This window comes from Rhyacophila brunnea, unplaced genomic scaffold (assembly GCF_057557595.1).
Source record: "Rhyacophila brunnea isolate RB1 unplaced genomic scaffold, BYU_Rbru_1.0 scaffold_23, whole genome shotgun sequence".
NCBI lineage: Eukaryota > Metazoa > Arthropoda > Insecta > Trichoptera > Rhyacophilidae > Rhyacophila > Rhyacophila brunnea.
Window position 1 is genome coordinate 11,352,555 of NW_028232893.1, and position 72,089 is coordinate 11,424,643.

The following is a 72,089-nucleotide window of genomic DNA, read 5'->3' on the forward strand; positions in this document are numbered from 1 at the left end:
CTTAATCTAAATAAGTAATGTGCAGTGTAATTAAACTAATCTATTGTCAATGTGGTTCACTAATTTCCGATTATTCGATTACCCAAGTACTTTTATTAACTATGTTTTTGTTGTTGAATAAATAGGTAATTCGCGTTTACGATATAAATGATAAGAATGATAACGTCCCCAATACAAATAATCAATCATATTAAGTATGTATTCATATATTGTGTCACTTTGCACAAAAGGTTCAAGCACTTTTTGGATTAATATGACCCAAATCAAACATTGGCATCCCCAATATTATTCTCCCCGGTAACTGATCAATCCTGGAAGGATTAACTTGCTCCAACACGTCTACCGTTAAGAGCATACTTCAGTGAAACGGCAAATAATTTTCAACAGTAGGTGCGACGAAATTTCTCACTAGTCGCCAATCGGAGACTGATAGTCGAGGTGTCCGCACGTCGATTTGTTTTGTCATGGCGTCGGATGAAAATATTCTTAAATCGTGTAAAGATGACTAAAAAACTTTACGTATGTACTTAAAAAAGAAAACATGTCAATGAATATACTATTAATATTAGTAATATAACAATAAACATAACATTAAATGGACGCATGTTTGGATTTTTATGTCAAATTATATTTCGTTCGGCACGCGTCATTTGCACAATCCGCGCATCGCCTAGCCACGATCTTTTCAGACCATGCCTCAACTGAAGTAATGCCTAACATTTTATAATATTCGATTTCCACTGCGTGTACTTTCCTCGACATTTCGGGGTCGTTGCAAAAGCCATTATCAAGAAATATGTTATGATCAAGTGTAGTGTAGATGTATGAATGCAAACGTTGCTCTAAGTGTGAGGCCTCGGTGCCAGCGTTCGGCGCAGCGTTGAGCGTTTTGCGCAACTCAAACGTATAACCGTATAAATGTATAACCAAAAAAAGACATTGTCTACGAATATTTTCACACACGGTTCTACGTTTGAGTTGCGCAAAACGCTCAACGCTGCGCCGAACGCTGGCACTCAGGACGCACACTAAGAATGCCAAAATTAATCCCATTAGCTAAGAGCAAACGTTGCTTAGAGTAATGTGTCAATCGTTACTACCAGAGATACCGGATCGAATATTGGTTTTTGCTAACAGTGCCTATCATCGCTATTAATATTTTCAGGGTTTCTATGGATTCCAATGGCCTCCTTATCAATCGTGATAAATGTCTCTTATTCCGACCCAGTATCTTGGTTTCGAAGTCAAATTATTTGTGTCCTGTATCCATCGAGTGCTCGGCAATTGCTGACATCGTGTAGTGTTTAGTCGGTAAGCCCTCTCGTGTTCACTCACACGCTTCTTTGCCGTTCGAGAAATTTGGCCTATATACTTTTTCGAGCATCCGTGACAGCTTATCTGGTACACACCTGCCGAGTCCGAAGGCTGCGAGTCCTAACATAATGCGGACCTTTGTTGATTTTGAGAATATTTTTTCAATCTCGCGTTTCCTCAGCGTCCTGGAAATGGTATCGGTAGTGTTTTTAATAAAAGGCAGATAGGCCCGGCCTTTCAATTTTGTCCCTTCCTCCTGACTAACTGGATTCAGGTTGATTTTGATTTTGCTGGCTTTTTTGATCATCTTGCTAGAATATCCGTTTCCTTGAAGAGCCTTTCATAGTTGAGCGAATGTCGATTGAGATTGAATGTAATAAAATTGAAACTGTAGTGTCTGCAATGCTCCACAAACAACGCGTCATTTTTTGATCTCAATGCTATACGACCATCTGTTTCCGGTACGACAATCCATGGTGAACTGTGATGCGCTAAATGTAATACGTATAATTCACATATAGTATATGATATATAATAGTCGTGTGATAATATTCGCTGCAATGAAACGGATTTACCTCATTGATCCAGCAGTCGTGGTGAGGATTACACTTACTATACCACCATAAATCGTCCGGTGTTCGAATTTAGAACTAAGCTCACCATCCATCACGCTATAAAAAGTATTAAGGCAATACTTCATCTGGGGCACGGTCTAAAACGATCGTGACTACTCGACGCGAAGATTGTGCAAACGACGCGTGCAGACCAAAACATAATTTGTCATAAAAAATCAACATGCGTCCATTTAATATTATGTTTATTGTTCTATTAGTAATAATAATAATAATTTATTCATTCACATGTTTTCTTTTTCAAGTAAATGGGTAACGTTTTTTAGTCATCTTTACACGATTTAAGAATTAATTCCCCCGACGCCATCACAAAACAAATTGACGTGTTCACAGCTCGACTTTCGTTCTCCGATTGCCAGCGAGACCGAAATTCGTCGCTCCTATAGTAGAAAATTATTTCTCGTTTCACTGAAGTATGCTCTTAAGTCTTTCACTGCTAAAGATGCGCCAGGCGCGTAGCCATTAGGCATAAAGCCCACCAAAAAAGCGTTCGGTGCGCTCACTACTGAGTAGGCCCCCTCCCACCCGCGCATCACCTATGTAATAAGGGGCTCAAGGAGCACAAAATAATTATTATTATCAGCGTCTCTCATAACAAAGCAATAAAAATATTATTAAATTTCTCGGGGCATGTAATTAATATCAAACACGCAATAACTAAACAAAGAGTTCACTGTTCTTAAATAATGGCTTCTCGTCCGTCTTATCGACGACGCTTCGAGGAGCGTGATTTTGCTTGCCGTGTTCAATGAATGGACTACGTTGTATTTTCGTTAATTCGGCCGCTGAGAAGCCACACAACGGTGACTCATGGGGCGGGCGGGCACAATGCGTCGTCAAATCCAGTGTGCGCTGGCGTATTTGATTACGTTGTATTTTCGATGATTCACATAGAATATGCGGGAGCGCCCCGCAAGTCCGCTTTAGTGGACTTTATGCCTTAACTTTCTTCTTTAAGCACTACCGTGCATGGTTTCAGCATCAGTCCCGTGTGGCTCCGTCTCGGGACGGAATGAGCACTTAAAATCACTTCTTTCTGACACGTTTAAAGCGTAATAGAAAGCGGCCGTGCATATCCACGGCTGTGCATATATGACGGGTGGTGGTGGGCACTTTAACGTATGTTCTATTAGTAACAATAATAATATATTCATTGACATGTTTTCTTTTTCAAGTAAATGGGTAACGTTTTTAGTCATCTTTACACGATTTAAGAATTAATACCCCCGTCGCCATCACGAAACAGATTGACGTGTTCCCAGCTCGACGTTCGCTCTCCGAATGCCAGCGAGTCCAAAATTTCGTCGCGCCTATAGTTGAAAATTATTTGCCGTTTCACTGATGTATCGTCTTAACCGAACTAAACACAGCTTTGAAATACTTCATAGTATGAAAAATATGTCACCCAATTTTATTCCTTCCAAAGAGTTTCAAATTCCACCTATTTTTTTAGCAAGTTTTTTTGCGAATTCTCGCGGAACCCCTGGCCGTGTATCTCTTGTGTATAAGGATTACCTCCATAACTAATATTGACAATGATGCGATATTGGAGACATCTATTCAATGACATTTCATCTATTATATCCGCGATATTGTATTCGGAGATGGACCTAATATATGAAAAAAAATAATACGAGGGGCGTGTAATATATTCCATTTTTTTATTTTTATTAATTGTGCTTGACGAAATGATATACGTAGGTATCAGTCAAATTAAATCACAAAAGATAAACTGCCAATGCTGTCGAAAAGAAAAAAATAATAGTAACATAATAGTAACATAGTAACATCAAACCTACACCAGACCGATATACATAGGCCCGTAAATATATAAAAGTTGTATGAAAATTGTTTACAAATATTTGTATCGTCGTCCTCACCATCGTCAGCCGGGGTCGGTCCACTGCTGGACGAAGGCCTCTCCTACCTGCTTCCACTCTTTTCGGTCCCCAGTTCTTCGCTACCACGTACATCCACCGAACTTTATGAGTTCCTTTAGAGGAATGAGGAACTTTATGAGGATTCCTACCGCTGTATGATGGCATTTCTCCAGCGGTTGTCTGCTCGCCGCATGACGTCTCTAGGCCATTGCCATTTCATCTACTTACCGACCTGTATCACATCGCGTACTCTTGTCTGCTTCCTTATCCATTGGTTTCTTTTGTGGTCTTTCCACGTTATGCCTGACATGCACCTTTCCATTCCATCGTATTTTTTTGATTTCTCTTACATGTTTTCCGGTTTCATGTGAATACATGAGCACTGGTAGCACATATTGGTTGTACACTTACGCTTAACACACAATGCGAGGTTACTTTTGAAGATACTATTCAGTGGCATTCAATGCCAGTTTGGTTCTATAAAAAACATTTAATTTTCTTTTATACAATGCCACTTTTTTCTAGTATCTAAGTACAAATTCACTGACAATTAGTGTGGTCATTTTTTTCCTGTTTAATAGGGACACGTGGTCTCGTGGAATGCAGTAGTAGGTATATTGATTAAATCGCGCAAATTTAAAACGATGTGAACTGTCAAAACTAGATTTATTTTTACTAGATATAACAGAATAATATGTTTCTTGTTATGGACGCCCGTTGAGTTACGCACATATTATGATTGTGCACGTACATTGTTTGTATAGTAGAGAAAGTTTACAAACCATTGTATAATTTGTTTGCAGGCATATATATATACGACTAATAGGGATTGCAATACCGAATGAATATATCAATACCGGTATTTCCTACATTTATAATATTGACCTTTATTAATATGTATAGATCATAATATTTTAGAACTGCTAATTTTTACAAATACCTAAGTACTAGTCCTGGTACAGGAAAACCTCCCTAGAATTCAACCTTCATTGGATGTACTATCAACGTTGGGTCAATAGTTATAGAATAATTTGGAGATATTTGCCACGAATGTTTTCTTTTTCGAAATATGTTAATTCATCGCGACAATAATTCTGTAAGTATATTTGAGGGATTTTCTTTTAATGTTATGTACTTTTGCTGGTTTCAGTCAATATATTTGCGTTTTGGCAGCATAAAACTTATACAATATTATATTTAATATACAATCTAGTGGTAAATAATGTAAAAATAACATAAAATTTTCGAAAACATAAACGTGTATGCTTTAAAAATACTGGTATTTCGGATTTTTGAAACCGGTATTTAGGTATCGATAAATAATGTAATACCGGTTTTGAAATACCGATATTGCAATCCATAGTCGACTAGTACTAGTATAATGGTTTGGACTAAGCGTAATTTCGTACATATTCTGATGCTGGATTCCGAAGTAACACGTATCTGCTGTCTGTACATATTCGTCATCTGATATATGTTTCCATATAAGTACTTAATAACATTATATATTTGTGTTGATTTATCTGTCTGTCTATTAGTACAGCACAGACGCACACTCGCTATCTCTGTCTTTCTCTGACGTACCAAAATTTTCACGCCTAAGAGTTTGCGTCTTTGTTGCGCGATGCAGTTAATCGTTTCTTCACGTACATTCACACGCTTAAATAAATAAAAGACAGTTTATCAAATTAGAGTTAACTGTTCTAAAATAAAACACGACTGCCGAAATTACACGCAAATAGCGGGATAACGTGCGTTTTGGACACTTAAAAGGTTCCTCTGTAATTTTAACATAAAAGCTTCGGTTATTGCAGGTTTCCTCTCTTCAACACATAACATATTTTTAACCCTTCCCTCGACAGTATGACAAGATAAATATAAGGGTGCGCTCTATTGACCCCTCTCTTCCAACCATTTTTAACCCCTTTTGTGTCTACCGCTTGTCCAAAATTAGCATAGTACCTATCTACCCATGACGTACGCGTATAAATAGATCGAGTACCAAAGTAAAATATAGAAAGTACCTAGTATTGGTTACTACCACACTCCAAGTCTAAGGGACATGCCACACTGCGAGATTTTGACATTGTGACATCGAGGTACCATTTTCGCTCCTAAGTGGGGAACAACAAACATTAATTTTAATTACGTCCATAATTATTTTTAAAATATTTTTTTTCAAGCTATAGACTGTATGGATTTTTATATTAACCCTAAAATGCATGATGGCGACACTTTACTGAAGATACATATTACTTTTTTAATCAATCACGTTTAATGCTTAATAATATTATTATAATATAACAGTGGCACCTGTTAAAAATAACTCAAAATTATTTGTCAGTATTAATTACCCGCTGCAGAAAACTGAAAATTTTAAAATAAAATTTCATTCACACAAAAAAATATAAAGAATAATACAGTTGGTTGCTGAAACCTGAAAGGCAGCACCATGACCATAATGTCGAATCGGAGGCAAGCCAAAAGTTCGCTTGCTAGACGGAGCTACCAATTATTAATACTTTGAAGTGAATGCTCCTAACCACACCCGGTCTTAATCGAGCGTGTCACGAGGTCATACGTTTGCTTGTGAAGCATCACCAATTTTCGACGCCAGAGAATGTCTCAGGATCAGATACCCAGCTCTGAGGTCGCCATGCACTCAAGTGTGCGTTGATTGAGTTAACTAATTATTATGAATTAGTCAAAAATCTTTTCTATACATATTGAAAATTTAATAAATTAAATTTGAATAATAAACATTACTATCAAATAATTTGAACGAATACTCATTTTATAAAGATACTCTGAAGATGATTTTAAAATATACAAGGAAGAACCGAGGTCACAAAAAAAAACAAAAGATGTGAAATATGGTGAAAGTTTAACTGACGAAAAGATACTCACCAACAACGGTTCAAATTCTCTCTGTACTAAGAGTAAAGGTGTTGGCAAAAAAAGTAAAGGTAAAGAAAATCAAGCGGATAAAACAGACAAAAAAAACGAAGAGAAAAGACACATTGAAAGAAATGACAAAGATAACGTTGATATTTTTATAAAAGGAAAAAATATGACAACTAGAGAAGACTCAAAAGAAAAAGACAAATATGAACAACTGCTACTAAAACTGAAAAATAAAGATATAGTATACAAAACTCAAGAAAAGGACCCTCAAGAAGAAGAAGAAGAAGGAAAATTAAAAAATTAAATGATTCAGTGCTTGTCAGATATTCAATCAGAAAAAAATGGAGGTACTATATTGGGTTCATAGAAAACATGAGAAAACATACTTCTCTATCAACTTCTTAGAAACTATGAGACCACAGCAGCAGCTTACCTTTATTACGACCAAAAGAAAAGATAGTGACAACGTTCCAGAGTCATTAATAGTGAAGAAGATAGATATACAAAAAAAAGTGCTGATGAATGTGTGAGACTTTCGGACCGTGTCTTAAGCAATTCTGTTATATTTTTTTAACAGTGTAGCCCGCATTTTAGTTTTAGGTTTGCTAGCAGGAATAAATTATAAGTTTATGCCATAAAAGTAGATGAAAATGATTAAAAAGACAAGCCCCGACCTTGATTTAACATTTTTAATGTTGGCTAATTTAATTGTATGGGTATGAAGAAAGTTTATTTTGCTATGCAAAAAGCAGTAAGTAAACAAAAGATATCTTTATAAAAAATATTGTTCTATCAAGGTAGGCAAATAAGAATGTAGATTTTTAAAATTATCACTTTCTTTGATTTTCTCCGTCTTTATTTTATTGATTTAAGGTGGTAGGTACTTGTGTCATATTAGGATATTTTTTCTCATTATTTGTCACCAGTGGGAACAAAACTGGTAGTGACAACCGGGAACAAACCTGCTTTGCTCCATCCCGTTCCACAATCCCTATAATCCTATGTACTCAACTGAAATGTTAAGAACCACTATCTTTTTTTGGGGTAATTCCGAACTAATAGTATCAAAATTTAGGGATTATGGAAACTATTAACAAAATTGATGATATTTTGTGTTAGGAGTAAGTACCGTCGAAAAAGAAAGGTAAACATTCGGTCAAAGTGCAATGAAATCAACTTTTGAATAATTTCGGAATTACCCCAAGATAGTTCGTAATTTCCCCAATGCCAAAAAAAAATGACTCAATATTTCAAATTCTCAATTTAAAGAACCCAACTATATATTCAAGAATCTAATATATATTTATCATACATCTTTTCTTTAAGTACACAGAGGTAAAACAATAATGGCAGTAAATATAAAACACTTTGAATAATTAACCGAAATATATAACCTCTAGTCATCTCATAGAAATTCCTGTCGGAATTACCCCAATGCACCTTATACGTTTATCCTGGATACAGCGGCAAACACATTTTGAAAATAGCCGATATGCTGGATTATTTGTTAGTTTGGGTTAGTTTAGGTTAGGTTAAGTTAGGTTAGGTTAGGTTATCCTAACAAATAATCCAGTATATCGGCTATTTTCAAAATGTGTTTGCCGCTGTATTCAGGATAACCGACTAGTACCAGATTTTTTAAAATTTTTTTATCTTTGACTTTAAATTTAAAATATTTTAAAATGTAAATTATCAAAAAAAAATCGAAAGCTTCGCATTTTTCGCAAGGTACCTCTGGTAGGTGGACTTACTCTGTTCTTTCAAAAATATCTTTTTGATGAAAAATGAAAAATGAATACAGTTAAAATATTTTCATAAACTCATGTATGTATATTTTACACTATTGAATTGTACAGATTAAGTGTTCATAAAACAGTAAAATACTACTATATGATGTTATTACACCGTGTCTTCATTATATAATAATATCTATTATCTATAAGGAAACTCAATGCCAAACAACAAAAAAACATGTGATATTTTAGTCTTTGTGGAAAAACAATTAACAATTAATTACCTACCTAGGTAGAGTTTAGCTAATTCATAGTATTGTATATTATTTAGAACTTTTTAGTGTTTTAATAAAACAATATTGAAATAAAGTAATAGCAGAAAAATAAATCTAATACAATATTATATCAAATCATATACATACGTCCAGTTATTTATTGATTTTTTAACGAATCAATTTCATGATAATATTTATACGCATCAACCAGAGATGGCAGTGTATGATGTGAAAATATTTTATAATTATTAAAATCATTTGTCATACTCATGTCACTCATGGATGTTCATATTATGTTATTACTGAACATTATAATTATAATAATCCTAATCGATTTATCATTATTATTAAAATAATTTGTTGTATTCCAATGCAGTTTACAAACTGTCATAAGTAGTTTTATTAAAAATGTTAAATATTAATATTGTCATAAATTATTATAGCCGATTTTTGAAATAGTAAATTTACATTTTAATTAAAAATAACATTTTTAAGTGTTTTTCGATTCTTACGTATCGTTTGATTAAGAGCATACTTCAGTGAAACGGCAAATAATTTTTAACTATAGGTGCGACGAAATTTCGGACTCGCTGCCAATCGGAGAGCGAAAGTAGAGCAGTGAACACGTCAATTTGTTGCGACGGGGGAATTAATTCTTAAATCGTGTAAAGATGGCTAAAAAACGTTACCCATTTACTTGAAAAAGAAAACATGTCAATGAATATATTATTTTTATTACTAATAGAACAATAAACATAACATTACATGGACGCATATTGACTTTTTTATGACAAATTATGTTTTGTTTTGCACGCGTCGTTTGCACAATCTTCGCGTCGCGTAGTCACGATCGTTTTAGACCGTGCCCCAGATGAAGTATAGCCTTAAGTGTTTTATTTTTAAGAATTATCAGATACTCATAAAATGTCATGTTTGCATTATTCTATCACTTAATACCAATGACATTAATATAATATGGACGAAGCATCTGGAAAACAAAATGACACTCACTTTTTTGTCGGGTCTGCCGAATGGCATAATCTGTTCTAACGCCATTACAATAAAGGTGATATTGCTATAAATTTCCGATGCTTTTTGTCGGGTCTGCCGAATGGTTCGGTTCGAACGGGATCGCTCAAATTTACATTGACACTAGAAATACTGTTCTAACGCCATCACAATAAAGGTCATATTGCTATAAATTCCCTATGCGTGATATCGCATAATGGAAATTGCGTGACGTCTACCTATACATGTGCGAATGTCACTGTGCGCGAATTTATTTGCTAGCTACTGTATTGAGTGCGTTGTTCATTAATAATGTCATTTCTAAATACCGCTTGTAGCAATACGCTACTCATTAACACAAATAAATGGTAAGGTAAAACAACCCTGAAATTAAAACATATCGCCTGTTGTCAATAATTTCCCGTAAACCCTACCTACAATATTCATGCAAAATATACCCCCTTGACAGTTATAATAATAGAGTACGCTACTACTAAAGGCCCTTTCAAACGATCAGTTCAGTAAAGTTGTCCGATTAGTTTCAGTTGAACTGTCAGGTTAATAAACGCACACACTGAAGAGGCCAGCTGAAACTGAAACGGAGTCGTAGCTTGATGGGTTTGCGATCAATTATCTGAGTTAGTTAACGTTTCTTTTATGATGCTAATTGTTTCAGTCCGTTCCGGTGATGTCACCTTACGAGATTGAAAGTACATATTACATAAAGTAAAAGAAAAATTTATAATTTAGCCGCATGAATAAGTCTAATAAAGTAATAAGATTTAGTTATATTTACTGTCTATTTGTTTAATCTATAAATAATTAAAAAGGCATCCAAATTTGATTGCAATTATACGTCAAAATACTATTTTCATTTCACCCTTTCGGTACTTTAATATCCCTTTTTCACAATTGAGTAAGTATGTTACTTTGTGCCACATTTACTTTTAGATTACTATCTCTTTTGTTCATAATAGAATGTGACACTCTGTTTGCAATGTGTATTTGTAATTTATGACAGGTAAATGAAATCTGACGTATATCTATATGTATGATTAAATTAATTTAATCGAATTACAAAATATGAAAGCATCGATTTTACAATGTTTTTCTTAGGTCGTATTCTTATTTGTCCGGTGGTTGTTTGTCCGGTACAAATCTTGCAATCGATTTTTAACTAACTTCCCGACTAGCTAGACATTTTAAACCTTTAGAATATATCAGAACACGATGCCAATGCATTTTTTAAATACTTTTAGTCATCTTTAAGTAGAATTGAATTCATTTTTAGTTAATTCTGTTTTGTATGAAAAGTTATTTCGATACCATTATTGGTTGCTATGGGCTCCTAGCAACAAAATTATTAAATAATATATACGTGCGTTACTATGGAAATCAATATGAAATGACATTTCATTATTCAGTATTTCTATCAAGTACATTTTTTTCAGGTTTATATGATTCAACAGAAAATTTAAAAACGTTGTATATAAAAAGTTCTTTTTATCTTGTGATTATTTTAACTAAGAAAGTAACCCTCATTAATGAAAGTACGTACCTACATATTTAACTTAATTTGAGCTTTTAAACGCGCTGCGTTATCGACGATCGTATTTTTATCACTCTTATAATTTCAATTGAAATACATTTTTTTTCAAATATAAGTATTGCATTATAACAATCGATATGCTTGGAGAATTATTGTTATTATATTATTAATTTTAGTGGTTAAAAAAAATGTTAAATAAACACCATTATTTCCAAACTGAACTGACAACACCTGAAACTGAACTGACGTCTAAAAGGACCTTAATACTAATGGTAATTGATCATGTCATTAAAGTATTAAATATTAAATAATCCAAAGATTGGAAACTTAGGTATACAATAACATATAAATTTTAATATTAAAATTAATATAATTATTTATTTGAGATACATATGCATAACTTATATCTACGCTATAAATATAGTCAGATGTTATAGTGGAAATGTTAAAACATTAAGATCGCGATGCAGAACCAATCCGCTCTTGGCAATAAACATCATGCAGAGTTACTAGTTAAGCTCGACTTAGTTAGAAGTGACTTTGACCTATCTTAATTAGTTTAGTTGTGGGCAGGGAACTCAGAAATAATGGGAACTGGAATACTTAACGGGTAAGCAGAAACAGGCAACCGATCTCGAGTAAGGAAGAACACGGAATAAATTTAAACACGTGCCAAGAATACGTTATACCTATTATGTCGAATACTGACGGTTTATGCTCATTTAATATTGGTTTATTATACTTATACACTGCATAATACGTGTTTAATTTTCATAGGACACTCGCACATTCAAAACCCTGTATCAACATGTGACGTATTGAACATAGCCTATCGGTATTCTATTTATTATTATCTGTTCTGTGGTTGTGGGTCACTGCCTTACTACTTGCGATGTGACAAGTTATTATGTATGACTACTGTGGGCGACGCAATCTAAGTTGCCGATATTGGCCTCGTAAAGATATGTGTCTCACTTGGGGACTTACGCTTCTAAGAATGGTTCTGCATCGTGCTCTAAAGTCAAAGTAACACTAGGATAGCCAGATTTGGGGAATGTGAATGCAAAATATTTGCACTGCGAAGCATATTTTTTAACATTCTGATAACTGTCTTCTCTGTTGATAACGAAAAATGCGTTTGTCAATATTATTATATTTAAAAAAAACATAGTAGACACGTCTTACCACAGGATTGTTATATTTTTGCAATATTTGTTGAATCTGAATATATATGCAAATATTTTTAATTAAACGCTATTATTAATCAAAACAATTATACCTATATTATCTTCTTCAGTAAAAATTGTTATATATTATAAAACATAAATGTTAATTGATTTTAAGGTTCTCGCAACAGTCAAAGTTGTAAGTTGTAACAATAGTTTTTGTGGATGTGTAGCTTACAAAACGTACGTAGCCTCACATTTTGAAATAATATTTTAAATTACATATATTATTATGAATATAGACTTAGATTGTTACCAATAATTACGTAAATACGGTTCATTTAAGTGTTCCGAACACCTTTGTTGGGTGAATGGGACAAGATAAAAAATACAGGCAATGTCTTGTAAATAAGTTTGGCCCCCCTAAGGTCCTCCTTCCACGGAGCAACTGATATCCGACGGAACTGAAACTAAAATTCCAACTAATCTAGCTAATGTATTTCAAAGGCGGCTCGCTGACGGCGAGACTGGAATCTCTCAGTTTCAAGAAAAGACGCGACATGCTAGTCACGCGGTCTCTCAAGTATCTAGTCACCGTAAAACAGTGGTACCAATTTAAGTAGATTCGGTGAAAAATCTAATTTTCTTACCAAAATTGGTAGCACTGTGTAACAAGAGTCATTCTATAAAAACCATAACAACAAAAACGTCAAAAGTACAAGATAAGCAAAATTGAAATAATCTAATTGTATTCGAGTAAACGCAGCAGCGTGCGTGTTGTCGTTTTTTTACAAGACAGCTGATGGTCCAGTTTGACAGTTTGAGGTTATGTGATTATTATTTCAAGTGGGTTTCAGTAGCGCCGTGTGCGAAGCATCACATTGGTCAGTTTATGAGTTCCATCTCCAACCAGTTCCGTCAGATTTCAGTTGCGCCGTGGGCGGATGGCCTAAATAAAATCATCGTCAGCGAATACATCGAAGGTCGATCCGTAAACAAAGAGATCGCCTTACGATGGTCCGACTAATTGAAGATTTTACCGGGACTCTTAATATCATCAGCTAAACGGATGACTAAATACAATGATGAGGAAAGCAAAGAAAAAATCATCCCCAAGTCTTCTTCAGCATGTCCGCCAGTTTTTCTCCAATCATTATAGCTGGAGCGTTAGTATGTGCAGTTATAGGCCGTGGGATGATGCTAGTGTCTGCAACCCTTAATTTGTTTATACCATGTACTCTCAATTCGTGGTCCACGATGGCCTCGGGGTCTGTTGCAGGTCCCATCTTGCACGTGGCTATCTGATGATGTAGGGTGTTTGACAATGTCCTGACAGCACACGCCCAGTATTCATCAGTACCAAATTCGTGTGCCCAGCACGTCGGGAAGTGTTTAGTGTATAATTTAGACCCAAATCTTTGAAACGCTGTAGTTTCTGATAGTCTAATTGCGAATTTTACTGCTTCTACAAAAGTGTCCAAGTCTCTCCTGTCAGAGAAATAGTCATAATAAAACTTTGGCCAGTGGAATGCATTATTGTCCTTCAATTTCATATATCCTTTAGATTTCGGATGAACTATCATTGGTATTATACTCCACACTGGTTGTTCAGTGATTTCACTGTAAACTTCGTTATAAAACCAGTCTGAAATTTTCATTCCTCTGCTTATACTTCTGCTAGCATCTGATGAAATTCCCGCAGGTAAAAATATCAGTTCCATATCTGGATAATTACCTTCTTCTTCAGATATTTTCGTCTTAATATATCCCAAACCTTCGACTCCTCCCGCCAAAGTTAGAGGACCTTCTCCAAATTGCAGCCATCTTGCTATATTTTTCGGTGTTACGCATCCAGTTTCTGTCACAGAATCTGTTGTGTTGATGAGAAACGGTAGACCAACGAAACTAACGTGGTCGTACATGTTTTCGCCTACAGGTAAATCTTGAATTACTGGAATACCCAGCTCGTCTAAGTGGTGTTTAGGTCCGACACCTGATAGCATGAGTAGTTGTGGAGAAGCTAATGCTCCAGCTGATAGTATTATTTCTTTTGTTGCTTTGACTTTGTATCTGAGTCTGTTGCGGACGTACTCCACCGATTTGGCAGTCTTAGTTTGTTTGTCTATTATAATCTTTGTGGCTCTGCTAAACGGAAGGATGTGAAGATTCTTGCGGTGTTTGAACGGGTGCAAGAAAGCTTTGGCCGCGCTGTCTCTTTTTCCGTTAATCGTCTGGGCTTGTATCCTCGCGAATCCGAAGGTTTCTCCTGCATTGTAGTCGACCACTTTGCTTCCCAGCTCTTCGCCAGCCTCTAAAAAGGCGTCCATCAAAGGAGTTCTGAAAAGACAAACGCCACAGTTATTAACGTTATTGATGTTTTATTTCATAAATCTTGATAATTTTTCTGGTTTACCTGGCAATACACCCGATTTGAATTTAGATTTATTTAATTTCAATATATCATGGACATAATTATTACCACGTTTTTATTAGCTAGTATTCTTGTTTTCCCAGTACTAAATTTTTCTTGTGTATTCAGTACATATTTTTTTCTTGTTTGTCAATATTTGTATTTGACGATTGAAGATTTTTAACTAGCTTCCCGACTAGCTAGACATTTGAAACTTTTATAATATATCAGAACACGACGACAATGCATTCTTTTAATACTTTTAGCCATTTTTAAGCTGAACTGAATTCATTTTCAGTTAATTCTGTTTTGTATGAAAAGTTATTATTGTTGCTATGATGCTTGTATTATTTCTAAATTATTAATATATACGTGCGTTACTATAGAAATCAATATGAAATGTCAAAATGACATTTCAGTATTTTATATTATTTAGGTATTCAGTATTTCTATCAAGTACAATAAAAAGATTTTATTAATAGGTACATAGAATTGTCGAGTTAATATGATTCAACAGAAAATTTAAAAACGTGGTATATAAAAAGTTCTTTTTATCTTCTAATTATTATTTAACAAAATCGTTCATAGCATGACGTACCTATAGATTTAAAATAATGAACACTCTTACAATGAGTATTCAATACTCAGTAATGTTCTGAAGCCATTCTAACAAACGTAATTGTATGAATTTTAATGTGATAACATGATCTTGTGACTTCTGAAGAAGATCCAAGTTTTCTCGTCTGATAATGGTCTAGACCATGACCGACCCTCCCAACAACATCCCCTGTGCGCGCGCCTGTTACACCACGAATAATAAAATAAAATAATGTGAACAAAATTAGAGCATGCCCCTCTGTTATCGGTTATATTTAAATGTGCCGATGAAAAACAAGCTGGACGCTGTGATTGAGAAATCTCGAGAAATAATTAGAATACGTCGATCCAGAAGAATTATTTTTCAGAAATTTCTGAATTCTCATTTCTCGAGAAATCATCAATGAGAATTCTTGAAAAATTATTATTAGAGAGAAAACAAATTAGTTGGAACCATCTACTCTACATAGATATTAAGAATATCATACATAAATGTACATCATGAATAAAAATGATTGAAAAACTGGAGCATTCAAGTTCTGGGTTACTGGAGCAAAGTTCAATATTATTGCTTAAGCATTTCAGTTGTTAAATTCGCCGATTATAATTAATTTACAATTATTTGTCGATATATAGTCAAGCATTATTTCGTGTCCGGAAACTTGTACGTATGCAGTTCGCCGTATCACACTTCACCGTGAAATATTGTACCGGAAATAAATTAAAGACTGTCCAACCTCTTTGGGTCGTACAGTACTAACATAAAATTCATGTCTAAATAAAACACGGTTCTTGTCGGTTTACACTTACACAGGAAGCCAGCAGCAATCAAATTTTGAAAATAGCCGATATACTGGATTAATTGTTAGGTTAGGTTTTCATTTTTGAATTCATGAATTTTGCCAAAATCAGCTATGAAAATTGAATTAATGTTCATATTGAATCTAACAAAATTGGAGACCGTATAGTATACGGTCACCTCTTTCTGATAAGAAAGCTCACGGCGAACTGTGCCACGGTGAAATGTTTTTTTATTCCATGTTTTCAGAAATTCTTTACATCATGTCACATTATTAGAATGTCATTAGCATCGTGCATTAGATGCCCAAATTTAAAGTCTGGCCTTTATTCTACACAGCTGGACTAGTTTCGTCGTCAAGGAGATTGATATTGATTTTGTTATTAGTATATTAGTCACTAAATCGAATATTTTTGATACTCACTTATAAGGCATGTATTCAACGTTCATCAGTCCTTCTCTGCTGTGGTAAGGAGAATTTTCCAGACCTCCCAGGTTAGATGCTCTCTCCGACTTCAAGTAATACGGCAAAACTTCATCGAAAGACCTTAAAAATATTAAAAAAAAATATATATAAAATAATTCGTTATTATATTATTATCTCCATGACAACAACAAACAGGGGCAGATTTACTGGTATTCTGAGAGGGTGCAGGAAGGAAACCACACAAAAAACCAAATTAAACAGATTGTTACTCATGGCCCCCACATCCTGAAGCGGGCCCCCTACTTATTACTAAGGTTAAAGGCAGTCTGACGCTCTACAGTAGAGTTTTCTAAATTGTGTTGGAGGTCAATAAAAATTCAGTGTACTTATTTTTAGCGATTTTTAACACATCTAATTATGGAGTTGTCGAGTATCATCAGACAATAACCAAAAATTGCATCGCACAACCATAATTATACCTTAAAATGGTAATAACCTTGAAGTAAAATAGCCCCGCAGGCGACTTTTTTTTTTACTATAAGAGCAAATTTACGATGTATGTTTATCTCAATTATGTGGTTGAACTGCCACGCCGCCCCCCCCCCTGAACCCGGGCCCCTAGGCTAGAGCCGTGTCAGGCCATGTTGTTACTACTACAGACCTACAAACTTATCTGTAGAATGGCAAAAATGGAACTACGAACTATCATAGGACGCCATTTTGAAAATTTCATTCGAATGTCAGATTTTGTCCAGTTATGAGTCTTGATTGGGTAGTTTTCGACAGTGGCTCCCCCATCCCATTCTTCAGATAAGTTTGTAGGTCTGTACCTAATTAACAATTTTAGTTTTTACTTAAAATTAATTAGCCCATATTGATTTTATAATTATTAATATTAATATAGTAGACCAACTTCGAATCACAAATTCTCTTGCCAAATAGAGCTACCAATGATTTTCGTATACCTGTGGTGGACGGTGGGTGTAGGCTGTGGAGATCCGACATCCCAAAATACTGCACACTAAACTTTGTCAGTCATATTTATTTGTTTTCACTGAACTAAGAATACAAATTGCAGATGGTGTTAGTCAGTTTTTAAAATTCAATTAATCCCTGCCGAAACGAAACCACAATAGATTTAACAACAATTAAAATGGTATTATACGGGAAGCGTAAAGACCTCCACACTTAGTCGGTTTAATCATCAGAGTAATAATACTATAGAGTTAGGGTATCGTCCGGCTATATTGAGCCATTGTCTTTGCGCGTGATGCACAGTATAACCTCATTTAAATTTTTATTATCGCTTCTCAGTACGGCTAGCAAATTAAAACAAAACACAGTTAACTATCTTTTCTGCTAAATAATTAACTAAAAATATTTCCTAGTAACTTTTTATATTTTTCATAAAAAAAACTATCTATTTTAGTAACACGTACTCCTGGTTTTGTCGTAAGCAGATCAGTCAAACCAATATTTACCGGCTACACTTCTAGCCTCACTAAGTCGATTATTTATATATCTTATACCTTAATCTAACGCATATTGCGGAGATAATACGCGTGCCGAATGCTTTCTCATCCGTACTAATGGTTAGTTTTTGTTCAGGCCTTGGTCCGACCATGTTTATTTATTTTTTATGCTCATCTCCCATGAGTCTCTTAAAAAAATATTCATAACAACACTGTAAAATATGGCAGATGCCTCTCCTAACATATTTCACCTTGTGATATAATCAATTATGACCGGATGGTTATAGTAGTATGGTTGTATAGTGGGTATTATTATAATGTTTTCAAATATGCATCAACAAACAACACGCAGGTAAAAATCTAATTACTTTATATTATTTTTATTCCAATTTCACCTGAAGAATTTTATGTTTTTTCGAGAGGTGATTATGGTTAATACAAGGTGAAATATGTAGTAAATTATTCCACCTTTGGATATTAGGAAAGAAATCTTGTCTTACCATCCAGGGTTTCCTTCAGCTGCTATCCTGTCCCAGTCAATTCTGTTCCCTCTGGTGTAGATCATGTAGTTGATTACTGAAGATCCTCCGATGGCCTTTCCTCTTGGCCACCCACATCGCTGTTCATCCATTCCTGAAATATTTGAATACAATTAGGTCAGTATTTGACTATCAAAAATCTTTGACAAATATCTTTTATGAAAAATATTTTTGTTTTGTTTCATAAAGTGTTTCATAAGAGATCTTTTATAAACAAGTAAAAAGTAACGAGACATTACCTTTTATCAAAGATTAGTTTATGGTAAAAAGTGTGTTAGTCCTCTCTTGTCCTGACGGCTCATTAGAAAATACAGTAGAACTTGGTTATTACGAGGAAGATGGGACCGACTGAGTTTGCTCGTTATAAGCGGTACTCGTTATATTAGAGAATAGGTATTTTTAAATGCGTGGTCACAAAAAAAGTCAAAAATAAAAAATCTGCAAACCATCGTAAACATCCCCGAAACAAATATGGCCTTCATAAACTACAAAAGAAGTTGTTTATTGTAATGAACGCTGGTAGGTACCTACGGACTTCACAAACCTTGGATTTTTCGACCATATACGTGGATACTTTTTCATTGTTGTCGGCGAAAACAACAATCATGTATGTACTGAGACATTTAACTAGTGTCATAAACGTAATCCGTCCCCGGCGGCATCCTGTCCGATCGGATTTTATTGCTTACGGTCGAAATGTTTTTAAACGATCGATACATTAACAGTATTTTAGCTCGGTATATCCGATAAGTTGCTCGTTATAGCAGTTAATGTATGGAGAAAATCATAAACCAAAATGTCAACGAATGTTTCCTCATTATATCCGAGATATCGCTATGATCCAGATCCTAATAACCGAGTTCGACTGTTTAAAATAATTGAAGACGGCAAGAAATTAATAAACATAATTATTGATTGTAGAACAAATAATTACAAGATAAAAAGAACTTTTTATATACAACGTTTTTAAATTTTCTGTTGAATTATTATGCTCAATATGCTCGAACTTGTATTTGATATGAAGTAAATAAAAAACAAACAAATATAGAATACTGAAATGTCATTTTGATTTCCATAGTAACGCACGTATATATTAATAATTCAGTTGCTAGGACCACCCAATTAGCAAACAATAATAGTGGATTGGATTACGGATTTCTTCCGAAATAACTTTTCATACAAAACAGAATTAACTGAAAATGAATTCAATTCTACTTAAAGATGGCTGAAAGTATTAAAAGAATGCATTGGCATTGTGTTCTGATGTATTCTAAAAGTTTCAAATGTCTAGCTAGTCGGGAAGTTAGTTAAAAATCGATTGCAAGATTTGTACTGGACAGACAACCACCGGACAAATAAGAATACGAGCTAATAAAAACGTTGTAAACAATATGAAATACTTGAGAATAATCGCCACCCAGATTACAATATATATATATATACAAGACTGTCTACAAGTGTTCTAGCCAACATAAATTCATTGTGCATTTTTAAACAATATTTTACGCAGTCTAATAATTATGCCCTCTCGTATTTTATAAAATAATGCTGTACAAATGTGATGAAATATCTTTTTTTATAATCTAACATCGGCCTAAAGCACACATTGTTCCCTGGCATGGGAGCGTCATGTTGGACCTAATGTGAAAGAAACACCAAATAATAAAAACTTGCTCACATGTCGCTCGAAGATTAAGTAGTAGATTAAAAATTACCCATACAAACTCCTTCCTGCTTTTCCATGCGGTATCCCCAATTGTAATCAGTGTGCTGTAAGAAGGCAGCCAAGAGTGGCGCGTCTGTCAGCAGGGATTCTGGTCCACCGACTTCGAGGAGCAGCACGTTCCAATTTTCGTTTTCTGATAGTCGGCTCGCCAATACGCATCCCGCTGGACCCGCACCAACTATCACAAAGTCGTACTCCTTGAGCGGGGCCATGAATCCTGGAAATATATTAGGTTTCTTTATTACAATTTATGTTAGACCGGTACATTTTTTTTTTGACCATGTCCGATCCTAATAGGATCATATGTGCCTCTACAGAGTAGAGGTTTGTATTAACAGATTTTGTTTTTACGAGAAATGGATGTCAGCCACTTGCTGAACCTATTAGGTCCATACCCTAACTCACACACAAATTGAAAAACAATATGTGTATTTGCCAGACCCAGGATTCGAACCTTGGACCCACGGCGTGATAGTCCAACGCTTATGCCGCGCGGCCACCGGTACATAAAGGCTTTAAAATAACAAGCTCTAAAGAACAAAAAATTCCTTTGCCAAATTCTAGATCAACCCAAGTATTTTTTGGCTCATTGTATGGTTCCGTTCATGAAATATGGAGATCATGATCAATCAGAAATGTTGAGTTTATTGACGTCTCTATAAATTGAAGGCAACCCCCGAACAACGATAAGGGGCACATTTCAATAAATCAGAGGAATGAAGAAAAACGTTTAATCGAATATTTTTACAGGAAAGTAATAATTTTTATTTATTGATATTATATTATCAATATTGAAAACATCGACCAGCGGTGCCCAACCCGTAGCTCGCGAGCAACGTGTTGCTGCTTGCTGCATCAGAAACATTGTTTCAAGAATTTAAAAATAAGAGGGAAATTATTTCAGCTATTGAAGATGTTCAATTATCAAATTCAGTCACTCGTAGAATAGACAATGCCTGAAAATATCAAATTACAGAGGAAAAAAGATTTAGAAAAATGCGCTTTTTTCAAAAAAAAAAAAAAAGGTCATTGTCCTATGTATGGTTCGGTTATGGTTAGTGCATGGAACTCAGAAATAATGGGAACTGAAATATCTGACGGTTAAGGAGTAGCAGGTAACCGATCTCGAGTAAGAAATAACCCGGGATAAACTTAAACACTTGTCAAGAATACGTCATACGTCGAATACTGACAACTGCTCTCGGTTTATGCATTGACGCTCATTTAATATTGGTGTATTACACACATAATACGAGTTTCTTTTTCGTAGGACGCTCACACATTCAAAACCCTGCATCAAAATGTAGCGTATTGAATATAGCCTATCGGAATTCTATTTATTATCTGTTCTGTGGTCACGTGTCTATCAAATCCCTCTTTTTTTCTTGTGTCTTAAATGTCAAAATACGTTTATGATTGTTCTACTCATTTCATTTGGCTCTCGTTTCCCTGAAACTGAGACTCCCCTTTTGGAAATAGTATTTGGTTTTCCGGAATCTTTCAGTTTTTCCTTTTGACATCACTACGATTTTTGTTTTAATCTTCCTTTTTCTGCCTATATTTAATTGATTTATGCCACTAGATGCCAAGCTCGCATCACTAACATCCGCCATCTTTGTTCTACTTATCGTTGTTCTTGGATAAATCAGTTTTCAAAACCTTACTGCACCTTCTAGGAGTGAAGAATAAACCCTTTCGATACGTTAAAACGTTTACGGGGATCTAATTATCATTGTTCTATACTTAACTCAATATGTAACATATGTGCCGCTTAAGTTGTGATTATATTGATATGCATGTCGCGTACTGTCACGCTGTCACGGCGACAAATTTAGTCTATGGTTTCGTCACTTTGCAGAATATTTTGAACGAACACGACTCTGTAAATTCAATGATGGAGTAACCTAGTAACGAGTCTCTGTAAATTCAATAATATTTTAAACGGAACCAAACCCGCAGACCATAGATAATAGACATTTTGATAGAAAATACATCATGCCAACCGCTAAAAACAAAAACACGCGATTTTTACATGATTCGAAAATGTGAAGGCATGTAGAAGAAAATGATAAAAAAACGTTCATTGAGTCAGTTCAGTACAACGTGAGGTGACCTCATTGTTGTTCTGGTGATTTTGGCAGATTTTGAACTGACAATGTTTGTTTAAAAGTTCAAAATGTGCTATGGTACCATCATTATGATAACATTTTAAACACCAAGAAAAACGACATTACACACTTTTTTCTAGTAGCGGCATTTGACTGTCACGTGATACTACACGACATGCACCATAATATATTTCGCGCTTAATGGCCCACCCACATTGAGGTGCATGTAACGGGCTGCTGCTACGGGGAAGAAAGTGTGTAATGTCGTTACTGGTGTTTTAAATCAGACTATCAGCTCCCATCCCGTAGCACATTTTGAACCTTTAAACGAACATTGTCAGTTGGAAAAATCTGCCGTATTCATTAAAACAAGTATGAGCGCACTTCACGTTAAACGTTACTGCATCTGCACCAGGATGACGTTTTGAACGTTTTTATAATATTCCACATGCCTGCACTTTTCGTCTGTCACGTCAAACTGTCAAACTGACGTTCTTTTTTGTTTTTAGCAGTTGGCACTATGTATTTTCTATGAGAATGTTGTCTATTATAATGGTCTGCAGGCTGTATTCTATTATCCATGAATGTCATGCCGCATGTATTTTAACGTACGCACACGTAGAAACTGTTAAAATTAATTGAAATCAGCATGAATAATTAATAATAATTCAAATTACTAATACGTTATAGTAGGCACTCTTCATCAGTGACATTATTCAGTGAATTTACGTGATGGTGCACGTTCAAAGTATTCTGCAAAATGATGAAACCATAGACATTTTTATCGCCGTGAGTTCACGTGATAGTCCGCGACATGCACCTCAATGTGGGTGGGCCTTTATCGTTGTTTGGGGTGTGCCTTCAATTGTTAAATTCTTTAATTAATTTATCGGTAACCATGGTAACCAAAAAGTAAATCGTATATTATAGCAATGTATTATAACGTCAATCGTTCATATTTCCTGAACAAAATAATGCGTAGGGAGCGTATATTGAGGTTATGAAAAGTGTGAAATTCGATTCTTATCCAATAAAGTCCAAAAGAAGAATACGTTCAATCTAAGTCAAGAGGGTGGACATATTATTGCATTAATCAAATTGAAGTCAGAACGTGAAACTTGAGATGTTGGACTTGACAACGGATTGACTGTACCGTACAGTTCGTCGGTTTTGAAGATGTTTGATGCTCATAATTTTTGTTAATGTTGAGTAGTGCAAATAGGTGAAATAAAAAGGATTTAAAATTATACACATTTATATTTTTTATAAAATTCGATGTTTTTTAAAATAGATATAAAAATATTAAAACTATGAATTAGTCAAAAATCTAAACGGTGTAAATTTGAAAACTTAATAAACTAAATTTTAATAATAAATATAACCATAAAAATAATGTAATAATAACGAAAGCTATGTACCAAATATGTGACAAATTCACATTTTTGTACAATTGTAAGTTTATCTTTGACTTAAAAAAAATCATTTTAATGTTTTCAGAGACATATTTATTAATTAATACAGTTGAAATTGTAAATTATCAAAAAAAAATCTCAAATTTCAAGCTTCGTATTTTCCGTTAGGTTCTCTGTTGGCATATATGATCCCCCTTAATTTAAAAAAATACGTTTGTCTGACAAAGTTTTGCGTGCACTCAAGTGTGCTTTGATTTTGTTTACTGAGACTAATTATAACAAAAGGAGTCCATGTGAGAGAGGAGCACGGTAAATTCACAAAAAAATATATTTTATTAATAATATATAGGTAATATATTATAAAAAAAACAAAGCTAAAACAATTATGACGAACTACTCTGTTAAGAGATCTTGACGTCCGTAGTGAGACGCCGAATTTTTTAAGAGCTGTAATGTTTGTCATTGTGGCGTTGAATCAACTCTGGAGCATCTCTCCCCTTTCAAAAATTATTATCAATGTTTTAATTTACCTGTTGGTAACGGGTAGTCATCCCTTAGAAAGTCAAAAAGATCGCTGATCTTCGTTGGTCTGTAGTTAGGCGCTGGACTCTTCTTGAGCGCGTCGAAGATCGGTGCGTACGCGTGAGTGTACAATAAGAACTTGGCTGTTCTCGCCAGAGGCTTGATGATGCCGTCATTTTCCGCCACATCCTCAGAAATGCCCTCGGGTAGTATGTAGTGATGTGAATCTGTAATCGGATAACCATAAACTTTAATCCTTCCATGATGGATTTGGAAATCTTTGAGAGCGATGCGGAACTAGGGATCGCAATACCGGTATTTCAAAACCGGTATTCAATTATTTATCGATACCGAAATACCGGTTTCAAAAATCCAAAATACCGGTATTTTCATTATTAATAACTCATTAAATGCTAACACCGCGACTGACGCTTATGGAGTCGTTGGCCATTAGATATAATTAACGTGTTATTTAAATGTGGTAATTAAAAGGTTATCAATGTTAAGTAAGCATACACCTTTACCTTATATGAATAATATGTTATTTTGTTCACTACTTACTACTATAATAAAACAAAATCCTTCAAAGATAGTTAAAGAATTGTCGCGAGGAATTAACATATTTCGAAAAAGAAAACATCCGTGGCAAATATTTCCAATCCCCAACAAACGTTGAATTTGAGAGAGATTTTCCTGTACCTGAACTTATATTATTTGTAAAAATTCTAGCAGTACTAAAATATTAAGATCTATACTTAAATATTTATAAAGGTTGACATTATAAATGTAAGTATGTACTTTAGGTTGCTATTAAATAGTGTATCAAATAGATTTAAACAGCTGTATTTATTGATATGTAGGTACTTCTTTTTGTCTATAATATGTTTTGATGAATACCGATATTAAATAAGAAATATCGGTTTTGAAATATTCATTCGGTTATGCAATCCCTATGCTGAACCATCTGTGAAATACCATTCAGAGTTACTGATTTTTTTTTTTTTATTTTTATTATTATTTGTTTCTATATTAAACACCACAACAGGCCGTGAAGCCCAATAATAGTGGTAAAACTCCCTTGAGGAATTTACATATTAGATTATGTAAATATATTGTGACCTCACCGGGAATCGAACCCAGGACTCCGCGATGGAAGGCCAGCGCCTTACGCACTGCACCACGACAGCCGCTTCTTGACTTAAATAGGTGTGTCTTGACCATATTTTTAATGGTTTCGTTCTGGGCCACTCCTTTCTTTCCGTAGATTTACTGCCTACTATATAACATATTATTATCTATCTATATATATTGTAAATGACGATTGCCGATATTGACCTTTTACAGATGGGCGCATATCCTATGGACTTACGCTTTTAAACATCATGGTTCTGTAGTCCAGACAAATATACACCTGCCTAGAGTTAGGTTACGGGAATTCTCGAGAAATTCTCGAGATTTTCAATCCCGAATCTCGAGAATGTAAATTTTCAACATTTCGAGAAATCCCGGATCTCGAGATTTTCTCGGGATTCGGGATTTCTTTATTATCAAATAATAATTGAAAAAACGATTTTCCGAAAAACGAAGTGGACAGAAAACACAAAACGTTCAAAGACTGATCGGGGCATTTAACACAACATCGACTCAAAGTGAGCGCAATTTTTGCAACATCAGGGAATATTGTGACTCAAAAGCGTACGCGATTGTCCGTGTTTTTTGAAATTCCATTTTAATAAGTAATGTTTTGAATTATTTTTGTTTTACTGCTTCTATTTTGTTTGTCTTACATAAATAAAAAAAATCATATTTTTTTGGAATTTGTCTGTCTTTACACTGATTTTAGGACTTTTACAGGTTTTTTTAAATTTCCCGATATCTCGAGAATTCTTTTCTGGAAATCCCGAATCTCGAGAATTCAAAATGTCATAATTTCCGGAAATCCCGAATCTCGAGATTGAGATTTTTCTCGGGAATTACCCAACTCTACACCTGCCTGCAAACAGATTACACAATTGAATTTACCTTGCTGTTGTTTGCTTTGAAAGATTATGTGTGATGCGTGGATAGCAGCTATTATTGTCACCAATAAACTTATCGAGGTCTTCATTTCATCAGTAATAGTTCGATATTCCAATCAATGGCTTCAATTTCGGTCCTTTGATCTGAAACAACATATTAATATCAAATACATAATATTGACGGATATATAATTATTATCCGATGGACAAATGCTGTTGAAGATTTGGGTTACATGTAAATGGTACATAAAACAATTCACCGTGGGCTTTCTTATCGGAAAGAGATGACTGTATACGATACGGTCTCCAATTTTATTAGATTCAATTTGAACATTAATTCAATTTTCATAGTTGATTTTGGCGAAATTCATGAATTCAAGAATGAAAACCTAACCTAACCTAACAACTAATCCAGTATATTGGCTTTTTCAAAATTTGTTTGCCGCTGGCTTTCACTGATGACTAAGAAGACAAGAACCCTAATAACCAGAGCGTTGGAGCGGAGTTCGGAGCAGGAGCACGGAGCACTGGAGCATGGGATTTTACCGGGAACAAGAGCGGAGCCAGAGCACCGAAAATTTGTAGTGCTCTACTGCTCCGAATGTTTTTTTATTGTTAAATTTTCGTCCTAAAATCCAATGAAAATAGTAAATTTTGACACTTTGCAACACTGGAATTATTTGAAATATGGCAACACTGCTGAGTGTTAAATAACCTCACTTTTTTAACCGAAGAGGCAAATAATGAGATACGATTTGCTGCCGGTCATTTTGTTTAATATAATTAATAATGAAAATGACGATTATTTTAAAACTACTTATTTTTTACATTTGTATACATATTATGCTTATTAAAACTTTTTTCCCGGAGCGGAGCTGGAGCAATTATTAGGTCCCGGAGCGGAGCTGAAGCGGAGTAACTCAAAAATGAGTCCGCTTCAACGCTCTGCTAATAACTTCCCAGAGTAAGCCAGTTCCGAAACACATTGTAGTAGCCAATATTTCCTATAGTCCTTTATGACTGTGCCAATGGCAGACTAAGACCCTAGATGCATACAATGTCAAGGTATCTACGTTTAATCCAACATCCATGTCGAATTTATTAGGTTAGGTTATCATTCCTGAATTCATGAATTTTCCCGAAATTGGTTATGAAAATTGCCGCTGTTCCCGCATGGCTTCCAGTAAACAGACTTTTCAGAACAGAGATTTGTCGTATTTCTCTATAGAAACACTGAATCAGTTTAATTAAAAAAATCAGAGGTTTGAATATTATTCATTTGGTGATCGATGTAGGTATGGACCGTTCAGCTCTGCCAAGTTTTAAAGATAGACGAGTGTAATGAGCTAGGGTAGGCCTTATTCCAAAATTTGACAATGGGGGTTGTTAAAGAATCTGAGTATGTGCCAAGATTGTTCGGAAAATACGCAAGTGTACCCGGAAAGAGGCTTTTATGAAAGTTATCGATCGGTAGTCTGCTCTGGCGGTCGGCGAAAGGCGTCTGGCGCCAATTCTGACGGCGCCCATCTCAATACTAACACATTTTAATATTGCGTACAATGTACGCAGCCACCCCCATTAATGCGAAGGGGTGAGATCTACCGCGTCTCTACTTGTTGATTGTTATATGACATTGGATACGCGATGCTAGGGGCTCTAAAATGAGTCATGCGACAACAATATTGTAAGCGAAAACAAGACGCTATATTTAAAGGCCCACATGCCCAACGAAGGTTAAAATGGAGGTTTTATGGTATTTTCAAAGCATTAGCCTCAACATTCCTTAAACGTTGGAGATAATCTAATAATCTATTTATATAATTTTGAAGCCTTTATCTAACTGAAAATAACGATTTTTTTTCGGTTTCGTACATGTTCAAACACGCGCGTTAACATGACCTTAATCCCTACTTCAGTAATAGTTTGTCAATTTATGGCTACGGTCGTATGTTGTAGCCTAACTACTGGGAAATGCCAATGGCGTATTTCAAACAAATACTACCTTATTCTTAGGTAATTTAATAATTATTATAAAATAATCATTATTCGTAGGATGTTTTATCACATTTAAATGCTCAAAGACATAGCTTATAATCAGTATCTTTATAATTATCTTTAAATGTGTTAATTGTGCCCATTTTTCGAAGAATAAAAAGCCTAATTCTTGTCAAATTTGGGATCACAGAGATTATCAATATAATTTTTTATCGTAAATATTTCACTATAATAATGTCGACATAAATTTTACTAATGGTTTTATAAATGCGTTTAAAAATTAAGAAATCTATGAAATCTTAACACCACTGCACATAGATGTACTGAAATATGACTATATTCAAAAACATTAGATCGAGAGGCTTAAAAGAATACTATTTTATGTAATAAAAATACTTTATGCAGTCATCAAATGGCTTCAAAATTATATAAATAGATTATCTACTACGTTTAAGGAATGTTCAGGCTAATGCTTTGAAAATACCATAAAATCTACATTTTGACCTACGTTGGGCATGTGAACCGGTAAATGTTGGTCAATAGAGAATAAACTTGCATTTGATACTCAAGTTTATGCATTACTTTCTCTAGATCAAGATCTCCGATTAAATATAACTATATAATCAACGTACATAATTTGAAAACATCCAGTAACGCCCCTAGACAAAATGGCGCCCCTAAGCAACGCCAAATGCCGCCCCATTTTTTTAGCATCTTTTCAAGACTCCAATATCTAAGAAATGTGTTGTATGGATACATTACTACACCACTAAAACATACTTGTTATTTTTTGTTTACCCAAATCACCAGTCTTAGGGTCCTATATGCTTGATATTACTGACACATTTGGTTTGTGCAATTTAGCAATACATAGATTTATTATTTCCACGCCATTTTTACTATGCTATTATTGTACGACATGTAAACAAAATAATTTTCCTTAGCATTAATTTAATAAACACCTACTTTTAATCATAAATACCTATACTATTAATTATTAGTCTCAACACTCAACCATTAAACTAAAAAAACTTTCCTGGCCTTTTTTGTTGCAAAGTCAGCAACTATATCATCCAAATCTAATTTAAATGCCTCTCTGCTTCAATAGACAATGTTACCAGTAAGCTGAATTTCTTAATGGAAAGATATAAGTTTAGGTAGCTTTTTCTATATATACCTAATGATTCTCCTCGATTTGCCGCCCTTCGAGTAACTGCCACCCCAAGCGATGCTCAATCTGCCTATCCCCACGGGACGTAACTGAAAACATCTCATGCATAATATACTCATTGGAATAAACTCCATTTTAGAAAAAAATACGACACCCGACGGGACCTAAACCTGTAACCGCTGGATTCGCGTCAGTGTGCTTTTACAATTAAACTACGGGCATCATACTTAATTACGACGATATTAACTAGTAGTTCTTAAATGAAATGCTTATCAAATTGCGTTAATAATGTTGGCTATCGATAGATTTTCACCGCAGGGCATCCCTGGGGAAATGGAGTAAGGCCATTCTACCATCCCCACGTTCGGTGCCCTGGTTTGTAGTCTCCTTTGAAGAGAAATGAGCTTAAGCTGATACAATGTGTAAACGATTTCATGTATTCATGGGAACAAATGATTCGCAGCTCTGCGATGAATGTGGTGTTTTGGAAGACATTGTACATATAGCAGTACAATGCCCTAAATATGAATGACAGAGAGTACAACTGCGAAATGCGGATATCTTTGAGAATGTCGATGAATTGAAAGGTGCCCTGTTGGTGGGTAGAACGGAAGAGCTCGATAGACTTGTAAAGTTCGTTAGCAGAATTGGAGGGAGGGTCTAATCGGCAAATCCTCTTCCAGACGAGAAGAGGTGATATGACAGCGAGTCGCAGTCAAAACCTCGGCAAAATCATAAAAAAATGTTGGCTATCGGTTTTTGTATATTAAATCAAGGTAGGTATCAATTAAATGTCTTAAATACTAACCGACGTCATGAATTTTTTTCTAGTGTATACATGAGATGTTTTCAAATTATGTATATATAATATTATAAATGTAACATTCTCAAATCTTACTATTCGTTGAATAAAAGAAGTGGTTTGATAACTATATAATGTAAAAAAAGCTTAATAAAATGTTAATAAGAGGTGAAAGATCTTGGCATAATTTTTGACTCTTCATTATTTTGCACTCTCACATTACTTAAATAGCTCTACGTGCAAGTTCTAATGCTCGTTTAATGCGCTGAGCTAAAAAAATTGGTTGCTTCCATTGTGTAGAACGCAATATAAAAAGGTGTCTATAGGTTAAATATAATTGGAAGTTATCTAGTCGGTCTAGAAGACGGGACATAGAGAGACGTAAATTCAGTAGTCCCTTCATTGAAACTAAGTACGTACCTACTGCAGAATCCACCACTAATGAATACGCAAACTGCCAAGTCAATACTACCATTAAATTTATATCGATTCAGGGGTTGTTATCCTTGAATCGCGTTTGCCTTGAGAATAAACTTGTGGATTCATTATTTATTCCGTGGGCACGTCTGCACCTCGCAAAATGGGTTGCAACTCGTATAATAAAATTGCATTGTAGTCCTGCATGCCAGGGGCGGATTCAACGAGGCGGAGGTCTTTCACGCATCACCAATATAATAAATAAAATACAAAAGCCTTTTTATTTCTTACAAACAAAAAAAGTAAATGACAATGTAATGAATTGACTATATCTAATATATATATATATATATATATATAACCTATGATTATATCTATTAAGTATATATTTATATCTATCTATGAGTGTATTATCTACTTATTATCTAGTTTATATAATATTAATTATTAATATTTTTATATTTTTGTATAATAATATATATATTAAGATTTTGTTTTGAATATAATACTAATAATTAATGTTTATATATTAAACAGTGCTATGTAACGTTTATATTAGTATATATTTTTGTATTTGTATCTTAAATAATATTTTTAATGCTAAGATACTAGTTTGTTTGGTTTGTAAGAACCCCTCTTCGGGTGAAGGCCTCCTCCAAAGAAAGAAATCCCACCAATATAATAACATACTTTAATATAATACTAGTATGACACAAAATCCCACATTTCACAAATGATACGTAGGTACTACATTGCATCAATTGTTCACTGTGGAAAAATAATTTTACATACGAAAGACATTGTCATTGGCGTACAAATATCAAGGAACACAGAATTATTGGGAACTGAACTACCTAACGGGTGTGGAGTAGGGAATCCAATCCCGAGCCAAAATTCTGATCCCGGGATTTCGGGATTTCAATTTGACAATCCCGGGATTGGCATTTTTTTCCATTGTTAATATAATTTTTTTATATTTACAAATAACATTGATAAAATCGGTCAAAAATAAATCTAGTATAACTTATACTATTTAAGACATTTATTGTTAATATCGTATACGTTCAATCTTGGAAATACGTAAGTTTAATGGAATAAATAATATTGTAATATAAATAATAATGTGAATTTAATATGAGATTGCTGTTTTTGATAGTAAAGACTTATGAATTGGTTAGCGAGATTTAAAGTAGTAAAGCAAATCATGGTGTACTTATGGCCTTTCCGCTTCATAAATCTAATTAGTCAGCCAAATATGAAACTGCCGTAAAACGTATGAGATCATGGTGGAATTACTTTGTTAAAAGTGCGAAGCATTGTTTTACCCATTTTTATTAATTTATGTGAAAAAATAAAATGAATCGGCAACTTACACATGGGTATAAATCAAACTTCATTCAAACTCAGTTTATTTCTAATGTAGTTATTTGTTGTTAAAAGTATTTATTCTGTTATATTTTCGTTTTTATTTTATTTTCCATAAAAATTGATAAAAAAATCAATCCCGAAAGTTTCGTGATTATGTTTATTAATCCCGGGATTCATAGGTATCGAAAATAGTTCGGGATCCCGGGTCGGAATCCCTAGTGTGGAGTAACAGGCAACCGCTCTCGAGTGTGTAAGAATATGGGATAAACTTAAACACATGTTAAGAATTAGCTTGTCTTTCGTTCTGACAACTACTCTCGGTTTATACACTGACGCTTATTCGATATTGGTGTATTTGAAGGTTGCAACACAAACTATTGCACGTCTATAATATGTTTCTTTTTCGTAGGATACTCACACATTTAAACCCCTGCTTCAAAATGTAGTGTATTGGTATATAGCCTAACGGAATTCTATTTATTAATCTGTTCTAGAAAAAAATGATGTTGGGATTAGGTACCAATTTTACAAGGGGATTTTATGGAATATTTTTATCTTAATTTACATGGGGCGCGTTTCTAAATTATATTCACCACCATATAATAAGTTTCTAATAATTAACATGAATTTAAATATTTTTTCGTACATCCTTGAATGGATTTTCAACGTTTTATAATATGTAATAATAATTTTGAATATTTTTTTAGAATTCAAGTAGAAAAAATTATACATTCTTTCGTAATTAAACATTCCATTCGACGTGAAAGATGTTATGATATGTGAAAAGATCTGGATGTAATAATGCAGAAATACCTGTTTCGTTGAATTATATCCTTAACCCTTTTTATGTGTTTGTTTTAATGTACCCAAAATAAAACTAAATATTAATAACAGGACGATTATTTTTGCTAAATAATTTTCGAAAGTCATTTGTCCTACATACACATAATACAAAAGCCCCTTTATTCGAATACAAAGGTCTCCTTATTATACACGCGCGCGACATCGGTGTCCCGTCTGAAACGGGGGTAATGCACGCCAGAAATTAATTATGTCAGAAGCATTTTGATCTAAGATCTTTGAAAAGCTCATCAAATTTCATTTTCAATAATGAATTCGTTTTTAAATCAATCTGTTCCATTTTTTGTTTGTTATAAGGCATCTGCATTACATTTTTTTCACTGAGTGAAAATGGGTTTATAAATGCGAGAATGCAGTTTTCTTCTCTAGCAAAATCATGACATTTACTTTGAAATGACCTTGCAATATCTTGATTTTTTCAATATATTTAGTCAAATTGTTATTATCCGCAGCACATTGATTCTGCTCTTTCAAGTGTGGAAATTTACTCAAATCCTCATTTGTTAACTGAGAGATGATTTAATTAATAATTAATTTCATTTTAAATGAACTGATGCTATTTACTACGCTAGAAAATAATTTATTCTTGCTTTGTAGTTTCAAATTTAGATCATTGAGATTAGTGAATCCAATTCCGAGCCTAAATTTTGATCTCAGGATTTCGGGATTACGATTGGCATTTTTTCAATAGTTAATATAAAATTTCTATATATACAAATAACGTTGATAAAATCGGTCAAAAATAAATTTAGTATAATTTATACAATTTAAGACATTTATTGTTAATATTGTGTACGTTCAATCTTGGAAATACATAGGTTTAATAGAGTAAATAATATTGTAATATGTATAAATAATAATGTGAAAGTAAAAGAGTTTTATTTATTTATGAAAAGATAACAAATACAAGTTCAATTAAAATAAAATAAATGACAAATGCATTAAAAAACATGGTGGAATCACTTTGTTAAAATTGCGAAGCATTGTTTTTTCCAATCTTTCTAATTTTTATTAATTTAAGTGAAAAAATAAAATAAATTGGCAACACATGGGTAATAAATCAAATTTCATACAAACTCAGTTTATTTCTAATGTATTTTTATGTTATTAAAAGTATTTTTTCTGTCATATTTTCGTTTTTATTTTATTTTCCATAAAAATTGATAAAAAAAACTCAATCCCGAAAGTTTCGGGATTATGTTTACCAATCCCGGGATTCATAGGTATCGAAAATAGTTCGGGATCCCGGGATTGGAATCCCTAATTGAGATGGCTGGTAATATCAACTAATATGCGCAAAAGATGCAATGCGCCACTTGTAATCATCCAATGCGCCACGGTTTGGCCACCACTGGTCTACATGGTGTACTTACTAATTCAGATCTTTTCAAGAGATTCGAGTCGTTTACTTGGTGGTGGGTAAACTCATCGCGTGAGTTAAACACGTGTCGTAGAAGAATTTTAAATGCGATACAAAATTAATGAACACAACACATTTTATAAATTGAGGTGCTGAGGATTAAGCAAGTAGCGTGTAATTAAGAAAATGACTTTGGAGCAGTCTATGCGTGAAACAAGATTCGAACATGTGACTGGTGTCGAGTGTGTATATTCGAGTAATTAAGAGATGGTGTATGTCATGACCCCCACAAGGGGGGGCTGACAGGGCTCTAGCCTGGGAGCCCGGGCTCAGGAAGGGCCCGGCGTGACAAGCCGACCATACCGAGATAAACACAGATCACAAATTTGCTCTAATTAAGACTATTTGGTCGTACGATGCAATTTTTTACTGTGTGCCGATACTCAACAACTCCATAATTCAAATGGATGTAAGTACATATTAAAAATATAAAAAAATGCTAAAAATACACCATTAAATTTGGATAACGCTACTGCAGCGCGTCACACTGGCTTTGCCCTTAGCGATAGGTAGGGGGGCCCGCCAAACATCCTAGCATGGGGGCCCGCTTCAGGATGTGGGGGCCGTGGTGTATGTATACAATTTAATTTCGTTATAATTTTCATAGCAACCGTGTATTAGTCGATTGTTTTGTTTTGATATGTCCTTCTTCGTGCAATAAAAACATAAATAATCATAAAAATTATCAATAATTTTTCATGGATTTGTATTAAAGGTTTATCTGAAAACGATATCTCATATTTCATACAGAATTTTGAAAACTGTTATAATATAGAATTTACAATCGCATTTTTAACTTTGAAGTTGATTCACTCGATTTTGTCACTTGTGCACCTGTATTTTTTGTTCAATCTTCAGTAAACACCTCTCCTGTTAATTCAGATATCAATATTACTACAATTAATAGCTAGTAAATAGTAGTATGTATGACAAACCTGTATTTTTTTAAATCAATTCGCAACTCCAGTGGACACTATTATATTACTGGATTCTTCTTAGCACTTTCAATAGTTGTTTTATGGTTTTTTTTTTGTTTTTTTTTTTTAATATATTATGGTTTAATTCACTTTCATTGATCATTGACAGTAGTTGATGACTATAAAAAAAATTAGCACTATACTATAAAAATTCGCGATGTATATAACTTCTTCAGTGGTGTCCTTTCCTGTGAACCTACTCACTGCTGACTCTCTGACTAAAATAATAATTTTAAAGTTACGGTTGTGTTGTCATTTTGGCCAGGTGTTTTTTTTTCATGCGTATGTACCTGTACATCAATGCAGAGGCGTGCGAATGAATTGTGTTGTATTATGAAAAATAAAAATTAATTAGTTTTTAATCATATTATTGTATTGTTTGAAATGTAATACGTTAATTTTCACGTAAATGAATCACATTTGCACAAATCCAGTCAATTCTGCCAAGTTAAAATAATTGATTTTATTTTCAAAGAGCTCCGTTAGCACTATCATGTACGGTGTAAACTACTGTAAACTGTCAATTCTTTGTGGTAATGTAATAGATTGTATTAAGTAATTATTTTATTTTAATTAGTGCTATAACATGAGAGATTCTTATGAGCTTTTCCAAAATTGGGAAGACGAAATGAGGAAGCCAAGGGTCACCCCGAGATGTTACGTCACGAATGATGATGAATAATACACGAACAAGAACACAAAACAACGTCCACATAATGTAGTTTAGATTGTCGCGGCATGAATAATTTACAATAGTTACATGAAAAGCAAACAGCAAATAAGATTAATATAAAAACGTAAGTACCATAATAAAAAAAAACCGGTGTATGTACTTATGTACGCGCGTTAGAAGTTATACTTCTTTGGCGTAACAAAATAAAAACAAAACTTGTGATCAACTAGATTCTTTGAATAGCTCTTAATTATCTTATTAAATTACACACTCAAGAAAAAGGACCGCTTATTGAAACGCCGTTGGTTTATTTCTATATAATTTAAATTATATTATAATGGTTTCTCGTTGTTTTTATTTTTAAAGTACCAACTGTCACTCTGACGTTTAATCGTTTGTTGACGTAAGGAATTGCAAATGGCCGACAATAATAAATTCGCTGCCTAGGCAACGGAACAATTCTAAACTATAATATTATACTGTATAATCGTCACGATTGCAGTATCATACTGTGACGTAAAGTTAGTGCGTTCGGCTGATAACCGAACAATCGGTGGTTCGAATACAATCGAGTGTGTTTTTTTTTCGTGTGAAAAATAAATTATGTGTTACATGTCACACGCGAAAAATACACTCTGATCTGATTTCCCAAACGCGCGAAAAGAAGTATAACTTCAAAAATTGTATCGGCCGAATGCTTTATCCATTAGTATACCCATCCATGTATCTGTCTTCAGAATGTTTCTGATAACTAGAGGATATTTTCAAATTCTGTCAACATATGGTTTACTACTTATTAATATCCTTACTAAACATGATTCATGCAGGATTACTGGAATTACTTCAAATTTGCGATTGTAATAATTGTATTAGTATATATTTAAAAAAAATCTTATGTACTTACCTATATTTTTCTTTGTAGTACCCACAGCATAACTTGTCACCTCGCAAAATCGAATATCATTGTTTCTTAGATTTTCCGTCTGTAAAACTTTATGACGCACAATCGGTAGACGGAAAGAAACGATTAAATTTTGTTTAGCGAAGTGACAAACTGCGCTGTGGGTACTATAGTATTGAATATAAACAAGATTAATTTACCGGAAAGCTCTTGCTTTATAAAGAGTTTAACGTTTAAACAATGCTAATTGATTTAAGTTTTGTACTTTTCTATATGAATCGGTTTTTTTTTGCAAAATAGTGTGTAAAGACGCCAAAACACGAAACCCGGGTCTCAAAAAATGTTTCAAATACAAAACAAAACAAACTTTCTTGAATTTCTTCGGTCTCTTCTGCTCTTGAAACACTTTTGCCTGTTATCGCCAGGAATGGTTTCCAATCCTGGTGTCCTAATAAATTTGAATTTACATGCGCCTGTCAATTACCTACGTGGTCGCAGCCATGATTTATTCTGGATCGGAACCGTTTCCTCGTGTCAAGCTTATCAGGCACAATTAGCGACGTGTGCAAGATTAGTAAATGCGTTCCCTAAAGACAGACATTTTAAATGATGTACTTTGCATTTTGTTTTTGAAACTTTATTTTTCTATATAAAATTGTATATTTTTTGTTTTACTTTTTTCTGTTATTATTATTGTTATTTTATATATTCTCTTCTCTCTTGTGAGGGTAACATTTGTTATAATTTAATCCTCATGTTGTGTACGTCTTGAATTTAGATTTGTTTTGTCCACAATGTTTTATATTCTTAAATAAATACATAAATAAAACTTTCAGTAAACTATTTTTTTTATTCAACGAATAATTCACAAGACTAGTATGTCACCTCGTAGCATAATGGGTAATGCGCGGACAGAACGTAAACCCAACAGATGCAGGTCCGATCCTGCCGGGTGTCTTACTTTTTTCAAAAAGATTTTTTCTATTGGCTATAATATATTTTTTCAGAAGTGTTTTTCAAAATTATGTATGTTCAATACTTAGAATATTACATTCTTAAATCTTGTGAATTATTCGTTGAATAAAAAAAAAATAGTTAATTAAATTATTAGCAAGTTCGAGTATTTTAAAACACAAAAATATCTTGAAGTAATCCATGACGTCGGCTAGTAATTAAAGTAATACCTACTTTGATTTAAAATATAAAAGTCGATTGCCAATTGTAGCTAAATTTGGGAAGCGCTTCAGAGAGTGTTATATGAGCCAATAGTTAAAATTTGTCGTAATTAGTTTGACAGCTTTAGCATAGTGGTCTATACGCGGCGGGCGCGATACCCGGAGAGATGCAGGTTCGATTCCAGCGGGGTGTCTTACTTTTTTCAAAAAGATTGTTTCTATTGGTTATAATACATTTTTTTTCAGAAGTGTTTTCAAAATGATGTATGTTCAAAATTTTCAGTATTATAGAATTTAAATTTAATTTCTGTCAAGTACCCTCCAGTGGCTAAGTCGATAGTATGATTACGCATTAAAACTACAGTTACTAATATTAATTCGTATAAAAAGTATTGTCATGAAAAACCATTCGAAACATAAGTTAAATTAATTTATTCTGTTAATCGGGAGATATCACCACGCCATTTTTTCATAACGGAACTTACTGCTGATTCATTGGCAGTCATTAATTTTCCAGCGCATACAATATAAAGTTGGATTAAACAAAACAGGTTTTTCGGAATATGGTCCAATAAAATAAACGGTCCTGGGGTCAATATACACCACAACCTACCCACACTTTACGGTTACACATTGGTGATTTTTTTTAAGAGCGGGACAGGTTTTTTTGTTTGTTGCAAATATCAAAATTCACTATCACGCCACTGGTTGACAACCTTTCAAAATATTTCATATTATATAATATATTGTTCTAAACTTAATATATAAAGATTAAACAGATTATTTATTTATTTATTTAAAAAAGACACGTTGAGTACAAATTATTATTTCAGGACGTACACAACATGACATTTAGAATAAAAATACGGTACAGTTCGGTTATGAGGAATACAGCGGCAAACACATTTTGAAAATAGCCGATATATTGGATTATTTGTTAGGTTAACCTAACCAAACCAAACCTAACCTAACCTAACCCAACCTATCCTAACCTAAACTAACCCAAACTAACAAATAATCCAGTATATCGGGTATTTTCAAAATGTGTTTTCTGCTGTATTCCTCATAACCGAACTGTACCAAAAGTACAATTACTTACTTATTTGATTACACAGTTAAGAGAAAAAAACAAAGCAAAAATTGTTTTATACAAAAGAAATACAATAAAAAAACATCAATAATTCATAAAAAATACAAATTAAACAATAAAATAGAATTTAAAAAACAGAATATATAATGCAGAATATAATATAATATATGTTCAGGTAAAACTGCATACTTACCTACATCGACTATTCAGAAATCAAAAATGAAAAAATATTTGATCCTCGAAAATTAGAGATTAGTTTTTTTATTTCTCGGGAAATATTTCTATATGGGCTTACGCGATCGAAGAACAAGTGTTTTCAATGATTTTTACAAGTCGAGTTTTATGTATTCATTGACAATTCACAATTTAAAAAATCTCAAGAAACGAAAATGACGTTTTCTGATTAATTTATTAAAATTTTTGTACACAATCATTACATTTGATGGCATTTTTCGCTGTATATTTGGGTAAAAGTGCCTAAATAGGTAAATTAAAAGTTATTAAATATCGATGTTAAATTATTAAATAAGTAAAATATTACTATTTTAATATTGCACATTAATTTATCATTTGTGGGTGCGACAAGTCGCAGCGAGCATCATCGGTGACACTCGAAAGAGACGAAGGGCAGAATGGTAGGGTGGTAGTGATGGAAGTCAGTCTTACCGAAAACCTGTGTCGCATGCAATAAAAATAGGAAATGCTGTTGGCTGTATGTATATAAGTATAAGGAATTATATAAAATTGTATGAATCTGAAAATATTGAGGTATGTATTAAAATAATTTTTAATCATTGCGCCGATTATTTAAACAGAGGAACAGACGGGTTCTATAGTCAAACATAAAGTGAATGGGAACTTACTTACCCTACCTGGGTTAGTATAATAATAATAAGGCTTCGAATCTCGAATGTGGAGAAATATGGAATAAACTTAAACACGTTAAACATATTTGAAGACACTCGGCGCTCTCTGTGTTCTTTGGGTTGAGTTATTTATTTATTTATTGATTTGAAAAGATTTTTTATGGCATTACAGTTATGTGCCTAGGGATTACAATGCCGGTATTAAATCATTTGTCGATACCGAAATACCGGTTTGAATAATCCAAAACACCGGTATTTTCGGTGTTAAGAAAGCATACATGTTTATGTTTTTCGAAAATGAATTTCGCTATTTTTTCATTACTGCAACTACATAATAGATTGTATATTCAATTTAGTGTATAAGTTGTATGCTTGCAAAACGCAAATAATATATTGACTTAAAACAACAAAAGTTAAATAACAATAAAACAAAATCCCTCAAATATAATTTAAAAATATAATTTAAATTATATAAAAATAATATTTCGAAAAAGAAAACATTCATGGCAAATATTTCCAATTATTCTCTTTTCTTTTATTTTGTTAACTGTCAATACATGGTAGAACTGCATTGTATTGTTGTTTTTATTTAATAAAACGCAATTTTTGTGTAGTACTTATTCCACTTTTAATCAATAGATTAGGACCGGTTTCGTCCGCCTCAGAGGGACATTTTCAACTCTTGAAAGTTCTCTTAAAGCTCTCAAAAAAACTCTGAGGCGGACGAAACCGGTCCTAATCTATTGATTAAAAGTGGAATAAGTACTACACAAAAAATGCGTTTTATTAAATAAAAACAACAATTCCAATTATTCTATAACTATTGATCCAACGTTGATTATATATCCAACCAAAAATAATAAATTTGAGAGAGATTTTACTGTATCCGGACTTATAGTATTTGTAAAAATTAGCAGTTCTAAAATATTATGATCTATACATAATATAAAGATCAAAATAATAAATGTAGGTAGTTACTTTAGGTTGCTTTATTTTAAATACATATTAATATCTATAATTATTGTTATGTACGTTTTTTACTATAATAATATGTTTTGTCGAATACCGGTATTAATATATTCATTCCGTATTCCAATCCCTATATGTGCCATAATATTATTTATTATATAATAAAATAGTAGCATTAAATTATAAATACCCATGAAATGAAAAGACTTTATTACTAATATCAATCAGTAGATAATATAATAACAAACCATCCTTATACCAAGGCAAGAGGGTTTCACATATCTAAAAATTATCAATCTATTCTGTGGTCAAATGTTTTGATATTATTGTTTTTGAAGTTATACTTCTTTAGGCGCGTTTGGAAAATCAGATCAGAGTGTATTTTTCGCGTGTGACATGCAACACATAATTTATTTTTTCACACGAAAAAAAAACGCATTCGATTGGACTCGAACCACCGATTGTTCGGTTATCAGCCGAACGCACTACCTTTACGCAACAGTATGATACTGCAATCGTGACAATTATACAGTATAATATTATAGTTTAGGATTGTTTCGTTGCCTAGGCAGCGAATTTATTATTGTCGGCCATTTGAAATTACTTACGTAAACAAACTATTAAACGTCATAGTGACAGTTGTTATTTTAAAAATAAAAACAACGATAATTAATTATATAATTTAGTAATATAAGTTAAAGTGTGTAGAAATAAACCAAAGGCATTCCAATAAGCGGTCTTTTTTATTGAGTGTGTAATTTAACAAGATAATTAAGAGCTAGCCGAAGAATCTAGTTTTGTTTTTGTTTTGTGACGCCAAAGAAGTACTTCTAAGCGATGGTGCCCATAGAACGCGTCGAGCGGGCGAAGTCCGCGTATGCAGCGTTTATTCATAACCATAATCACACGTCTCGTGCCGCGCATTACCCTTCACCTATGTAATAAGCGGCCCAAGCAGCACAAAATAATTATTATTACAGCGCCTCTCATAACAAAGCAATAAAAATATTATATTATTTCGGGGCTTGTAATGAATATTTACGACGACATTATTCAACCAGCGATAAACTTGACACGCAATAAAATTAAACAATGATTCTCTGTTAATAAATAATTGCTTTTCGCCCGTCGATCGACGACGCCTCGAGCAGCGTAATTTTGGTAGCCGTGTTCAATGAATGGACTCCATTGTATTTTCTTTCATTCGTATCGCCGAGAAGCGGTGATTCGCGAAAAAACGATGATTCATGCGGCGGGCGCGTATAATGCGTCGTGAAATCCAGTGGGCGCTGGCGTATTTGATTACGTTGTATTTTCGTTGATTTACGCGCCACTTGTAGAAATTTTGCGCGAGCGCCGCACTCGCTGCGTCAATGGGCTTTATGCCTAACGCGCGTACATAAAGTACACACACTGATTTTTTTTATTATCTGGATTATGTACTTCAATCATCATCACATCACATTCATCACATTCGTCACTGATTGATCTGGGTAATCGGGTTTCATCCATCGTTTTGTAACATTGCGTATTCTTTGTTAATATTTCTTTATCCGAATATGGCTAGGTATGTAATATGATAATTAGTTGTGATACCTATTGGCAATCATTGATTGCTAATAATAATAACTAATAAGTAATAACCCAAATAGTATTGTATCGTAATTTATTGATTTGCATTCTGGTCATGATTTATTTGCTATTTGAACGGTGGCCAAATGAAAAATAACGTAAGACGTTCTTGTAGGTAATTCAATTGTGAATCCAAAAAGGATACTTGAAAGACCATAATATTTATTTTAGAGGACCAACTATCATCAGAGAATGAACGAAAAAAAAAATAGTCATTATTACATGGTTATTAGTCATTACTTAATAATTAATAATCTATATAAGAAAATATATTGTAGACTAGATTATTCCCTGGGGGTTGACGTTCGTAAGGCTATACCTCAGCTGAGGCATGGTCTAAAAAGATCGTAACTATGCGACGCGCGGATTGTGCTAATGACGCGTGTCGAACGGAACATAATTTGTCATAAAAATTCAACATGCGTCCATTTAATGTTATGTTTATTGTTATTTAAGTAATAATAATAATATATTCATTGAAATGTTTTGTTTTTCGAGTAAATACGTAACGTTTTTTAGTCATCTTTACACGATTTAAGAATTAATTCCTCCAACGTCATCACAAAACAAATTGACGTGCGCACAGGTCGACTATCGCTTTCCGACTGGCAAACGCATGCAAAATTACGTCCCACCTATTGCTGAAAATTATTTGCCGTTTCACTGAAGTATGCTCTTAAGTTTAAGATAAGGCAGAAATAGGGACTTCACGACGTTTTGAATTTTGGAAAATTGTAATATTCAATAAACACACAAAATAAATTAACATCAATTAAAAAAATGTCATGATACGATGTATGGATTAGGTTAGGTTGTACAAATTATTGCTTGTTCTAAGGATTGTGTTATTTTTTATTTTGACTTAGGTAGTTTTTTTTTTATATGGCTTCCTTTAAATATCCAAAACCCAACAGGAAATACGGGGAACTGCAAGTTTTCTCTCTTTCTTCATAAGGTAACATCCTAGAGCAGTGTTTCCCAACGTGGGGCGTACGCCCCACCGGGGTGCAATGTGCAAATCATTAATATTTGGTACATTTTTTTTTGTTAACAACGCATTTTCGAAAATATTTTTTTGATATTGCAACCATGACTTTCCGAAAAAATTACTGTTGCCATTCCTATCATAATGTATAGTTGAATGCGGCGCTTTAGCGCTGTAAATGATTGGTTGCTGAAAAATAGAAATCGTTTTGATATCACAAACTGTGGAGATTTAAGATTAAAATTTACTAAATTGGTACGTCACATAAAAAATCTTTGCAGCTCACATCAAGCACAAAGATTGCACTAATTTTCTTCTGAGTTGTACATCTAATATAATATACATAGGTACTAACTTACGAAAGTTAAATTAAAAATAGTATTGCCTATGTGCATTTTTTTTTGAAGCAATTCATTTTTTTTATTTAGAATTTGTTATTTAATGAAATTTTGATATGGGGGGGGGGGCTGGCATGGCGATTTTTGAAGCGTTGAAGTGGAGCATGGCACAAATAAGGTTAGCAAACACTGTCCTAGAGTGATATAGCTCTCTACTGAGTACTGTGCCGTACCACAATTATTGATATTCCACTTTCCACTTGCAATATCACCTCTTCTTGGATCTTTCTCGGAGATACCCTATTGGTTATTACCGTATCTTTAGAAAATGGCCGTCCAATCTCATATATTATGGACTTATAAAATCTAGCGATGGAGCTCTTCTCTCAGACACTGGTGGTAACGGTACGCATTTCCCGTACTGTCTGTATGGGACGTGTGGCGGCCGGATGCTATTACAAAAGTCTAAAACTAGCCGGTGAGACAGAGCACCATTTGTTCCTCGCATACTACCTTACCGCATCTTGTAACTTCCATCGGTGACCGCCGCACATTCCTCATGCCCAGACACGATTTAATTTTAGTGTTCACTGTAATCTATCGCACCCACACGTGGTTATATCGAGCGAGCATGGTCTAAATTCTCTAAATAATATTTACAGAGCGAGCCCACAGTTTTACCGTTCAATTGTAAGATTTATTGACATTTATTTTAAGATGTTTATTTGTATTTGCAAAATTGATACCAATTACAAGTTTTCGATCCTCTTTCCAACGCGCAGTAGGTACCTATATTTATATTATATCTATAGCATTTTTTTCTGCCACGTTGTATTATGAATGGTTGACAAGAACTGAACTATTAGTAGTAGGTGTGGTGTTATTGTATCTCATGAGAAAAGCCACTGATATTTGAGGCGTGATTACTGTATTTTGTGTCATAACACGTGCGATAAATAAAGCAAAAAATATATCTTCAATGTCATTCCTCCCAAACAACAATTTACTTCAAATAATGGAACCACAATGCTCCAATAGAGGACTTACTGTAAGTATATAATTGTAATTAAAATAATTACAAGATAAAAGGAACTTTTTATATACAACGTTTTAAAATTTTCTGTTGAATTATTATGCTCAATATGCTCAACCTTGTACTTGATATGAAGTAAATAAAAAACAAACAAACAAACACATATAGAATACTGAAATGTCATTTTGACATTTCATTTTGATTTCCATAGTAATGCACGTATATATTAATAATTTTGTTGCTAGGACCACCCCCTTAGCAACCGATAATAGTCTTTTACTTTTTACGGATTTTTCTGAAATAACTTTCCATACAAAATAAAATTAACAGAAAATGAATTCAATTCTGCTTAAAGATGGCTAAAAGTATTAAAAGAATGCATTGGCATCGTCTTCTGATATATTCTAAAAGTTTGAAATGTCTAGCTAGTCGGGGAGTTAGTTAAAAATCGATTGCAAGATTTGTACTTGACAAACAACCACCGGACAAACAAGAATACGAGTTAATAAAAACGTTAAAAAATTAGTTTTTGTTTACCAAAATACCAATTATTATAATAAAATTTATCGGTAATTCGGTTATGAAATTTCGATATATTTACCGGTAAACCGGTTACCCGAAAAAACTGGTAATGACTTCTTTACTTTAAGGTGACGCATCAGTGAAACGGCAAATAATTTTCAACTGTAGGCGCGACGAAATTTTGGACTCGCTCGCATTCAGTGAGAGAACGTCGAGGTAGAAACACGTCACTTTGCTTCCTGATGGCGACGGGCCAATTAATTCTTAAATTGTGTAAAGTTGACTAAAAACGTTACCCATTTACTTTAAAAAGAAAGCATGTCGATGAATATATTATTATTGTTACTAATAGAAACATAAACAGAACATAAAATGGACGTATGTTGGATTTATATGACAAATAATATTTCGTTTGACAGGCGTCATTTGCACCCGCGACCCGCAATCCGCGCATCGCCTAACAACGATCTTTTTAGACCGTGCCTCAACTGATGTACGGCCTTAAGCGCGAATGAGTGAATTTAAATTATCTAGTATAAGTAGTAGGTACCGTGAGCTGTTTAATTCATTACTTGTATATCTGTACTCGACTCTAAAAAATCCTCCCTTGTTATGCTGTGGAGAGTCCTCCAACCCCTTAAGATTTGCATTTTTAGATTTAACATAGTAGGGGAGAACGTCTTGATATGACCTCTTGGGGGTTAAAAAAACATATCTTCCAGCCATGATTAATTGGTTTATATTTACATATATAATAAAGACAGATAAGTACTTGAGGGGAAATGTTTTTGTAGATGTAGGTGTGGATCCGTTTATCCGGATGTGTTTAAATAATACCTACAAAGTCTTAAAAATGTTATATAACATTAGATTTTTATACCCTATTGCGGAGCTCCAAAAACAATGCCCGCTCCAGCGCCATCTTTAGATTAGTAAAGCCTGAGCATATCTTTTTGCACAAGCAATGAGTGGTCCACTGTTCAGCTGTCAAAATGAGATTATAGATTGCTTGACATATTGATTCGCCCTTTCTCGTTTCAAATTGAATTATAAAAAGTTCTCAAATCAAATACCTATATTAACTATCAGTGTTATTTATAAATAATATACATTCCTGTTATTCATCAGCTGTCAAAGTCAGACTAGTCCTTCATACAAAAACCAGTGGTAAAATCGATTTCCAAAAAATATGTAGCCTTGATATATGCTTTACATATTTTGTAGAAAATGTTTTAATGCTAGTGTATTATTTATCATGTAAATCATCTATCCAAATCAAACCATTCCCTGTTTGAACACGACAGACGCGTCAGTATGAGCACTCTATAGAACAATGACAGGTCATCCATAGACAACAACGGGAGGAGCGGAAAAAGTAGAACCAGTCGTTGTGAATGTATCGGCTTTCTACTTTAGTCGGCAATGCCCGCTCCCATTCCTATTTGGGAGCCCCCACAACATAATTGTGATAAACGAAAATTAATCTATATTTTTTTTATGCATAAATCGTAATTTCGTATTTCATAATATTTACCACAATCGTTAAAATATAACAAATGCATTGATATGCGTACCGATAGTTTATTGATAATATTATGCCGGTTATATAGCGTAAATCAGGGGGGGGCAAACTTTTTGGACGGAGGGCCAAATTCAAGAATTCAAAATGAGCGCCGGGCCGCAAGTAAAATACCGTTTTTAGGTATACTTACACTATTTATTATCACGAAAAATAAACATTACAAAAAAAATAATGAGAAGAATGAAACTGTTGTACATTTTTTAACATTTTTTTAAATTCAGGTGTTAATTTTGTAGTTGATATTCTCAAAACTGCTTGTAAATGGGCATCGGAGATATTTGATCGTAAAGAATTTTTATTTAGGTTCATGATCGAAAACTTTTGTTCACATATATAGGTTGATCCAAAAATAATGAATATTTTTCTTGCATAATCTTTAAGTTGGTTGAATTTGTCTGAATTAAGGGCATTAAAAATTTGGAGATTTCTTCACGACGATGCAATTCTCTTAAATCGGTGTCACACTGCAGATCAATAATATCAAGTTATAGCTCTGTCGGTACACTATCAATATCTATTGAAAATGGATTGCGTACTATTGCTAAACTTATGTCAATTTTTCGGAAGTCACCAAATCTTTGTGAAAAATCGTCATTCAGAGCTTTAATAATTTAATCATATTCTTCAAATTTATATTCTGATATATTCAGCAACTTCAAAGTTGGAAAGTGGTCGACGTTGTTATTCGATATTTGTCGAAGGAATAACTAGAGTTTTAATTGAAATCCATTCAAACTTTTTACCATATCATGGGCATATATTTTTTTTCCTTGCAACGCGGAGTTAAAAGTATTTAAATGTGTCTCGATGTTCAACGTAGAAAATAGTGGTATCATAGTGTGAGACGAGACGTAAGAAAGACGTACTGAGATGATACATTTACGAAACAACAAATTCTTCAAATTTTAATCTATTGTCAATATTTTTTTAAAAAATATAAAAAAGTTATTCGTAATCAGAAGTACAATTAATGATGGCGGGCCTCAAAAAAATACCCGGCGGGCCACATGCGGCCCGCGGGCCGCAGTTTGCCCACCCCTGGCGTAAATCAATGTACCCAACAAAGCCATGCCACGAATTCAAAAATAAATAGACGTTAGGTACTTATACGTACTTTTAAAAAAATATTTAATATTATTTATATTTAAATTATTATAATATGATTTCATAGTCCGTGAGAATTTGAATATGCACACGTAAATAATGATTTAATCGTGCATAATATGTTTAAGTTCCAACGAAAAAAGAGTTTTTTTTATTTTTATATTCTCAATCCGCAATAAAAAAAACATTATGTTAAGAGTAAAACGAATTAAAACTACTAAGTTGTAGACAGAAACTGATTAAAATTCATCGTCTACGTTCTGTTTGCGTATCTACGACAGTGCGGCGTCCAATTGTCCTGGCGTCCAGTTGTCACATTCCCCATATTTCTTACAACATTCTGTCATGTACAACAAAAATGCACCATGACACCCAGCATGATTCGATTCTACGTCTCTCGGGAACGCGACCACGTGCACTGACCACTATGCTATAGGGATATTATCTAATTGCAACGAATTTTAACTAATGGTTCTGACACAATACTCTGAGAAGCGCTTTCTAAATTGCGTTGCTAATTGGCAATCGGCTTTTTATATTGTTAATCAAAGTATTAAAACACTACCTTAATTACAAATAGATATCGGGATTGGTCCAAGATTTTTGTGCACTTGCCAATAAGTCAATCTACTGTTTTTGAAGTTATACTTCTTTTGGCGCGTTTGGGAAATCAGCAGCTCGAATTCGTAACTATCGACTCGTGTGGTCGACAACCGTGTGGGATGACAAGTTAGTATCGCCCGTTTCATGCCGTATACGATAATACCTATTTTTGAAGCCACTCGCTACGGACTATTTTAATTCGCGAGTGACCAGTTGGCAACATCGCCAAAACCGAGAAAATCGGTGTCTATGGTACGAGATGAAACGTCAAAAATGAAATGTCAAACGAAATCATTATTTTTGTTGGTTATGTTTGTGTATAATTCCTACAATATTCGATTGATTTAGTATAATATTTTATAGATATATGTACGTAGAATATAACCTTACATAAATGCGAAACCATATAATATTATTACACTGTAAAACAAGATTTAACAAAATAAACACAGTGTCTTCAATAACATTTATTTTTATGTAGGTATTTATTCATTACAAACCATTATAAAACATTAACATAATTAATTGAACTCAAGATAACAGAGTATTAAGTAACATTGTGAATAGGTAATATAATAATTCGGCATCTTTATTGTTTATAAATTGGTAATTGCCGTGTTCTTTCCGTCAGCGAACTCATTCATTTTGACGTTTTGATTTTCAAGGTCACTGTCACATACGAAACGAAATATCAAAATAAACATGGAAATCGGGAAATAGGTAGGTACATGAATTCACATCCTTCGTCGTGCAAAAGTAGCAAAAGAATGGAGAGGTTTCAATTAAGTGATCTTAATTGAAATGAGGTAGGTAAGGTTATGTCCGTCTCAACATTATACCTACCTACGACTTTTTAATTCTCCATGGATATAATATTATAAACATAATAATGTGTCAAAATATAACATACATCTTCTATGTCTTTGATTAATTTTAATCTATACAACCATATTCATTTTTTCGCATTGTAAACTCTTCACGCTTGTAGGTAGGTAGTAACATTAAACTTACGATAATAAACCTATATGGCGTGAGAATTTGTAAAATATATCTCACAAGCTCTTTGTTTAACCGAAAATTACGTATAAATAGTGCATCACTGAGTGAAAAAGCATTTTGACATAAGTTAACATAATTATTTGATCTGTTTCGCGGATGATTACGTGATCCTAAAAGTGCAGCAAAAGTAACTATTTATGGGATTGACATATTTTACAATAATTGGGTGAACGATACAAATCTATAGCAATGCTTTGGCGAAATATAAAATAATAATATGTAGGTAATTATTCTCGCGAGCCCAATAATAAAATACTATCTTTTCGCAGCCTAACCCTTCACTTTTATTTGACAGTTCAAAACTAAACTGCGTTATCGGCGCGAGACATCAGTGCGCATGCTCACATACTCAACTCGTATGGGGGACTATGGTCACGAGTGCCCTTTGGTATGGGCAATAATGTCGACACGGATTATGACTAATTCAGGTAGTGATAAGTTTCGACATGCCATATTTCGATAACCTACGTCACTTTCGCGAATAACTACGATGTTTCACACGACTCGCAAGTTCTAACATAAGGCCCCTGATCAGAGTGTATTTTTGGCGTGTGATATGTGACACATAATTTATTTTTTCACGAAAAAAAAACGCACTCGATTGGATTCGAACCACCGATTGTTCGGTTATCAGCCGAACGCATTACCTTTATGCTACAGTATGACACTGCAATCGTGACGAACAGTATAATATTATAGTTTAGAATTGTTCCGTTGCCTAGGCAGCGAATTTATTATTGTCGACCATTTGCAAATCCTTACGTAAATAAACGATTAAACGTCAGTGTATAGAAATAAACCAACGGCGTTCCAATAAGCGGTCCCTTTTCTTGAGTTTGTAATTTAACAAGATAATTAAGAGCTAGTCAAAGAATCTAGTTTATCACAAGTTTTGTTACGCCAAAGAAGTATAACTTCTAACGCGCGTACATGAGTACACACACCGATTTTTTATTCAACGGATAATTTACAAGATTTAAGAATTTAACATTCTTTTATTGAAACTATAATCTTAATAGGTATTAATTAATACTATCGACTGAAGGTAATTGAAGGAATTTGAATTTAAATTCTAATGGATTTAAGTTTTGGGTACAGTCCGGTTATGAGGAATACAGCGGAAAACACATTTTGAAAATACGCGATATACTGGATTATTTGTTAGTTTGGGTTAGTTTAGGTTAGGTTAGGTTTGGTTAGGTTAACCTAACGAATAATCCAGTATATCGGCTATTTTCAAAATGTGTTTGCCACTGTATTCCTCATAACCGAACTGTACCAAGTTTTGTACTGTACCATTTAAAGTTTTTACCTACTTTGTATTGTATTAATTTGTTATATAAGTACACTGTGTTCGTTGTCAGTGTGTATTTGCCTTAGCCTACATTTATAACTTCTGTCGTACTGATTATCTGTTAATCCCAAATTTTGTTTGACTCATATGATTTGTCAGCTTTAAATAAATGGTAGGTATTTACAAAAGTAAACGGCTTTAGATACAATAATACGTACCTATTATCGATTTGCATTTCTTCTTAAAGTAAGTGCCTGTCTGTCTAGTCTCTGAGTCAGTGACTTTTTCACTTCCTACACACAATGTAGGGTAAAATTCTCTCATACCCTTAATTATAAACGAAAAAATCTACCAGATTTCTAGTATGAAAGGGTTGCGTTTAATGTAGGTACATATTATTTTTCTAATCAACCGCATTTAATGTTTAATATTATAAATTAACAGTGGCACATTCGGCATATCAGCACATGTGTCCATTGCAGCGAACTACAAGTTTTTAAATAAATTTTCATTCACACAAAAAATATGAAAAATAATACAGTTTGTCGCTGAAAGGCTACAGCGTGCAATTATAGGAGAATTATTATGTACTTTACTCAGTAGTGAGTAGATGGCGTTGTATAGACGAAATAGTTAAATACTGCTGACGTATTCGACAACGGGTATGTCGTAGATGAGTGGAATTTGCTTGAAGAAGCCTTCGTCGAGTTTTCCAATTTACACAGATAAATTGATGTCTTTTAAATGTTTAAAGTAGTGCATACGAGTAGCTACATTAAAATTATGAATTACTATAAAAAAAATTGCGGGACATTTTAAACTTTATTTTATAAATATTTTATTGATAAAATAATTGTAGTAATAAGATACAAGTTTATCTTTAAATGAGTGTTTTATATTTATTATGAATGTTTTTAGATAGATCCGTATTGATTATTTAAAACTTTTTAAAATATATTATAACTTTACTCATCTGAAAAAAATGTATTAAATTCAATCTTTCATATTCTGTCGCTAGATGCCCCTAGTAAGTAGCATTACATTCTCACTCAATATAAATATTTCTTTCATTGTGTTAATTGTCAATTCATGGTTGAACTGCATCGTATTATTGATTAATTTAATAAAACGCAATTTTTTTTAGTACTTATTCTACTTTTATTATTTAAGAAATCTGGCCGGTTTCGTCCGCCTCAGATTGACATTTTCAACTGAATAATATTTATAAAACACAATAAAATTTGATTAGTTCATTTATAAAATTTACAGTAAAAAATAAACAATATTACCACTTAATGAACAAACGATTATAAATATAAACGAAAATACGAGTAAAAATTAACTAACAAATAAAGTAAGAGCTCTATGCAGAATCCAAGATTTCGATCCTAAGGATAAGTTGCCGAAAAGCATGACTTAACTATAGACTATACTGAGTATAGAGTTAAGGAATCCTTAACCATAGACTAATTTTGTTATGAACACGCCCCCTTCTGTATTACCATTTACCACTGACAGCTGCTGTCAAAATAAATTCGCATGTCTATAAAACAGTCCATACACTCAAATTTATTTAACAATGGATCTCAATATGAATATTGATAGTGTTAATTCGTTTTGCATGTACTTGCAGAATATTATTTTACTTTAATACGCCAGCCCGCAGAAATACAAGATACCAGATGATGGAATGACACTTGACGCTAGTGTTACCATGTTAAAAAAATATCTTGCGGTGCCTGTGAAATCACGTATAATGACTTATAATGGAAACATGAGAGTATTATAATTAAATATTAATATGTATTTATAGTTATTGCATTTATAAAATGCAGTTGTCATATTTTTGTAATCGTTTAACAATTGTAAAATAATTTATCTAAACTATAGGAAAGAGAATTTTTAAATATGGTATTATTTTCAATAGAAATGATCTTAACTAAGGACAATGTTTCTGCATAGTGTTTTCTGCTAAGGAAATTTTAGTTATGATAAATGTTTCTGCATTCCGCGCTAAAACAATACATAATGTACAATCTATAAATTTATGTTAAATCAATAAGACAATCCCAAACATTATATTATAGGATACAAAAACGGAGATGACACAAAATTCAATTGATCATTTAACAAATTAGAATTAGGCAAAAATTTATACATATTAATCTCTAGGATTTCCTGTTTATCGATTTTTTTTAATTTCTCATTCAAATGTAGGATTAAATTTTTTTTAATGATATTAAAAGAATGATTATTTAAACATAAATGCTTTCCATAAGAAGACTTATTGCCATTTTTGGCACAGGCTAATTAATGCTCTTTGATTCAAATGTTAATATTATATATATTCGTATTTATATTCGTTTGTCCATCAAGTGGTAAAATTGTATTTTATTTATTGTAAATTTTATAAATGACTTATTAATTATGTAAATGTATTTTGTTATTTTAAATATTGATTAATCAGAAATATTTGTTTGTGTGATATATTGAAATGTTATTTTAGGTACCTGCTTATTGCTTCATATATTGTTTTATGTTAAGGCTATACCTCAGTTGAGGCATGGTGTGCAAATGACGCGTACCGAACGATATATAATTTGTCATATAAATCCAACATGTATTCTATCTTCAGACTATGTCTTCTATTAGTAACAATAATAATATATTCATTGACATGTTTTCTTTTTCACGTAAATGGATAACGTTTTTTAATCATCTTTAAACGATTTAAGAATTAATACCCCCGTCGCCATCCCTAAACAAATTGACGTGTTCACAGCTCGACGTTCGCTCTCCGATTGCCAGCGAGTCAGTGTTGCCATCTTTTTCTATACTGATTAAGGCGTAAAAGTTATAGTATTTCTGAAAAATATATAGTACAGGAACATGTTTCGTCTTGAATCCTTTAAAATTATAGTATTTTGGTATATTTGGCTTAAAATTATAGTATTTTACATTTTTCGGGGAATTAAAATTATAGTATTGTATATTTATAGTATGGTTGGCATCACTGCAGCGAGTCCAAAAATTTCGTCGCACCTATAGTTAAAAATTATTTGCCGTTTCACTGAAGTACCGTCTTAATAATTTAGAATATTTTTTTTAGCGTCCTTAATGACGCAGTACCTACCTATGAAATTTTAATATCCAATTTCATTAATTTAAATTTAATTGTTATTGACAAAGTATTATTGGACGAATAATTCAATATATTGGTAGATTATTTGTGGCGCCTTTTGAATTTGTTTTGACAGATGCCTGTTTTGTAAAGATTATTGAGTTGAATATGTCCCTCTGAGGATGAAACCAGTCCAAATTTAATTATTAAAAGTGGAAAAAGTACTAAACTAAATTGTTTTTTATTAAGTAAATTGAATCAATAATACAATGTATTTCCACCATGAATTGACAATTAACACAATAAAAGAAATTAAATAAAATTAAAGCTTCTACTCAACGTCTAGCAAGTCATTGTATTTGGCAAGATTTTATGTCGACACTGTGGCCACTTGTGTCATCGTCCTGTTTCTCCAACATATTAAGGATCATAAGAGTCACATTGACAGACTGCAGGTCACAGGATTGCAGAAAGTAACGCAAATATCTGGAAAATGCACGCAGTTTTTATAACATAAATGCCTACCTGTATTATAATTTTTTTTATTACACTCAATCATGCATGAATCGGTTCCGTATAGTGTGATCTCTGAACCAGTACACGTTTGCATTCATTAACACAATAATTAAGTCTTACAGCTGTATAGCAAACCTACCTTATCAAGAACATGTATATCACATTTGCTGTATCTATATTCATGATGGTGATCTCCAATGAGTGTAGTGTTGATGCCTTTGAATATTCTTCGCCTTAGGATTGGGTTGTCGAAAACGACAATATGTGAAATATTCAGAAGACGAAAAGCAATGTTTATTACCATATATTTCAATACTTGAATATCTTTCAGATATATTTATTTTACATAGTGAGTGAGTGCATGGTGCCTGACAGGCTTGACACGACATTATATTTGAATTATATAAAAATACTAATCCAGCGATACTAGTCATGTAATTCTGAAAAATTTATAATTAATTAACAGAGATTAGAATTTAGTATTGACTTACGAGTAATTCTAAATCACAAACAACAAATTATAAACAATTTTACATCTTATATGGTTTCCACCCCCATTCTTGCTTGATCATATCCGCTCCCTTTTCTCCAATCATGATCGCCGGAGCGTTAGCGTGTGCAGTCAAAGGTTTTAGAATAATACTGGAGTCTATAAATCGTAATCTGTTAATTCCATGAACCTTCAGTTCGTGATCAACGACAGCTTTTGCGTCAGAAGCCGGTCCCATTTTGCACGTACCAATCTGGTGATGTAAGGTCGCTGAAACTGATCTTACCGCACATTCCCAGTATTGGTCAGTCCCAAATCGGAATTCCTTACATGTTGGGTAATGTTTATCGTGTAATTTAGCTCCAAACTTTTGAAAAGGGGGAGTTTCAGACATTTTAATGATGTATTTAATTGATTCAACAAAGGTTGCCATGTCTCGAGGATCAGAAAAGTAGTCATAGTATATTTTTGGCCAATGAAAAGCATTGTCGTCTCTCAGCTTCATGAAGCCTTTTGACTTTGGGTGCACCAACATTGGAATAATAGAAAAACATTCTTTTTCGACTATATCTTTGTACACTTCATTGAAGAACTTGCCAGATATTTTCATTCCCTTTCTTACGGACTGACTAGCGTCTACTGTTATTCCTCCGGGAGCAAATAACAGCTCCATATCTGGATATTCAGTGAGTTCTTCCGATATATTCGTCTTTATGTATCCAATTCCTTCAAGTCCTCCTATAAGAGTTAACGGTCCTTTCCCATTTCTCAACCAATTTTCAACATATTTCAAGTTTAACATGGAACTCTCAGTTACTGAAATTCCTGTTTGGTTTATCAAAAAAATTAGACCCATGTAGCTCATATGGTCGTACATATTCTGACCGACTTGTAAGTTTTTAATTACTGGTATATTCATCTCTTGCAGGTGTTCTTCTGGACCTACTCCAGACAGCATTAACATTTGTGGAGAAGCGATTGGCCCAGCTGAAAGAATGATTTCTTTTCTGGCTTACACAACATGTCTTATTCGATTTCGAACATATTCCACCGAAGTTGCAGTTTTGGTAAATCTGTCTATCATGATTTTGGTCACTCTGCTTTGTGGTAGAATGTGCAGATTCTTTCGATGTTTGAAAGGTTTTAGAAACGCTCTTGAAGCGCTGTGCCGCTTTCCTTTTAACGTATTGGCTTGCATTCTTGAGAATCCATACTTGTCACCTTGATTGTAATCCAAGACTTTGTGACCTAGGTGAACTGCTGAGTTTAAGAATGCATCCAAGAGAGGTGTTCTGAAAAAAAGCATTACTCATTTTGTAGTTGTTTAGTACCATTTGTAGTTACATATTTTTATAATGATACAAATTCGATTAATAACACATAACTGTTTTAATGATTATTAAATATTGTTTCATAACTTAATGTTACACGATTATATCTCTTTATTATTTTGGTAGTTTAATGTTTTCTTCTTCTTCGGCCATGTTCGCTTCTTAGCTGGAGCACATCATATGGACCCCATACGGCGCCTCCAAGAATCCCTGTCTCCCGCCAGTCTTCTTGCCAGGATCCCGTAGTTGCACCATATACACTCTATAGATAGTATTTAGCGGCCTTCCTGAGCCCCAGAATCCGGTTGGCTTGAAGAACTGGTGTACATGTTTCCCGTTATATGTAACCCCAGGTATTTGAAGCTGTCGATGCTCTCGATGTACCTCGATGAAAATACCTCGATCACTTCCTAAATACGTTTATATAACGATTTATGAAACTATTTTCGCGTTGTTTTTACATTTAATAAATACAATATAGATATTAAATATATTTTGGAGTTCCTTCTCATAATATATCAAAAAATTTAAGATATTATTCAGGACATATTGTATGTGTCCTATATATTATTATGTTACTCTGTCGCTTTCTGATCTCAAATCTGAAACATATTGGATGTTACAATACTAGTAAAAATCTACATCAATGCAATGTTTGCGACTAGAATATCATCTAAAATGCAGAAAATTAAACATATTAGTGAAAAAACACAGTTTTGCGAAACATTAGAAACAAACAAAGTTTGAGTGAGTGGGCGTTTTTTTCTATAATTTATTCTAATACCTATGTAAGTTTCTGAGGTATTTCAAAAATTGTGTATTTTTAACATTCTTAAACATTTATCACGGAAATTTCCGTGTCCGGTATAATAAGGATTAAAACTTTATGTATATTAATTATTGAATATTTTTTTTGACCATGTCCGATCCTAATATGACTATATGGGCCTCCGCAGAGTGTAGGTTTCTATTAACAGACTATTGTTTTTACGTGAAATGGATTTTAGCCACTTGCTCATACACAAATTGATAAAAAAAAGTATGTCGCTATCCAAGAGACCCGACATTCTTCTTACATTTTCTATAGTACGTATAGAATTCGACGAACTGGTTGCTGACAGAACTCATAAAGTCGCCAATGACTGATGCTTCTTCACGTGAAATAATAATCGCATAACCTCAAACTGTCAAACACATTGTCTTTCCTACACAATTCCAAGCTTTTTCCGTAATATCCTATGGGAATATTCAGGCAGCCTGTAATTATACAGGCAGGGGTATTTTTTCAACTTCTGCCACAAATTTTAAATTAAAAATCGGTTCACTCAATTTTAACTTTTGACGTCTTGACTTGTTATTGTTTGTTCAGTGCTACCAATTTTGGTAAGAAATTATTATTTTTTATTGTATCTACTGATATTGGCATCACTGCTTTATGGGGGACTAGAAACTGAAAGACTAGGAGAATAGCAGATCGCGTCTCTTCAGTTTAGTAGCGAACGTTTTGAAACTGAGAGATTTCAGTCTTGCCGTGAGCGAGCCGCCATTAAAATACGTTAGCTAGATTCTGGCAGTAATTTTAGTTTCAGTCTCGTCTTTTTTTAGTATTCTCCTGAGCGGAAGTCCTTATTATAACAGCGTGTGGGGCTATTTAGCAATTTAATTTATTCTTAATTTTATAAAAACACTGTGGGGTGGTGTAAAAATCATTTAATACGAGTGAATTTCGGGTATTTGCCGAAAACATCCCTACCTCTGATTTCGAGTAGTAATATTATAATAAGTTTATTAAAAGTGTTGTGTTACCTGTCAATTTAATACTAGTACATAATATATTACTAATTACTGCTTTTCTATTTTTTCCAGGTAAGAGATCCTGTTTTGCTACTCACCGACTTCAACATAAAACGTAAAATGGCAGTGAGTTTTTTATGATTTAATACTATGACCAAATCCGATCCTAATAAGATCATATTATGTGCCTCTACAGAGTGGAGGTTTGTATTAACAGAACATTGTTTTCACGGGAAATCGATGTTAGTCACTTGCTCACCCTATTAGGTCCATACTCTGACGCAAATTGAAAACCAATATATTATGTATTTGCCAGACCCAAGATTATAACCTGTGACCCACGATACTATAAGCCGACGATTAAGCCGCTCGGCCATCGTGGACAGTAAAGCCATATAGCCATTTAAGCAACATCATGTATAGGTATTGATTATTGAGTAAAAAATAATATACTGGTGAAAAATACCACAAATGCAATGTTTGCTCATTTATTTGCTCGCGTTTTGATACAATGAAAAAACATTGAAGTACACAGTAGTATATTAAATGTGTTGTTTTTTTGCGAATTAGGTAGGTAGGAAGGTCGGGATTATATTTTTATGCAAACAATTGTATCACTACAACAAATAAATTGACCAACTCCTCAATTTGTTTTTTCTCTCCACTATTTTTATTTTCTTATTTCGCATTTAACCTCTACTACGAGTATATTGTGTGTTTAAACATTTAGAATGTTATATAAACCATTTCTTTTATTCAACAAATAATTCACAAGATTTGAGAATGTAACATTCTACACTATATTTTTAACAAAATATAGAAAACGCAATTTGATAAGAATTTCATGTAGGGCTTAACAGTTAAAATTAGCGTAATTGAGTAGAACGCCCGTAACTTAAATAGGTAAAGCATGTTGGCGCGATACCAGTGAATATACGGGTTCGGGTTCCAAATCCGTCGGGCGTCGTATCGTTTTCAAATGTAATTTTTCTAGTAGGTATATATAACGTGTTTTCAAGTTATGTGTGGTCAATTTAGAGTGTTATATAACAATAAATTATCGCTTTGTTTAATTTGTTTATTTCTTTGTGTACGCCGTGAATTTTTTGTGATGCCGTAGAAAGAAAGAAGAAGAAAGAAGGCAATTTTCTTACTTGTATGGTATGTCCTCGACGCTTAAAAGTCCTCCTTTCCTATGGTAAGCGGAGTTGCTCAAGCCCTTCAGATTTGCATTTTCTGACTTCAAATAATACCGAAGGACATCTTTGTACGACCTGTCGATTAAAGAATATATTTTTGTGTTACAACATCATCGATATTGTTGATTCAACTACCCTTTTCCTACCCAGGATATGATTCCTAGTTAGTTTGAGCACTAATAGGTATTTTCAATATTTTTCAAAAAGACTGGCTAACTAAAGGTGTCCCAAAATTCACGCAAGAAGAAATTTTGATAGAAAACACAGATTTTTAATTAAAAATTGTAATTTTTTTATTGATTCATACAGTTCGTGTTGTTTCATAATGCATTCAACGAACTCTCTTCGCTGTGCGTGGTCAGTGGGCTTTTCAGTTATGGAATCAATTCAACTTTGTAAGCATGAATATGCAAATCTTTCGTGAGAATACTCTGTAGAGAGCTTCTCGAAATGTCCAATTCTTGATCACGGTACCGTATTGATGTTCTTGGAATCTCAGCTACACTCTCACGAACTGCTTCGATGTTTTGTGCTGAACGGCTTGTTGAAGGACGGACAAGTGATCCAGTCTCCCTGAATTTTTAATTAATCTCTTCACAGTCGATGAAGTTTAACCACTATTCCGACCATTTGAAACGAAAATGGTCATGAAAAATTGACTAAAGAGTGTCTATGTGCCAGCAAATCCGTGGAGGCCATTTATCCGATATGCTATTCCATACATAATCCTATACCGTATACTTTATGAATCAATAAAATAATACAATTTTTAATTAATAATCTGTGTTTTCTATCAAAATTACTTCTTGCGTGAATTTTCGAACATCTATATTAACTATTTCTTTTATTCAAGGAATAATTCACAAGATTTAAGAATATGTCATTCTGATTATTGGACAAATAATTAAAATTTGTCGCAATTAGTATGTCACGCCGTTGCATATTGGTTAAATGCGACGGATGGGGCGTAAACCCGGGAGATACAGGGTTCGATTCCCCGTCGGGGTGACTTAGTATTTAAAAAAAAAAAGGTTTTTTCTATTGGTTATAATATACTCTCTCAGAAAGTGTTTTTCAAAATTATATATCGTCTCTGTTCTGGCAGAACACACTAACTGAAGAATACTTGTTTTGAGTAATTTGACTTTGAAGTTGTTAAAATGTTTGAAATGGTCTATCATGTGAGTTTATTAAGTAATCGTAAAAAGGATGACTTTAAAATAAAGACTGTTTATTTATTAAGAAGGTTTCCAGACGGTAAAGTTTGAAATAAGGAACATTTTGGTACTAACTCAATATGTCATTTTTTCGTATTAGTGTCTTCTGCCAGAACAGTGACGAATTATGATCTTTACTAGAGATTGCAATACAGAATAAAAATACGAATGCCGGTATTCGTGAAATATATGGGATAAATATAGATATTGTATATATATAAATCTCTTTAAAATATTAATAATATATAGCACGTGCCATTGTTGATTTCCAAGGGAGTTGAAGGGCAACGGAAGTAAACCAGACATCGCGTAACCCGACAAAAAATAGAGTTGTGTTAAACCTTCTTGGTTAATTTATACATTTTGTTTCCACTTTTAATAACGAATATATCGGTATTATCTGATTTTTAAAACCAGAACTATTTGAACGCATCGCAGTACATGCGTAGTCTGCGCATTGTCTGCTTCAAGTGGGTTTAAATATCGTCGTTTTTTGTGATAAAAGTTCTAGCGTACGTAGATCCTTCGCCCACGGACATCTTTTCAACATCATTTGTCATTGTGGCTAACCGAATAATTCGAAAATAAGCAAAAACTAATATAATTTTTACATCTTTTTATTAAAATGAGCATTACAAAAAAATGAAAACACTGCTTTCTGTGAAAAATTGAAAACTATTTCACGTAGCTAGTTGACGTGGTGCGTAACACGCTTTCCACATAAAGCATGGGAAAACTACTGTGTTAAAACCAGAATTAAAAAGTTGAAATGAAGTGGAAGATGAAGTGATCAAATGCAGACCTAGCTTATACGCTATTCACCCAGCCGGCTCTCGTGGTACAATGCGCAAGGCGTCGGTCTTCCATCCTTGAGCTTTGGGTTCGATGCCGGTGAGGACACTATATATTTATGTGATTATCTCAAAGTCTGGGTGTTTGTGACTATTAAACATTACTAACAACCACCTTGTACGAAAAAGCAAGGAGATGGTTATTATATTAAAAAAAAGAAAAGCTATTTACCCGTTGATCGGCTTAATAACGATTGTCGAAAATAATTGAAACGTCACATCTGACGGCATTGAGTAATAATATTATTAGGGTCGAAATCTAGCAAAAATACACATCATCATCATCAGGGGCGCGACAACCCGGTGTGAGTCTTGGCCTCCTCCAACAGCTCCCTCCACCTGTCCCTATCCAGTGTGGCCGCTTTCCAATTCGATAATATTACCCCCACAATACGGCAGTCACTGGCAGCTCCATCCAACCAGCGAATCTTTGGCCTGCCTCTTCTTCTACTCCCAATTGGATTGCTGGACATCACTCTCTTTGCCGGTCCATTGTCATTCATATTGTGCACATGATCTAGCCATCGCAGTCTCCCAATCTCGATTGATTGAACTGCGCTGCAATCTTCGTACAGCCCTTAGAGCTCAGTATTTTATCTTCTCCTCCAATTGGTGCCGTCCCTGATCAGTCCATATATACGACGGAGAATTTTTCTTTCAAAAATGTTCAGGGCTCGTTCATTTCGCAGAGTTAATGTCCAGGTATCCGATGCGCAGGTGAGCAATGGCATTACAAGTATGTCGTAAAGAGTGCTTTTAGTTCGGCGAGATAGTATGCGGGACTTAAAATGTCTTAGGTCAAAGTAGCATTTATTCGCAGACATGATTCTCTTGTTGATTTCTTCTGTAATATCATTATGAGTTACAAGAGAACCAATGTATATGATACTGTCGACCGTATCAAACTTGTATGCACCAATATCTAACTTTAGTGCGCCTTCTCGTGGTGTGACATAGACATTGAAGTTAAATTCCCTCCACCAAAACCCGCCCCGTACCACCCTCGGTCTTAATCGAGAGTATCACGGGACCCATCAATTGGTGATGTGAAGCATCTAAAAATTGGCCTGGGAGTGTCCTGGGAGAAGATGCCCAAGACTTAGGTTGCTACGCTCAAAGTGAGCTCTGACTGAGTTTACTGAGTTTACTCTAATGCAAAGTGCCAGGGAGAGAAAAAGCACATGGAATTTACTTTAAAGAAAAAGAAGCTACTATTTTAATATAACAAAGAACGAAGCTAATCATACAGGCAGCAAAATTTATGTGAAGAGATCTTCACGCCCGTAGTAAGACGCCGCAAATTTTTTGAATGCAAGATAGTTGGCCTTAGTAGCAACCAGGTCGGACGGGCCGATGGGTCCAACAGCTGGTTGGACCGACCTGAGCATTTCCTCCCGTTCGGAGCACATACTCAGACACTCCCATAGGATGTGATTGGCATCCTGTACCTCCCATCCGCATGGACATGTCGGATGGCTTACAAGTCCAAGCTCAAAGAGCCTGCCAGCGAAACCACCATGACCAGTCACAAATTGACTGGTGTAATGGTCTGGAGTCAAATACTTGGTTATCTCCATTCGCCACTGAATGTCTGGAAAAAAGCTGTATGTGTGCCGGCCCTTGGTGGATTCGTCCCACTTTCGCTGCCAGGTCTTAATGGCCGCATCTAGCGACATGAGTCTAATTTTGCGCTTCAGTAGTGCTAATCCCTCGCCGGCTCGTCGAGGGGGGGGGACGAGATGAAAATCACCAACGTCGGCCTCCTCACCTTTGAGAAGCAACACTGAAGCGCCGCTGACCTGAATGTGCAGGTCAAGTGGGAGAATACCGGCCAGGATCGGGAGCGCGTCGGTTGATGTCGTACGGTAGGCTTTGGTAATGGACAGGAGCGCGCTGCGCTGTCCTCTTAAAAGAGAGATTCTAAGTTTGACACTCTTGGGAATGCGCGGGCACCAGGCACTGGCGCCATAAGCCGCTATTCCCATAAAAATGGCGCCGTAGGCGATCTTGAGCGCCCTTACTTTTAAGCCCCATCCTTCACCAGCCATGCGGCCGATCCTCTGGAAGGCCACCCCAGCCTTGTGGACTTGGGTTTCGGCATGGTGTAGGAAATTTAACATTGTGTCCATTTTGACGCCTAGATAGGTGACGATCTTCGACACTTTCACTCTCGTGTCACCGAATCGGACTGTGGGTAGTCTCGAACAGCTAAGTCGTCTCGGTCCTTTAAGGACAATGGCTTCTGTCTTGGAAGGTGCGAACGATAGTCTAGTTAATCTACCCCAAGCCTCAATTGATGCTAAAGCTTCGCCAACGGTGCTCTCAATCTTCGCCCTGCTGTCGGCCTCGACCAGCAGCAGCGCATCGTCTGCGTAGGCAATGACAGTACAGTCGGTTGGAAGCGGAATTCTAAGGAGATCGTCGAAGAGTACGTTCCAGAGAAGGGGCCCGAGGACTGAGCCCTGGGGACATCCCATGCTGGTTTTCCTCTCTATTGTTGTTGATCCAACACGAAACTCGATCGATCTATTCGTGAAATAACTTTGAATTGACGCGAACAAATTTCCTGGTAGTCTCTTCAGCCGGAGCTTTTGAAGTATAAGAGGCCAGGACGCACTATCAAACGCACCTGCAATGTCCAGGAAAACTCCTAGGACGTATTTACGGCGAGAATTTTCAGCAATGGCAATCACGTTCCTAATGGCGTCGACTGTTGATTTGCCTCTTCTGAATCCAAATTGCTTATCGGAAAGCGGCGAGTGTGTCTCCAGGTGGGCTTCAATCCTGTGGCACAGTAGCTTCTCCAGCACTTTGCCCAGAGCGGGCAGAAGTGTTAGAGGGCGGTAGGCTTTAGGGCTAGACGGTTCTCGGCTGCCAGCTTTGGGGATTACCTTAAGTAAGCCCCTCTTCCAGCAGTCGGGGAACGTGCCGCTTCTGATGCAGTCACTGAAGAGGGCTGTAATCTCTGGCGCGGCGATGGCCCATGTGCGTTTGACAAGTAAATTGTCTATGCAGTCCGGGCCCGGGGCCTTGCCAGCAATCAACGAACGCACGATGTGGTTGATCTCCTGTTCGGAAGGCAACGATGAGTGATCCGTGTCGATGGGAAGAGAAGTCTCAAAGCGGGCCATCCTCATGGCGTCATCGTCCCTGGATTCATCATCCAGGGGGATGAGGGCCTCGAGTAGGACCGCAGCCGTTTCAGACTCGGTACTGGTGAATCCGCCACCCGGTTTCTCAATGCCGCACAAGAGGCTCGTCGGTCTGAGTCCCAGCCTCAGTGCGCGATATGGAGGACCCCAGGGGTCCGAACCTCCCTCAATGGTGACGAAATTACGCCAGTAGTCTTTCTTGGCTTGAGTGATCGCTTTCTTGTATTCCGTTCGAGTGGATTTGGCCATGGTTGCAAGGGGATCGATGGAGGCAGGTGGTTGCTTGCGCAGGCGTGCACGTTGATGGGCCTTACGCGCTTTTCTGAAAAGATCACGCAAGCGAGAAACATGCTGCGTCCACCACGGCGACTGGCTTGGTGGTTTGGGCTTGCAGCGTCCGAGTGAAGCTTCGGCTGATCCGGTGATGTCTGCAGTCAGTCGTGAGGCGGCATGTATTTAGTTTTTGCCTCGTTTATTTGTAAGCCCATTCTTTCAGCAGAGGCTTCTAGTGCTGTGAATGCCTTTTTTAGCGCCAATTCTGATATGGTAATGATGTCGATATCATCGGCATACGCCAGCAACTGCACAGACAGCAAAAATACACAGGTATCCATCCACATATTATTTTATTTATATTTTCACATAATATTACGTAATGATCAATTATTTCCATAACCCGTCAAAAGTTTACTTTCTTTGAAAATTAATCATTTAATTGAATTGATAATACAATTCAATTGTTTACAATTAAGTACATACCATCCAGGGTTCCCGGCTTCCTCCACCCTGTCCCAATCAAGCTTATTTCCTCTGGTGTAAATCATGTAATTTATGACGGAAGTTCCCCCAACTGCCTTTCCGCGTGGCCAGTAGCAGCGTTGGTCATCCATTGCTTAAACAAAATTATAATATTACTAGTTGATTTTAACTAGGGATTGCAATACCGAATGAAAATACTAATACCGATATTTTGGTATTTTCTATTGAATGTCGGTATTACTTCTAATTATCGGTAATATTCGTGACATATATGAAAAAAAAACATATCTATCTACCAATAAATATATACAACATTGCTGGTCTGAAAGGCGTTGAAGGGCAATGGAAGTAAACTACACATCACATAACCCGACAAAAAATACACATGTTAAACCTTTTACGTTAATTAATACATTTTGTTTCTACTTTCAATTCCGAATATATCGGTATCATCTTATTTTAAGAACCGGTATTTTGGTATACTGGTTTTGAAACCCACGGCCACATTGGCAACAAGTTGCTGGCAACCTCATTAAATTTCGATTAAAATAATTTTTGGCCAAACAAATTTTGATAATTATCGTGATATTTAATGAGGTTGCCAGTATGGACACGGCATAATATTAACATGTGCGTAGTAGCCATTCGAAGTCGGCTATATCTGATCACTGTTTATCGACTGCATCACCGGTTTCCCAACCCTAGTATGTCTCCAGGATATTATTTACATACAATGTTATTTTATAACTTTTATAACTAGTTAATTTTAGTCACCGACCATATCGTAACCCTTTGAATATTTTTGGTTGGTGTATGAAAAAAAATGTACTGCAGGCCATTGGTTCCTTTGTGAAATTTTTTTTCAAGTGTTCGGTGTCTTGAGATCTAAAATAGTAATTAACGCATTACACCATGACAGTGGTTTATCTCCACAGAACAGATAATAAATAGAATACCGATAGGCCATATTCAATACGCCACATGGTGAAGCAGGATTTTGAATGTGTGAGTGTCCTACGAAAATGAAGCACGCATTATGCACGTGCAATGGTGTGTGTAATACACCAACATTAAATGAGCGTAAATGCATAAACCGAAAGCAGTTTTCAGTATTCGACGTAAAACTTATTATTGACACGTGTGTAAGTTTAACCCGGATTCTTCCTTACTCGAGTCGGTTACCTGCTATCGCCTTACCCGTTATGTATTTCAGTTCCCATTATTTCTGAGTTCCCTGTTTATCTCTCTCCGATTTTTTTTTTTTACATTTTTTCCTTCGAGTGCTAAATATACCCGTTTTATGCAATTGTGTGAATTTGACAGGAAAATAAACAATTAAGGCATCTATTATCAAACACGGCCAAGTCATGTCTTTGACGATGTTCAGATGTTTTGATCAGAGTGTAGGGAATTTTAATACACGTCATGATTCATTATAATATGTTGCAATGACGTAAATTATATTCACATTCATTTTAAATTAAGTAGTGTTTTACTATCAAACGTAGCAAAATTAATTAGCATAAAAAAATAAAACAAGGAAGCGATTACTTAAATCAGTGGTTTCCAAACTTTATGTGACTACGGCCCCCCTTCTTATAAAATTTTAAATGGTAAAAAATGTATTACCAATACAAAAAGTGAAAAAAATGTACCCTATTGACAGAATAATAACAAGATTTTTCAATGTTATATATTCATTTTAAAAATAATTTGTTTTTAATGCGATTGATGTGCTTGTTTAATAGGACAAAGTTTGTCAAATTTAGGTGGCATTGAGGAGAGTGCTACTCGTAGCTCTTTTTCTACTACGAAATGGGCTCGATATATGGATTTCATTGCAACTAATGCAAACAATCTCGTTTCGTACAAATATGATGTTACGAATGACAGCAGTACCTACCTACCTGCATTGCGTTTCTTGACACAGTGTTATATACTTCACTTCGATTCAAACAAAATTGAACTAGGGTTTCATTATGATTTTTTTATTTCAATGAAGTATCGCATGATAATTTTTTTTTTTTTAGTAGTCAATCCAAATTCATCATCTTGTTCGCGCCTCTTTTTGCACTAGTATGCGCCTCCCGGTTTGGAAAGCACTGAATATAATCCATCTCAATAGAGAGCTGTTGAATTTTAATAAATAAAAAATCATTTTTTTGTTAGGTAAACAATGCTGCAAAGCAATTATTCGTTATGCTTCTTCTTGGTCGTGCACTCATGGCTGAGGATCGTGACCACATTTAAATTTCGCCATCCTTTGAGCGACCAAGTCTTTCCATCCTTCTCGATCTTCCGCTTCTCTCAGGGCAGAATGGATGGTGCCCCCAGTCAGCTGTTTCACTTGGTCGCTCCATCGCGCAGACGCTCTTCCTCTGCTTCGCCTTCCCTGGAGGCTACCCAAAACTACCAGTCTCTCCAGGTTGTCCGGTCCGCGCCTGACAATATGTCCAAAAAACTGCAGAATTCTTCTCAGACATATCGTCGAGAGCCGTTCTTTTATCTTCAGTCCCTGGATGATTGACTGGTTCGTCCTGTGCTCCGTCCAAGAAATGCGAAGCATTCGGCGCCAGCACCACATCTCAAAGGCATCAATTGCCTTCCGTTCTCTTGCCTTCAGGGTCCACGACTCGACTCCGTATAGGAATATCGAGAACACTAATGTTTGCACAAGCATCATTTTTGTGGCAATCGAAATTCCCCGATCCTTCCATATAGTGGTAAGGCGTGTCATCGCACTTTTTGCAATTTGTGTGCGCCTTCTTATTTCCGCTTCGCATCCGCCCTTTCCACTGATGGTCGATCCAAGATATACAAACTCGTCGACTGTTTCAAGGTTTTGGAGTGTACTTGGTGTTGGTAGAAGGTTGGCCCGATCAATAACCATTCACTTGGTTTTATTCCTATTAATAAGGAGGCCGTATTTGCGACTCTCTTCCTCTACCCGGTGTAGCAGCTCTCAGAGTTCCCTTTCATCAGCAGCGATTAGTGTGGTATCATCTGCGAATCTTTATGTTATGCATAATAATAATTATTTTATTTGGGTAAATTCATTTTTAAATCAGTCAATAAGTAATACCATGAGTGATAATTAATTAAAATAATTCACTTCTATAAACATGTATTCCGGATGCCATCAGAGAGTGCGACACTTCATACCCTTGTGGCACAGTACCAACACCAGCACCTACACATTTTCGACTCGCGTCAAAACGCGCGGTCTTTGTTTTTATCTTTTTTCTCTATGGATTGTCTATTAAATTACATATTATATATTATTATGTCTAGTGTTTACGTCTATTATCTATGGTCTACTGGTTGGGTTCTGTTCAAAATATTATACATGGATTAAATATCGCATGTCATTTTAACGTACGCACACGTATAAATTTTTAAAATAATTGAAAGTACCATCAATAATGAATAATAATTCAAAATACTAATGAATTGGTGTTTGGACTTTCGATAATTGAATTTATGTAGATATTGATCATTCAAAATATTCTGCAGAATGACAAAACCATAGACAAAATTTGTCGACGTACCAGCATGTGACAGCACGTAACGTAATGTAATCGCTGCATTATTAATTTACTTCGGACTTTTGACTCGCCAATGGAGCGCCTGCATGATAAGTTTTATATTATGCGTAGGTACTTATCTCGCTATTATTTCCGCAGGTTTTTTTCAAAAGCGATTCATTAACAAGTAGATATTGTAGAAATATTTTAAAATATTTCTCACTAGTAAGCACCGTTGCATATCGCCTGACCTTCAATTTGTTATTACATTATTTGTATAGATAAAAAAATAAATAAAAAAATGTGTTCTATATTTAAAATAGGTTTGTCAAATATCGTTAATTAAGGGGGGACATGCTCGTCGAAGGTCAAAATTGAGTTTTTATTGTATTTTCAAACCATGATTCTGGACACTCCTTAAACGTTGTAGATGATCTATTTATATAATTTTGAAGCCTTATTATCCTTTATAGTTATTTTAAATATTTGATGACTGCATGAAGTATTTTTGTTACATAAAATAGTATTCTTTTAAACCTCTCGCTCTAATGTTTTAGAATATAGTCATATTTCGGTACATAACTGTGCAGTGGCGTTAAGATTTTTTACATTTATTAATTTTTAAACGCATTTATAAAACCATTAGTATAATTTATTATGAGATAATTTTTGTAAAATATTCACGATAAAAAATTATTTTGATAATCTCTGTGATCCCAAATTTTACAAGAATTAGGCATTTTATTATTCAAAAATCGGCAAGATTAACACATTTTAAGATGATTCTAAAGATATTTATTATAAGCTATGTCTTTGACCATTCAAGTGTGATAAAAATCTTATGAATAATGATTGCTTTATAATAATTATTGACCTAAGAATAAGGTAGTGTTTTTTTGAAATACGCCATTTCTTTTGTCATTCCCTAGTGGTTAAGCTACAACATACGGCCGTAGCCATAAAATGACAAACTATAATTAAAGTAGGGAGTAAAATTATGTTAACGCGCGTGTTTAAATCAAATGTTTAAAATAACTATAAAGGATAATAAGGCTTCAAAATTATATAAATAGATTATCTACAACGTTTAAGGAGTGTCCAGGATCATGGTTTGAAAATACAATAAAAACTCAATTTTGACCTTCGACGAGCATGTCCCCCCTTAAACTATTTCCATTTATTTGTCTCAGGGTTTCAACTATTATATTCGCAGCGTCATTTCTGACCCCCCCCCGATGGTTTTATTTTTGAACGTACATAATTTTAAAAAAACTTCTAGAAGATATTATATTAAAACCAATACAATAAAAATATTAAAAAAAAAAAAAAAAAGACACCCAGCAGGAATCGAACCTGCATATCTCGAGTTTCGCACCCATACGCATAGACCACTATGTTACAGGGGTAACTTAATTGCAACACATTTTATCTAACTATCCACTCCCCTCTGTCTGCCGCAAGCTCCCTCCACCGCCTTAGTCTCAGGTATGCTGTGTCTCTTTCTATACAGTCCAGCCACCGTAGTCTAGGTCTCCCGACCATCCTTTTCCCTTCTGGTCGTTGAAGAGAAGCCTCTTTGGTGGTTGGGTGTCTTCCATTCTTGAGACATGGCCTGCCCAACGAAGTCGCCCCACTTTCACGTGTGAGACTACAGGGAGATCTTCATACAACGCATATATTTACATACTGTTCTAAAGACTCTTTAATATCTTTCTTTTAAAGATATCCAGCTTCCTCTCATCTTTTTTTTGATAAAGCCCAGCATTCCGACCCATAGGTTAATATGGGTCTGATGAGGGTTTTGTATAACTTATACAGATAGTTGGAATTTTTTAATAATGCATCAAATAGCTTCAAAAGTTTGTGCTTCCCTGAAGGGCACCAATAATAACCAATTTCTCTAGATTTTCTGATTTACGACGAGCAGTTTGTCCGAAAACCCGTTTTCTATACCAAAATAAAATGTATTAGTTTTGTTACCCAAACAAACTCCTTCCTGCTTCTCCATTGTATACCCCCAGGCGTAATCGGTTAGCTGGAAGCTCGCCGCGAGAATTGGGACGTCAGTTGCTATGGTCTCTCCAGCGCCAGCCTCTAGCAGTAACACTGTCCACCTTCCTCCTTCGGTTAGTCTGTTTGCCAGCACGCTGCCTGCAGAGCCGGCTCCGATTATCACGAAGTCATATTCATTGAATGGATTTTTTAGACCTACAATGTATCAGTAATTCATGATTAAATGCTCAGTGTGTTCACGAAAAATCTTAGTTACCCCCGCGTTTGTACGGTCTTTGCTGGATCAAGCTTTCTTTAGACTTATGGATACTATCTAACTACCTTTCTCTTTGGTATAGTAAAATACTGTAGTTTAAACACTGGGACACATCGGAATTGTTTCGGAAACGACGAGTTTATTTGGTGTTAATATATACTAGATTACTACATTTTATATAATTTATTTTTCGGATGACGAAATATGCGTAGCGCGAGCGAACAGTGTTTTCTGCGTGCTGTTAAATAAGCTTCTGCCGCCAAAAACAAACGGTCACACTTGCGAGCCGTGCAAAAATGCGGCGTTGCCATTCGTATTTTTTTTTGACAATGTTGCCGGTCAGATATTTATTAGACAGGTATTAAACATTATTTAATTATTTTCGCAATCAGCCGTTACTATTTGTTGGATTCGATACCGATTCGGGCCTCTCCAGATACACTAAGACGTCCCCAAATGGGGACCATACGGGGGTGTAACATTACACACAATGTTAATGAGAACTCTAACATTGTTAGTCTTGACCTTTGTGTCCCTG

The 72,089-nt window shown here is 34.5% G+C and overlaps 2 protein-coding genes across 2 annotated transcripts in view; both read right to left on the reverse strand.

The window, feature by feature from the left end:
• Window positions 1-13,567: 13,567 nt before the first annotated feature.
• Window positions 13,568-26,580, reverse strand: LOC147069488 (glucose dehydrogenase [FAD, quinone]-like). Its single transcript, XM_085950816.1, has 6 exons — window positions 26,496-26,580; window positions 24,482-24,700; window positions 20,421-20,648; window positions 18,667-18,799; window positions 16,692-16,814; window positions 13,568-14,798 (listed from the first exon to the last, which is right to left on the reverse strand). The coding sequence occupies exons 1-6, from the start codon at window positions 26,578-26,580 to the stop codon at window positions 13,568-13,570; spliced, it is 2,019 nt and encodes a 672-aa protein (XP_085806942.1).
• A 28,672-nt stretch (window positions 26,581-55,252) lies between these two features.
• The window catches only part of LOC147069489 (glucose dehydrogenase [FAD, quinone]-like), an 18,624-nt gene continuing 1,787 nt past the window's right edge, over window positions 55,253-72,089 (reverse strand). The window contains exons 2-5 of the mRNA XM_085950419.1: window positions 71,263-71,490; window positions 65,759-65,891; window positions 59,735-59,854; window positions 55,253-56,747 (exon numbers count right to left, since the gene is read on the reverse strand). Of these exons, the coding sequence (XP_085806545.1) occupies window positions 56,468-56,747; window positions 59,735-59,854; window positions 65,759-65,891; window positions 71,263-71,490 (761 nt within the window). The 3' untranslated portion in view covers window positions 55,253-56,467. The remainder of the gene's footprint in view (window positions 56,748-59,734; window positions 59,855-65,758; window positions 65,892-71,262; window positions 71,491-72,089) is intronic.

Coding starts and splice junctions, on each gene's coding strand:
- LOC147069488 (XM_085950816.1), bottom strand. CDS start 26,580: ATGAAGACCTCGATAAGTTTATTGGTGACAATAATAGCTGCTATCCAC. Junction 24,701..26,495: donor TCAAAGCAAACAACAGCAAG/GTAAATTCAATT, acceptor ATCCGATTACAG/ATTCACATCACTACATACTA. Junction 14,799..16,691: donor GTTGAATACATGCCTTATAA/GTGAGTATCAAA, acceptor TTGTCTTTTCAG/AACTCCTTTGATGGACGCCT.